The sequence below is a fragment of the Panthera leo genome, chromosome C1 (assembly GCF_018350215.1).
Source record: "Panthera leo isolate Ple1 chromosome C1, P.leo_Ple1_pat1.1, whole genome shotgun sequence".
NCBI lineage: Eukaryota > Metazoa > Chordata > Mammalia > Carnivora > Felidae > Panthera > Panthera leo.
The window spans coordinates 111,602,688-111,666,068 of record NC_056686.1 but is presented as its reverse complement, the minus strand read 5'-3'; the positions used below and the strand labels follow the sequence as shown (position 1 = coordinate 111,666,068).

General features: G+C 38.6%; 1 long non-coding RNA gene across 1 annotated transcript; it reads right to left on the bottom strand.

The window, feature by feature from the left end:
- Window positions 1-3,009: 3,009 nt before the first annotated feature.
- On the bottom strand, window positions 3,010-57,502 carry LOC122228791. Its single transcript, XR_006206754.1, has 3 exons — window positions 57,384-57,502; window positions 6,485-6,626; window positions 3,010-3,097 (listed from the first exon to the last, which is right to left on the bottom strand). It is a non-coding gene; the product is annotated as an uncharacterized LOC122228791 (long non-coding RNA).
- Window positions 57,503-63,381: the final 5,879 nt, after the last annotated feature.

Below are 63,381 nucleotides of genomic sequence, written 5' to 3'. Positions count from 1 at the left end.
TTTGTTTTATGTTTTTTAAAGTTTATTTATTTATTTTTGAGAGTGAGAGAAGGGGAAGAGACAGAGAGAGAGAGAGGGAGAATCCCAACAAGGCTCCACACTGTCAGCACAGAGTCCAACATAGGGCTTAATTTCACGATCTGTGAGATCATGACCTGAGCCAAAACCAAGAGTTGGACACTTACCTAACTGAACTACCCAGATACCCCTATGTTTTACATTTCAATTTTGACTCATTTTGAGTTAATTTTTAGATAAAGTAAGAATTGCTAACATTTTGCTGATGATTTTATGTAAAAATTCATGAGAGATATTGGTCTGTAGTTATCTTTTTTTTGTAATCTTTATCTGGTTTTGTTTTCAGGGTAATGCTAGTTTCATAAAATAAATGGGAAATTGTCCCCTTCTCTATTTTCTGGAAAAGATAGTAATGAAATTAGCATTAATTCTTTAAATGTTGGGTAAAATTTGACAATGAAACCACCTGGGTCTAGAGATTTTTTGGGGGAGGCTTTAAATTACAAATTCAGGACATCTGGATATCCTGACTCGATTAAGTGCCCAATTCTTGATTTCAGCTCAGGTCATGATCTCATGGTTCATGGGATCGAGCCCCGTGTCAGGCTTTGTGCTCACAGCACCATGGAGCCTTCTTGGGATTCTCTTTCTCTCTGTCTCTCTGTTTCTCTCTCTCTCTCAAAATAAATAAATAAACCAAAAAATTTTCTTCTAAAAAATTACAAATTCAAATCCTTTAATGAATAAAATACTACTAGAGATCTCACCTTCATTTTGTTTGATTTTTGGTCTATGTCTTCTAAGTTGTCAAATTTATGAGTGTAAAGTGGTTCACAGTGTTTCCTAATTACCTCCTTGCAGACTGAGGGATTTATCGTGATATCCCCTGGGTCCCTTATTTCATCCCTGATATTGGTGAATTGTTTCTTCCTTTTTTTTTTTTTTTTTACTTTTGCCAGTCTTGTTAGGGTTTTATCAATTTTATTGATTTTTTTGAAGAAGAACCAACTTGATTTATTTACACTGTTTTTTAGTCTATCGCTTTGTACAGTTTTCTTAGTGGTTACCCAAGGTAATACAATATATTCACATAACTTATCAGAGACCTGGCATCGATGTCTTTCCACTTCAAGTGAACTGTAGAAAACTTACTTTCTGTGAAGTTTCTTTACCCTCTTCAGTTACTGAAACATAATTTTCTCAAGTATTCCCTCTTCATTTATTGCACGCCACATGGTTTTATGAGTTTGCTCCAACCATCAAATACAATTTAATAAAATCATGATAAAGATAGTCTATTATATTTACTCCACATGCATCTATTATAAAGTTCTTTCCAAAGTTCCAAGTGGCCTACTGTTAGTGCTTTCCTTTTGTTTAGGGAACTTCCCCTAACATTTCTTTCCAGGCAGGTATGCTAACAACTTATTTTCCTAGTCTTCCCTCATTTAAGAATGTGCTTATTTTCCATTTATTCCTGAAAGATACTTTTGGATCTCATGATTGCCAATTATTTTCCTTTAGTGCCTGAAAAATGTCCCATTTCCTACTGGCCTCCCGTGTGGGGTGAGAAATCCACTGTTATTCAAATCGGCATTCCCCGCCCACCCCATAAGGATGTGTCTTTCTGTTCTTGGTACTCTCAAGATTTTGTCTTCGGCTTTAGATTACCCAAGTTTAATTATGATGTCCTTTGGGCAGAAATTCTTTGAATTTATCCTTTTTGGTAGTGTGTTCAGCTTCTTGAATCTGTAGGTTTTTTGTCTTTTACCATTTTTGAAATTTTCTGCCCCTATGTTTTTGAATATTTTTTCAGCCCTAATCTTTCCTCACCTTCTTGAAATCCAATGATACAGATGTTGGATATTTTGATATTCTCCCACAGGTCCCAGAGGCTCTGTTCAATTTTGTCAGTCTGTTTTCTCCATATCACCTAGTTTAGGAAGATTCTATTGATTTGTCCTAAAGTTTGCTGATTCTATCCTGTATTACCTCCACTCTACCATTGAGCCCACCCCCTGAGGGGTGTTTGTATGCTTGTTTGTATCTTTGTTTTGTGAGTGAGAGGTTATTTACTTTTTGGATCTATAATTTCTATTGGTCTATTTTTATAACTTTTTCTTTGCTGAGACTTTCTAATTTTTCATGTGTTTCAAGGAAATTCATAATTACTTGTCCATGCAGTTTTATGATGGCTGCTTTAAAATACTTGTCAAGGGGCACCTGGGTGGCTCAGTCAGTTGAGTGTCCAACTTTGGCTCAGGTCATGATCTCACGGTTCATGAGTTTGAGCCCTGTGTTGGGCTCTGTGCTTACAGCTCAGAGCCTGGAACCTGCTTCCGTTTCTGTGTCTCCCCCTAGCTCTCTGCCCCTCCCCCGCATGCGCTGTCTCTTTCTGCCTCTCAAAAATAAAGAAAACTAATAAAAAAATTAAAATACTTGTCAAGAAATTCCAACCTCTGATTCATCTCAGTACTTGTCTGTGGATGATTTTTCTGGCTCTTGGTATGAATTACTTATGGTTATGGTCTGGACATTTTGGATATTATGTTACAAAACTCTGTATTCTATTGAATCTTCTATATTCAATAGGCAGTCTTCCTGTTGCTGTTGAATGATGTCTGCATGGTTGTATATTCTTAGCTGCCCACGGGGTCCTTGTGGCATGGGGGGGGGTGGTGGGCAAGAACAGCGAGAGTGAAGACTAGTGATTACCAGCCTCACATCACATCATCTGGTTAAGTCTCATGGCTGCTGAGTGGGAGAGCCATTTCTGCTCACTGATGGACCCCACTAGAATTGTCATTGTCATAGAATATAGAACAGAGAACAATCAGAACTCTACCTCCTCCGATTGTGTGGGGAATGAATCACCACTCAGCCTCACCAGCACTTCTCTGTATGGACATCAAATCACAGCCACTGCTTTTGCCAGAAAAGGGATAAAAGATCAGCAATCTGCTCAACCTCACTGGCAATATCCGGAGCGAACACTGGAGCAAGTTCCCTGCTTCCAGGAGTGATGGCAAGGTGATATGGAAGATCAACTTTCTACTCATCCCCGATGAGTCTTCCAGGGCTGAAAAGTATGATTTTCTCATTAGTGTTTGGTGTAAAGTATTTTCAAAAAACTTTTCTGGTGGTAGGCCATCCTGTCTTGTTCTTTGGCTGAGGGAAACAGACTTTTTTTCGCAGCTACATTTTTTTTTCTGTGCTTATTGGTGGTTCTAGATCTGAGGCTTCTGCCAGCACTCTGTGGTATACAGGAGGCAATAAAAAGACCCAAGGAACTCACCACTATGTTGTCCCTCAGGTTCTAAGGAAAGTCCCAAAGTAACCTACTTTATTCTTTCTACATTTTAGGGACTCTCCATGCTGAATTATTGTGTTATGTCTAGGGTTTGTTTTTGTTTTTGTTCTTTTAGTTATAAGGGAGAGTAACTTGGAGATATGGATGATGCCATCTTGGTATAACCAAAAGACCGTAAGACATAACTTTTTAAAGTAATCTCTACACCCCACATGGGGCTTGAACTAATGGCCCCAAGATCAAGGTCACATGCTCTTCTGACTGAGCTAGTCAAGTGTCCTGAGATGTAATCTTTCAGAAAAATACTTTTACTCTCAGGTGACTATACCTTTCACACAGTTCCATGGATAAATGCCTAAGGAATTGCTGCTTTGCTAAACACTCTATCAAAACTTGAGACCATTCCAACAACAGAGCACAACAAAAAAAGAACAGATACATTTTTCCCTCCAGCTATTCCAACAAGCTCCGAAAGAGTTCATGTCCAGGGCAGCCCTTGATGTCCAGCAGGGCACTGCTGGCTCCCAGCAATGTGGAGTATAGATTGATGGAGAGTGAAACCTCACCCAAGCCCTGGATTTAACCAGTAAAATCAAGAGTTTGGGGGAGCATATATCTCCCCTGAAACATTAAGACATCCATAATACAGAAGTTCTTAAAAGTTGAAGGGTCTATGTTAACCATGACTATTTATTCTAAAAGGTTGCTGAAGACTGGAGAAGTTTATAACATGTAATTTGTATTTTAATATTCAATATCCTTCATTAAATATAATACTTGTTATCATTCTCTTCATAACTCAGCATATAGGCACAGATCCAATTTCCCATCTATATCACAGTCATTAGCTGAATGTAAGTTTCTGACTAGTGCCTCAAAGTGACATTTTTTGAATTCTGAGTGAAACATAATACAGTGAAACATCCTTATGTAGAGATTGTAGAAGATATTTTCATTTATCTGACTTCATAACTCCCAAATGCTGGGCTGCTTCATTGTGGCAATATAATATGCTGGTGTCAAGTATTTCATGATGGTTTATATGGACCAGTTAGAATATTGTGTTTTCTAATCTCCATTTATAAACTTATCTTCCTTACTTTCCTATCCAAATTCTCTGTTCTTATTAAGCTCATATACTTACAGCCTTCCACACATAATTAGTATGGAATATTGTTTTTGTTTGTTTTAAGTCACATCAATATTTCTAGTCCCATATGTTGTCCTAGAGCCTTGCCACCATCCATCAATCCCTCCCCCCCACCCCTTGAACCACTGCAGATTGTGAACACCTTGATGAATAGAATGTAACAGAAGTGACACTACAAGACTTCCAAGGCTAGGTCATAAAAGTTGACATGGCTTACCCCTGGCTCTCTCAGGATGCCTTCTTTTGGAAGTCAGTCACTATGTGGTGAGAAGGTACAGATTATATGGAAAGACCACGAGTAGGTATTCTGGGCAGAAGCACTAGCTGAAATTTTAGCCTATAGACAATATTAATCATTAGACATTTGAGTAAGTGAGTTTTACGATGATTCAAGCCCCCAGGCTCTGAGACTTTCAACTGAGATCCTAGATATCATGAAGTAGAAGCAAGCCATTGTTGATATGCTGTCTGAAATCCTGACCTAGAAAGTCTGTGAGCATGGTAAATGGTTGTCATACCACTAAATTTTGGAGTAATTTGTTAGGTATCAATGGGAATTCTATCATTTCCTTACATCCTCTGAAAACTGGAACATCATTTTCTAAAATATGTTTCAAAGGAAATGCATAGATTCTACCTTACTTTTCAGTGGTGAACTAGCATGCAAATAGCAGGCAATACTAACCTCCATGACGTAGATATATAATTAGAAGCATGTCTCAAAGTGTCCCAAAGATTTGATTTGATTTGATTTGATTTATTTTATTTTGATTTATTTATTTTTTTAATATTTGGCTAGAAATGTTTTTTTGTGTGTTTTGTTTTTTGTTTTTCATTTTTGTTTTTTTTCTTACTTTTATTTTGAGAGATACAGAGACACCTTGAGTAGGGGAGGGGAAAAAGGAGGGAGAGAGAGAGAGCGAATCCCAAGCAGGCTCTGTACTGCCAGCTCAGAGACAGGGTGGGGCTTGAACTCCCCAAACTGTGAGATCATGACCTGAGCCAAAATCAAGAGTCGAACTCAGCTGACTGAGCCAAAAGTGTCCCAAAGATTTTAGAACATGGAAACTTCATCCCCACATCTAATCCTAATACTTAATATAATATAATATAATATAATATAATATAATATTATTATATATACTTAAATATATGATATTGATATATTATATTTAATAAAATGTACTTTGGGAAACTCTTTTGAGAATAGCTGCAGTCCAGCCTCTCTCCTCTTCCAAGGAGAGGAAACTGGTGAAGGGCAAAATGGAGTCCTTAGAGATGACAGCTTGGCAGTAGATATTTGTGTGAGAGAATTTTAATAGGTTGTAAATTGACCTTGACTGAGACGTATTGGCTTTTAAGCCTGTATTTGACTACTGTCTCTTACTTGTTTCCATCTTCCATGTTTCCAGTGTGCTCCTTCTTGGGATTTGTCCCTACACACTGGTCTTAAGAGCCATAGAGAGGAGAGTGAAGCAGGAAGACACTTAGAAAATAAGACATTTTCATGAGGTACATTAACCCTCAAATTTCATACCTACTCAGCCCAGTTAATCTTTGGAGAGAGAAGACAGAATTAGTGGTAAATATCTATGTAGTAATCAAAGGGAGCCTGGGTGACTTAGTCAGTTGGGCGTCCGACTTCAGCTCAGGTCATGATCTCCTGGCTCATGGGTTCGAGCTCTGCATGACGCTCTGTGCTGACAGCTCTGAGCCTGGAACCTGCTTCAGATTCTGTGTCTCCCTCTCTCTCTGTCCCTCCCCCACTTGCACTCTGTCTCTTGTTCTCCTTCAAAAACAAATAAACATTAAAAACATTTTTTTAAGATCTATGTAGTAATTAAGAGAGTGCCTTTACCAGGAGTATCCTCTGAGCTATATTTCCCTCATCAGAAATATCTTTGTGTGTGTGTTGGGTTGGGGGGGGGAGTTGTGGGGGGAGGTGTCAATGAAGGAGAAGATACATGGAATATATGGGAGAAGAGGAAAATGATATGATTACTAACTTCCCAGGTTTGTCCTGGTAGCAGAAAAATCAGAAGTCTTCCTTTATGGCAACTGTTTTCCATGGTGACAACCAACATACTTGTTCCACTTTCCCATCTTCTCTTGCCTGGAGCATCTTCAATATTTTCCACTCATCAGCATCTGCAATAAAACAAAGCCCTGTCATATCATAAAGCCTTAATTTCTGGTGGGTTCTGGACATAGATAAATGAGTAAATCTTGGTTCCCATCTTTGCTGATGAGGACGATTTCAAGGAGTGTGCTAGATCATTTACAGAAATGGCCTCAATTGTCACCTCTTTGCAATACGATTTGCACCAAATCTTGAGTTTTGAGCAAAAGCAATGTAGCAGCAGCGGCACCATGACATTACTAAACCTGCACCTCAAGAGGTCTCATAAGCTTTTGCTCTTGCTCTTGGAACTCTGCCAATTGCCATAGTCATAAGCCCAGGCTAGCAGGTCGAATTTGAGGGAGACATGTGGCCCACTTCTTCTGTCCCCCAACCAACAGCCATGTAAGAAAGGCCATCCTGAATCAGTCAGACCCCAAGTTGCACACAAACTGACTGCAGACACATGAGGGAGCCCAGCTGAAGTCAGCCAAACCTAGCTCAGCGCAGCAGAATGATTCAGCTGACTCTTAGATTCATGGTCAATAATAAATGATTGTTGTTTTGAGCCACTGAGTTTTGAGATGGTGTTTTAAGCAGAAAAAGCTAACTGATCCAGGGAGATAGAAGTGTAAACAAATCAGGTAAGTGAAGTTTTAGAGGTAAGCCCAGGATTCTCAAATAGTACAAAGGAGCATGACCAAGCAGTCCTATGGGGATTATGCATGGCTTAAAGGATAACTCGTGAGGAAACATTAGGAACTAACTAGACAGTGAGTATATCATCTATAGGCTGAATGTAGGAACAAAAACACACAGGTAAGCAAGAAGTGCCAAATGTGTGTAAAAATTGCAAGCAATATGGCGCTTTAAATATGCTGAGTTGTCAAGAAATACGTTAGAAAAGAAAGCAGGGTCTCACCTTGTTAAGAAGCTTATACTTCTAGTCCAATCACCCTTCAAAACCCGAATCAGTCTCTCCACTTCTTGAGATTGTTCTGACTGCTCTCTACGTATAGCTGGTATGTCCTGGCTTTCTGTAACATTCCTTGTCTTTGTCTTTCACTGGGCACCCACTCAGCCCAGGGGAAGTATTTAGTGCCCATACTTATAAATATGTCAGCTGTGAGACAGCTCTCTTGTCCCAAGATTCCAGACTTGTTTTCATCTAATATCTCTATTTCATGTCTGTAACAATGTCAGTTAATGAAAAGGATGATAATTTGCCTCAACAAACATTTGTTGATCATCAATTATTTGTAAGACAGTGTGTTCTCTGCTTTCCATTCACATGACATGGGATAAATTAGATAAGAAGACTAATCCCTAGGGCTTTCAAGTCTGGAGCTTCAGCTGCTCATCTGAATAAAGCTGAGTGCCAAAAACAAACTGAAGCAACCATATATCCCAGGAAGAGGGAAGCCACAATACTATGGAGACCGACCTGTACCACCAGCTTTACATCAACAGTCCTAGGTTTCGATTCTGGTTTTGTCACTTGCTGGTACTTTAACCTTGGAAAGATTTTTGGTGCCCATGGCCTTTATTGAAGAGTAATATTATTGATTTTATTTAATTTTAATTAATTTCAATCAAAATAGCCACATATGACTAATGGCTACCATATTAGACAGTACAACTCTAGAATCTTACTGTCCTGGATTCAAATCCAGTCTATCAAACTTAGTAACTTTGTGATTTGGGGAAAATTAAACTTGCTGAGTCTTGGTTTCTCAATCTGTAAAATAATTAGAAAAATATTTAATGAGCCTATAATGATAGGCTGAAATGAGATTTGTGGATTTAGCAGTTGATACAAGGAGCATTCGATAATGTGAATTATTATCTTATGACTTCATGATTTAAAACATTCATAAGTTTACAAGGACATTGTGAGGTCATCGTCCTCCAAGAAAAAAAAAACAGTGAGATGAGTAAAATGGGTTTTATTTATCAATTCTGTGTTAGGGACAAGGTGCAGGAAGCTAAAGGCCTTACCTGAAGGGAAGGGGTAAATGTCCATCAATCACTGGGTGCTAGGTACTTTGCAACAATCAGGGTTACAAAATATACATGCAATGCACACCCTGTTCTCAAGCTGCTTAGTGTCCAATGGCAAGGTGAAAATGACACTTGGAAAAAAGAAGAAATCAATGTTCTGTTAGGTAGTGTGGCTCTGATTGCACTGTAGTAATGGTACAGCGACAACCACACAGCTTGGAGGTCTTGGATAGGATCCAACCACTCAACAGATGCTTAGGAACTGGACCAGGCCCTTAACATTTAACAACATTTAAATGCTCACACCAATCCTTTAAGAGTACTACTATTGTGGGTATTCTACAAATGAGCAAACCAAGAATTTGAGAGATAAAATAATTTGATCTAGGACATTATGAAGTCTGGGATTTGATTTTGTCCAACTTACTAGCTTGTAAGTAAGCCTACTACTGTTTAATGAATCCTGACAGGAGGCACAAGACTCCTGGATCAGAGACCAAGAACATAATTATGCACAGCATAGCAAGCGCCACAGTTTACTTTGGTTCCCCTCACCACCACCCTCAAGTTCTACCAAGGGCTCAGATGGATGCTGTTCATGCAGTGGGTTTGTATCACAGTTGAAAAACATTGGGACTCGAAAATCTGCGATTTTACAGCAAGCAGTAAGTAAACCTGCTCTTTGTCTCCAAAATAGACATAATCTTGTCCCTCAAGGCTCTTCACTGTAAACAACCCTGGGAACTGCTTCAGTGGAGAGCGGTGAGAGTTTTGAATCTTTGTCTTGCCCAGATAGGAGGTTTTAGAGAGACTCAGGGCCTCTGGCTGACTGCTTCTCCCAAAGATCCCAAGAAGTGATGGATGTTCTTTGGCTTTAAATTCCCATTCGTTCCATAACATGATACTGTTAGCCATATAGACAAGCTCAACAACCCTGCCCTCTGATCCTCATTGGAGGGCTATTGACATCGTTCAGTGCTGGTGAAATGTACATTGTCATGATTAGTTTAAAGGAAGCTTTATCTTTTCCCCGGTCTGTAAGCAACCTACGGGTATTATTTCTAATACTCATAAAAATATTTTAATAAATTATTGCCCTTATTTTTATATCAGATACAGATGAAATAGCTTAAGTGTCCTGCCTGAGCTGACCCAGAAGCTGTACGTTCAGCGTAGCATATGTCAGTTTATTTTTCTCTCTTTCCTTCTTCTATCTCTTTCCCTTCCTTATTATAGTAACCCCCAGCTTTCTCTCAAAGAAGAAGGTAGTCCTTCATTGTTGTTAATGTTCACAACTTAAACCTTGACCTGACTCATATCCTATCTTGAGGATATCCTAGCACTGAACCTGATGACGCTGAGCCCAGAAACAGCTGACATCTCTCAGCTTCCCTTTTTTATCTTTTTGTGGGTGCAAGACAAGTTGTGTGGCATACCAGCAGTTTAAAACAAAAATGTCTGCTAAAAGAACAAGGAAAATAAATCATTCTAGGTGAAACTCAGCTAAAATTGAGCAATTTTTATAGCATTTAGAGGATTCTTCATTCCCGTTAAACAGTGTAAATGATCAAACAGGTGATGGATTTCTTGGAGAGAAAAGTCATTATATGGTTCTAAAAACATAAAAAAATCGTATTATGTGCCATAAAGTACAAAAGGATATCTTTCTCAGTCCTCACTCTCTGCAAATAGCATTTTCAGATGCCTTCTACTGGGGCTTCCAAGTTATTTTACCAAATCCAGGTAGAACTCTTCTCTTCCGCTTCCCACATGAGTCACAAATTAGCACCCAGGCCATTATAGCATATGGTGTGGGGGGCAGGGTGCCCAGGCAGGTCCTTTTGAGAACCAGGGTATAACTGGACAGAACCATAACACATGGTTCTATCTGCTTTAAATATTTTACAGAAAATAACACACAGGGTGTATGGAAGGCCTGGATATTAATTAGAACTCTTTAGAATAATTTTCTAATTGCTTTTGAAATGAGGAGAGGAAGCACCTGGGTGGCTCAATCGGTTAAGCGTCCGACTTCTGCTCAGGTGATGATCTCACGGTGAGTACGAGCCCCACATCGGGCTCTGTGCTGACAGCTCAGAGCCTGGAGCTTGCTTCTGATTCTGTGTCTCCCTCTCTCTCTGACCCTCCACCGTTCATGCTCTGTCTCTCTCTGTCTCAAAAATAAAAATAAACAATAAAAAAAATTGAAATGAGGAGATATGTCAGGAACTTTCTAAAAAAATACAAAGCTTTCCTGATTCAGATTTCACTAGTAAGTTGAGTCATTAAACCTCTCCATCAATGAGGGAGAACAGTTGTCTGCCTTCTATTTAGGTTGAGTGTTTAAAGCAAAGACATTATACTCTTTTTTTTTAAATACTTAATCTGAATTTATAAGATTTAGGGTATTGCTTTGTCTCAGCTGTTAGATTATAAATTCCTATAAATGCCTGGAAAGGGAGTCATGGTATTAATGGAGTATCCTCTATGTGCTGGGTGTTATATGTCCATTGCTTCTAATCCTCACAATATGAGAAGCTGTGTATGACTGTCCTCATTTTTAGACAGAAGATCAGAGGCTAAAAGAGTTATAATCCTTGCCTAAGTTCATACAGCTGGAAGGGGAGAGGCTGGACCCGGCCCGGGGATGTACCCAACCCCGTGTTTTTCTGATTGCACACTGCTGTCTTGTCCTCTCTGCAGGTAAACCTGAGTCACCTGCCACAATGCCATAACTAGAGCAGTAGCCTGTGGTCTAATGCTCACTCCATATTGTTGACCATGTTGTATTTTAACCTATTCATTACTGATAGATTATCACTGCAGAAATTTTATCCTAGATGCAGATTCTGTGATTGAGAGTCTGGCCCAGTGAAGGAACTGGCAGGCTCCACCTTCAGACATCATTTTACATTCAACAAAGAGGCCTCAAGCAGAGGGGCCTTGAGTATGTGAGCACCTGAAAGACCGATGGAGCCATGGGAGGGACTCCATGGCCTCTATCTCACCAGCTCAGACCCATTCACAAAGCCTGAGATCTGAGATGGAGGTCCATTAGTAAACACCAAAGGAGTCTTTTTCATGAGGAAATGTGTAGGACACAGAAAACATGCAGTGTTGTTCCAGGACCCAAGGGACCAACTGTGACACAGCTAGACAGAAACAAGGAGCTTCCTAACTCTGGGGAGACAGCAGAAGCTGGGCACCGAGAAGTCTGCAGAGATTACAAGAGATTATTGTGCAACTGGGGGCCACAAGCCAGGGATTTCCAAAACTCAATGTTATTTTAAAAACACTTGATCCTAAAGCCAGAAGAGTCCGATTCCTGCACCTGAAGACATACATGATATTAAATGGGAACATATGTTAATTTTTATTTACTCGGAAAAAGCTAGAATGGGTAGGATGATTATAATGCCCCTTCTGGGAGCCTCATAAATTGTAGGCTCAAGGAAAATGGCCTGGAAAGGTGGAAAGTGGGGAGCAGTGCTTTACAGGGCCCCCTATATCCATGCTTGGTCTCCTCCACCGGCCCAGTGTGGGGAGAGAGATGGTGATTTGGTGGGCACCCACACAGCTCACTAAGTGCCAAAGCACCCAGTGCAGTGCCTAGGCACCAGGTCGTGTGTCGGAAAGGAACGAACACAGCAGAACTTTGTACCAAGGTTTGTGCAAGTAAGAGGGAGGCAAGGCCCACCATTTATTCCAGAGTCAGGAAGACTTTCAGGGAAGAAGTGAATTCTGAGATTATTCTTCAGGACAAGTCAGAGCTGATCAGGCAAGCAGAAAGGAAGGCTGGATGCCAGACAGCTTACACATGAATCCAGAGCAAAGTGTATTTACCGGTACTGGTTTCAGCAGTTATGTCAAAATAGTACTTACAGAGGCCAAGGTAAGCAGTCATTCATTCATTCATTCATTCACTCATTCATCCTACATTCACTGACGATCCACAAAACACCTGGCACGGTGTTGAGTGTGGAAGTGGTAGGGATGAGTCAGAACAGCCCCACCCCCCAACCTTCAACGTGCTCACGCTAAAGTGTGGGAACAGCGCACCCCCCCATGTCAGCAAATGGAAGTGGTAACTCGTGTCAGATGTGGGGCTGCAAGGGAACAATAAAAATCATTTACTCTGTATCCAGCATAGAACCAAACCTTACAGGGAACCCTAAAGAAATGGAAGATATGGTGCCTGCCCTCCAGGGAGCTACTGTCTATTCCAGCGGATGGAAAGGAAACACATAGAATTAAGTGCTAAGTAGGGCGCTGGGGTGGCTCAGTCAGTTGAGCAGCTGACTTCAGCTCAGGTCATGATCTCATGGTTCATGAGTTCAAGCCCTACATTGATTGGGCTCTGTACTGCCAGCACAGAGCCCCTCCCCAACTGGTTCTCTAAATAAATAAACAAACAAACAAAAAAAAGAAATTAAGTGCTAAGTGACTTGGCATTTTCCTTCTCCACAAAAGCAGTATGGAAATGGGAGTTCTCAGTGGGGACTGTTCCAAACATTTTAAAGGCATTTCATTTTTCAAATTAGAAAAGTCTTATTTAAAAACAATGAAACGCTTTCAATCCACTAAATGTTATCTAGCCATACTGCCACAACACCTGGTAGCTACTAATATAACTATGTAGTCCTAGCTCTATTGTACACAGATAAAGAGCAAGTGACAAAGGCTAGAGATTCCTGGTCAGAGTCAAAAGAAACTTGCAGTCAAGGACAAAAGGAAAATGTTCTCCTGAAAAAAACACATTCTTAACTGAGAAAGTTCCCCAAATGTCACTGAGGTAAGCACATTGCCATTGGGACAGCACAAACCAGGTGAACACAATTGGACACATCCTTGCCATCACACTCATATGGCACACCCATGTGGGTTTCAGCTTGAAGGACTTTTCCCACCAAGAAGGTGTCATATCTTATATGGAAAGTTACTAGAACAGGAAGTCAAGTTTCACTCTATAAACAAATTTTCAGGGACAAATTTATTCCTTAAAGGGTACCTTGCCGAGTAAAACAAATGGCCCTTTTATCTATGATAAGCTTCAGTCCATGGACCACTACAAAATAATCCAGACAACTTAAATTTTCTGCAGAAATTACGGCATCACTAATAATAACATTTATTTGCTTAACTCCCTGAGGGCAGGCAGAGAATCTTTCAGTTTTGTCCCCAGAATCTAGGTCAGTACCTAAAACATAATTGCTAAACGAATGGATGAATAAATCGTGGCAGTTGAGAGCGTTTTCTGCTTGGAGGTAAAGCACTGAAAACAGAGACACAGACCTGTGAATCTGCCTTCTACTATCCTGGGGTCCTCCGGCTCTCCTATTGCCTTAGATTCATAAACTGTCCTTACAAATCTAAAAATAGAGACCAATGGAAATCCACAGCAGATACCTGGCAGTGCAGGAAAGGCTTTCCATACTCCAGAAAGCTTAGCTACTACCCACCAAGTCCATGCCATGGTGACTCTTCAGAAAGGACACAACACAGCACATTGACCCAGGGCCTCTCCCAGTTTATCTGGAGAAATAGCACAACAAAGGTAGGACAACACAGCAGACAAATTTGTTATGTAAAAAACAAAGGCCTCAAAAAGTGCCCTGCGAGATCCAAAGGGACACATTGATATTGCTTTGGCCTTGGGAAGACTTCAGGCCATTGCTCACCTGAGCCCTTCAAGGCAATGGCATTGCCAGCATCTGATAGGCAGAAAGGACACCAGTCCCCACTCTTCCATTGTCTGGGGCAAGTTCAATAACTCAGGGTTGGAGACAGGTTTTGTGGGCTTAAGGTGTGTACATTTTGGTGGGCCATCTGTAAGTAAAATGAAAGCAAATATAAAAATTGGGGCACCTGGGTGGCTCAGTCCGCTGAGTATCTGACTTCAGCTCAGACCATGATCCATGGTTCGTGAGTTCGAGCCCCGTGTCAGGCTCTGTGCTAACAGTGCACAGCCCACCTCTGACCCTCTGTTACGCTCTCTCTCTCTCTTTCCTCCTCCCCTGCTCACTGTGACACACACACTCTCTCAAAAATAAGTAAAAACATATATATATATATATATATATACACACACACACACACACACACACATATATATACACACATACATATATATACATACATATATGTATGTATGTATATATATATGTATGTATATATAAATGTTTTTATATAGATAAATGTGTATATATATATATGTATATATGTGTATATATATGTATGTATATATATGTGTGTACATATATGTATGTATATATAATATAAATGTGGTTATTTATTAAGAATGAGTAAGGAAATCACAACGTATTACTGAAGTTTTGGATGATTTGATCCCTTTTTTTGGTCTTGAGACACCAGAAATGATCATAAGAAGTGCTTCCTGGTGGTTGTCTGGCTTCCCCTCCTTATCTGGAACAAGCTATAGCTCCCACAAGCCTCCAGCATTCACAGGACCTTGTACAAGTGAAGAGCCCTAAAGCTTAAGCTTCCAGGTGAATTTGCCTTTTCAAGCCCTTTCAGTCCTTCACAGTCTTATATGTAAAATAAGTAATAGTAATTCTCGCAGCACTGGGTTCTATAAGAATTAAATGAAAGAACACATGTGAATTGCTTTGGAGAGCTAATAGCTTTTTAAACGGCTGAATGTATGTGTGCAGTACTCTGTGTAGGGTACAGCCACATGCAGGGCACAGAGAGCAGAACTAACACAGTGACAGAAGGGGCAGTGAACACAGCCAAGCAGTATGTGCTAGTAGAAAAAAAAAAATTAGTGTGAGAAGAAGTCAGAAACGTAAAGTCTAACCTAAGAGCTAAGGAAGTAAGGGGAGGGGGAAAAATCAACAGTTAAAACATAATGGTGTAACGAAATGGTTTTTAAAAAGTGAATTTAGGATAGGATTATGATATATTGTTATCAGACAATGGTACTTCAGCTCAGATGTGCTAATGTAAAAATCAGGGAGCACAGCCTTTTAAGAATGGAGGCTTGGACACGTAACTTTTGACAAGGGAGTGAGAAGCGACCAGAGGACATCCTGAAAAATGAAAGAACAGGCTTGTTGTAATCTTGTGCAGAACTCTTGCTGCTGGAGGTCACTGCATGGGAAAATGGCAGGGATACTATTGGCACGAGAGTCCCCAGAACCAGCAGCGCAGCCATAGACCAACAGCATGGACTGTGGAACAAAAGTCAGAGTTATATTTCAGCCCCATCGCTTATCAACTGCTCAGTCTTGGACAAGTTGTTTACCTCCTTAAGCATCAAGCATCAGTTTTTCATCTATAAAATGGATATAGAACAACACCTGCATTTAAGTTCTTTTTTTGTCTTTATTTATGTGTCACTTTCTAAGGAAATGCTGACATAATGTCCAGACCTGAAGGCTTGAGATACAAATTCAATGATTATGTATTTTGTTCCTTCTGATCTATATTTTGCTTTGCAGGTTAAGAAGAGGTAAAGAAAGACAGATACCATATGTTTTCACTCTTATGTGGATCCTGAGAAACTTAACAGAAGACCATGGGGGAGGGGAAGAAAAAAAAAGAGGTTAGAGAGGAAGAGAGCCAAAGCATAAGAGACTCTTAAAAACTGAGAACAAACTGAGGGCTGATGGGGGGCTGGGAGAGAGGGGAGGGTGGGTGATGGGTATTGAGGAGGGCACCTTTTGGGATGAGCACTGGGTGTTGTATGGAAACCAATCTGACAATAAATTTCATATTTAAAAAAAAGAATAGGTAATGATATTCTAGGTTGTTTTGTGTTTTATGTTTTGTGTGTGTGTCTGTGTTTATGTGTGTGTGTGTGAGGTGGGGGATGTCTGTCTGATCACTCAGGGGTGATCAAGTATAGATATAGCACATGATTTCTTGCATTGATCAATTATAAGTCTTCAAAGGAATTGCCCAGATAGCATTCATGACCTTGCCCTTCCCCTCCCAGACAAGGAGATTTGTTTTCTCTGATTCTCTGCTTACTCTAGGCAAACTTTTAATTTTATTTATTTATTGTCATTTTTTTAATGCTTATGTATTTTTGGGAGAGAGAGAGAGAGAGCTAGTGGGGGAGGGGCAGAGAGAGGGAGACAGAGAATCCAAAGAAGGCTCCTCGCTATCAGCGCAAAGCCTGACATGGGGCTCGGACTCACAAACCGTGAGATTGTTATGGAACCTGGTCTGGATGACCCAGCAGAAGAACCAAGCAGCACTCGGTGGTCTTGGAAGGCAGGAGGTTTATTTTACATTGGCGGGCTCAGAGGAGATCATTCTCCAGAGGTCTGAGCCCAGAGTGTAAGCAGAGGGAACAATTTATAGTCTGTTACTTCCACATTCCACATTAGTAGGAATTTGGTGTGCAAACAGGGTAGGAACAAGAACCCAGAAGGGGAGTCTTCGGTCCAGGACTGGAATTTCCCTCTCAGTCCTGTTGGCCGTCTTATAACAGATTTTTCCTTATCAACATCATGACCTGAGCTGCAGCCTGTCACTCAACCAACAGAGCCACCCAGGTGCCCCAAGAAAACATTTTACTTTTAAAGGCAAACAAAGCCTCTTTCTGAAACATGTCTCTAACATCACATCTACATTCTCCCTTATTTTCTTGCATAGATATTTAATAGATGCTGGAAGACAGTATCAAAGAGCATTCAGTAAGACAATGGAACAAATGTTTAAAAATTTTTTAATTAAAAAAATCTCGGGGTGCCTGGGTGGCTCAGTCGGTTAAGCGGCCGACTTCAGCTCAGGTTATGATCTCGTGGTCCATGAGTTCGAGCCCCGCGTTGGGCTCTGGGCTGACAGCTCAGAGCCTGGAGCCTGTTTCAGATTCTGTGTCTCCCTCTCTCTGACCCTCCCCCATTCATGCTCTGTCTCTCTCTGTCTCAAAAATAAATAAAACGTTAAAAAAAAATCTTTGTGGTACCACCAGAATCCCCCCATTCTCCCCATTTTGACTCTTAGGCCCCAACAGTTTATACACCAGAGCTCCCAACACTCACATGTATTCATATGCGACCGCCACTGACATGACATTCTCCTTTAGCAAGTCAATTGTGGCAAATTTTTCCCAAAGATTATGTGGTGAAATTTCCAGCCTTGGATGTGAAAGTGCCCCTTAGGACCACCAGCCGATCTGAGATGTTGTGCACAGGCCCCCCAGGGATGCTTGCCCTTTGCCAACTTTGCTCACCCCATGTTGCCTTCTCTCAAAAGTTTGAAGCAAGTGTGGGATGCACTTTAATTCAAGTATTTGACAGATTATTTAGGAGTTTCTATTTTGGGATGTTTTTGTCTTCTTTTTAAAAGATATAAAAGCCAATGAAACTGAATGTACTCATAACAAGTGGGAGGTGAGCCTGATAGGAAAACTTGGTACCTTGTGCTCGATCCCAGCCCCTGGAGAGACAACACAGAACCCGAGGTGAAATTTCACAAAGATGTAAGTTTGGCTTAGTTTGGATTTTTGCATTTTCGGTTTCTATTTTTTATTTTTTGCTGCGAAGGTAAATTGCTTTGTGAAAGTATTAGAAGTGGCCTTTTGACAGCCAGATGGGACTGAAGTAAAATTTCCATTTTAGTCAAACTGGCTTCACACACTATGCGATTTTCTTTATCCCCCCAGTTTAAATTCAAGGCTCCTATAGTGATATCACACTCAATCAAAGCCGACAGGTTATTTCTATTAAAGTTTGGGGTTGAATGGAGACTAACTAGAATGGTGCTTCTATTGCTAATATTTCATTCGAGTGGCAGAATGCAATACCTCGGATGGAGTTAAGAAGATAAAATTTCGGGTGCTGCTGAAATTGAAAAACAGCTTGTTAGGGAAATTCGGTTTATTTAAATAAAATCACTGTTGATTTTGAAGTTCTCCCCTCCCCCCCACTCCGGAATTACAGATCTCTCTAATTCCATTGTCACTCCTGCCAGCCTGCATCTTCCTGAGGGTCTTATTGTTCTCTCAGGAGATTTGGCCCTTTGGACACCAGGACGGAAGACAACGGGGATAGAGGCTGCCCGGCCTGCAATCCCTGGTTATTGTGCAGAATGAAAATCCATTTTATTGTACAATCTGTGGAGGGGAGGGGAAAAATGCTCCGTGTGCTCTCCACAGACTTCAATTACCCTTTCAAACATGGTGTGTTTGGTCCAAGCGTAATAAAAGCTAATTCCCTACAATCACATTGGCTCCTGTGAGGGCCAAGGCTACGGCCAGGTGGGTGTCATGAATTCAGAGTAAGATAAAAGAATAGTTTATTAGGCACACATGTATGCATGCAACTACCCCTGTTCCTTTTGAAAGAGAGACAAAATTCAACTAAATAAAAGTCCGTTAAACACAAACATTTGTCAGATGCTTTTGTAGCCTCTAAACACTACAAGACGCTTTTGTAGATGTCTGAACTTCAAAGGCAAACCAAAGAGCCCCCCAAAGTGTATTTGCCAATATAAGCAAAATGAGGCCATTGTTCTTTTATGCATTCATCAATACTGAGTGGGCATTGCTAGGCGCATAACATCTGTATAAATAGCCCTACGCTTAGCCTTGTAGCCAGCGTGAATGTTGGAAGACAAAAATATTGAACTTGGACCTGTCTTGGTATAAAACTTCCACAGTTTAGATATTTAAAAAAGGGCTGGGGAGTTGGGGCATGTTCAGAGCCAAAAAGAATACTTTCCATGTCAGTTAAAGTTCACTCTATCAGAAGTTTTTTATATTGTAAGTTCAGATATCTGGGTGTTTGTTCTGCTCTGTCTCGTTTAGCTGTATGATATGAGGCAACATTTATAACTTTTCCAAGAGTTTTTCACCAATAAAAGAAAAGGAGGGGTTATGGAAAAAGACTCAATGCTATAAGAACCTCCATGTGTGACACTTATAATTTCTTTTAGGGGTAAGCACTATGAACAGCTCAAAGAAATGTGTGATTAAGAGAGGTTTTATTTTTTAAAAATGGGTGTCTGTGAAGCAGACAATAGTGAATCCCCAGAGCAGTAAATGGGGAGGAACAAACCAGCCACCTGCAGGAGGTTCTGTAAAATATAAGAAGTCCCAAACTCCCCTGGTGTGCCATGATGCCCCCGTGTGCCTTCTATGACCACGACCTTCTGGATACCCAACTTACACTCGACAATGATGAAGTTTTGGGGTGATGGGGGATTCATGGCGTCCAGAGCTGATGGCCACCAAAGAATTCTTGAAGATGTCTTTAGTGCAAAAAGGTGATTTCATTAAAGCATGGGGACAGGACCTATGGGCAGGAAGAGATTCCCTGGGGTCCTGATGGGTAACTTATTATACACCCTCCAGTTGAGAGGGGGTGAGGGAAAGAGTAAATCTCTAGGGAATTTTGGAAGCAAGGTTTCCAGGACCTTGAGGGGCCTGCTGTTGCTAGGGAAACACCATTTATTCGCATTTAATAAAATCTCAGCCATGAGACCCTTCAGATACATATGGGGGGGGGGGGTGACATAAGCTTGGAGCATGATTGCCAGCATATATCCTGGGGCAGTTGAGATAAAGGAATTAGATGTACAGGATCCTTGAGATTAGGACAATGTTGCTACGGTTCTCTTCTGCCCCTAGCAAAGTGTCATCATTGAGGCAGCTAAACTCCTAGAGGGAGGTTACTCTGCTGGTCTCAAGGACTTGTCAATGGGATGTAGGCAGTAAGGGAATTTAACTTTTCATTTGCCTTAGTTTCCCACATTACTATGGCAAGCACTTAAACCCCTTTCCTTTGTTCTTGGGTAGGCCAGGAGTGTTTGAGGAATATCATACATATTCCATCAGCATTGAGGGGAGAGTGGGGGTGGGGAGTGCCAGCCTGTATCTTGCCCCTCAACCTGCCTCAGGCTCCCTCATCAGACTATGGGAAAAGGTTTCTGTGTTCATCAGAAATCCATGAGGCTACGTTCATCAAAACCTAAAATTCAGGGGTCACCTGGGTGGCTCAGTCAGTTAAGTGTCCAACGCTTGGTTTCAACTCAGATCATGATCACACGGTTCGTGGGTTCGAGCCCCATGTCAGTCTCTGCACCGACAGTGCAGAGCCCACTTGGGATTTCTCTCTCCCTCTCTCTCTGCCCCTCCATGGCTTGCTGTAAATAAATAAATAAATAAATAAATAAATAAATAAATAAAGTGGGTTTTTTTAATAATAAAAAATAAATAAATAAATAACCTAAAATTCCTTTCTGAGGGACTAGGTCTTTGATTCCACAGTAAGAATGAGAGTAAGCCTAAGAGAGACTAAAAATTGAAGTTGCCCAGAGAAGAAATAGGAGGATGCTTTGCTCTGTGCCACTGCAATTGTCAGGTAATCATAAAGGGTCAATGGGCATCTACCACTGGCAAGGCTGGCTGTGCAACAGTAGGCAAAGCAGGGGTGGTGTCTGACTGCAGGCAACTCACTTCCCAAGCAGCGACTGCGAAATTCAGCATATCAGCACACAAATAAATGCTGAGAGACAACTTGGGTGAGGCCCTAAGAAGAATATTAACATGGCACAAGGACAGTCACAAAAGATTTACTTAAGAAATATAACTATTCTCAATGTAACAATACTAATAAAGTTTAGGATTTATTGAGTGCTTTATATAATACTCATTAGTAAATATTTTATGTTCATAATTTCACTTGGTTTTTAAATGTTTTTAATGTTTATTATTTATTTTTTGAGAGAGACTGAAAGAGAAAGAGAGAGAGAGAGACAGCATGAGCAGAGGAAGGGCAGAGAGAGAAGGAGACACAATCCGAAGCTGGCTCCAGGCTCTGCACTGTCAGCACAGAGTCAGACAAGGGGCTTGAACTCATGAACAATGAGATCATGATCTGAGCCCAAGGAAGACACTTAACCGACTGAGCCACCCAGGCACCCCTCATTTGGTTTTTAAATCAATATCTTGAGATAAGTGTAATTAGTAAACCCATAGAAGCAGATGAGGAAACTGAATTGGATGTGTTACATAATTTCTCCATATTAGGAAGTGGTAAACAATGATTTAACTTTCTATACCAATGGAGAGGAAAAGGAAAAACAAGTAAAACAATGATTTTGGGGCACCTGGGTAGTTAAGCTTTGGATTTTGACTCAGGTCATGATCTCACAGTTCATGAGTTGGAGCCCCACATTCTGTGCTAACAGCACAGAGCCAGGCTCAAATCCTCTGACCCCTCTCTCTGCCCTTCTCCTGCTCTCTGCCTCAAAAATAAATAAACATTAACAAAACTAAATGATTTAAATAGAGGGTATTAAAAACAATTATTATAAGAATCCAGTTTGGATTTAGATAGTGATTGCATCATCTTACTATCTATTAGGAATGTAAGAGAGTCCGTTGTTCTGTAAGTTTGACAACATTTACTCTCTTCAAACTTTTTAGTTTTAGCTATTCTGGAGTGTGTGTAGTGGTATCCTAGTGCAGTTTTAATTTGCATCTGCCTGATGACCAATCATGGTGGCTGACTTTTTAGGAGTATATTGAATATTCATATATTTTCCTTTCTGCAAAAACTGTCCAAGTCTTTTGATGATGATTCTAATTGCCTAGTTTCCTCATTATTGCATGATGAAAGATCTCTGTATACAAATATTTGGCGGATATATGCATTAAGAATATTTTATCAGAGCTCCTGGTGGCTCAGTTGGTTAAGCATCTGACATTGGCTCAGGTCATGATCTCACAGTTCGTGGGTTCAAGCCCTGCATCGTGCTCTGTGTTGACAGCTCAGAACCTGGAGCCTGCTTCGGATTCTGTGTCTCCCTCTCTCTCTGCCCTTCCTCCGCTCATGCTCTATCTCTCTCTCAAAAATAAATTAACATTTAAAAAAAAACAAAAAAAAGAATATTTTCTCCAATTCTGGGCCATGTATTTTTTTTTTCTTAACTGTATCTTCAGAAGAGAAAATATTAATTTTTTATTCACACTATTTATGTGTCATTGTTTGTCCTTCTGCCAATACTACACTTTGCTAAACTCTATAAGCTACAGTGTGGGAGAAAGTAAGTTCTCCCACTTGAATTTTTCTTCTCAGACTGTTTTATCTGGTCTGTAGACTATACATTTCCAAATAAGTGTTAGAATAAACTTCTCTGTGTTTGTCAACAAAAACTTGTTGGGATTTCAATAGAAATAGTGCTAAACAATGAAGATCCATTTGGAGAGAACTGATACCTTTATTATGCTGATATCCTTACCATGGAGACTTCTGGTTTGAGAATGTGGTACATCTCCTGTATGTAGATCTTTCATTTCCCTTATCACCATTTTGTATTTTTCAAAATAAAGATCTTATACATTTCTTTTAATGTATGTCTAGATATTTCCTTTCCTTTACAGGAACTATAAATAGTATTGTGTTACTGATTTCATTTCCCACATTTGTTATTAGAAATCTGATCGATTTTGCATGTTGAGCTTGTATCCTATGATCTTACTAAATTCACTTATTCGTACTAGTGAATCTTAAAAATATTTTATGACGATTTTGTCATCTGTAAGTCGAAAATTTTATTCCTTTTTAATCTGTGCCTTTTATTCATTTCTCTTACCTACTTGTAGTGAGTACATGTTCTAGTACAGTGTTAGATGTGGTTTGTTCTGTGGCTCAAGATACAGTCTACCTCTGACTATTCCATGGAACTTGAAAACACAGTAGGGTCTATTGTGATTGAGACCAGTGTTAATATATGTAAATTAGATCCTGTTGGTTGACTGTATTGTAGAACTCATCTATATCCTTGTTGATTTTCTGCCTTGCAGTTGTATTAGTTCCTGGGACAGCAGGTAGTGAGGATGGGAGGCAGGAGGTTGAAGTTCTCAACTATAAATGTGGATTTCTTGTTTCAGCTTTTTTAGTTTTTGCTTTATAGATTTTGAAACTCTGTTGTTTGGTGTGTATGTATATAGTTAAAATTGTTATATCTTCCCAGATAACTCATCTTTTAATTTTTTAAGTTTATTTATTTTGTGAGAGGGAGAGAGAGAGACAGCAGAGAGGAGCCAGAGAGAGAGAGAGAGAGAGAGAGAGAGCATCCCAAGCAGGTTCCACACTGTCAGCACAAAGGCTAACATGGAGCTTGATCCCAGGAACTGTGAGATCATGATCTGAGCTGAAATCAAAAGTAAGATGCTTAATTGAGCCACCAGGCACCCCACTCTTTTCATCATTATGTAATGTTCCTCTTTGTATCTAGTAATTCTCTTTTCTCTGAAGTACACTTCTCCAGATATTAATATATCACCCCTGCTTTTCTTAGATTACTGTTTACATGACATATTATTTTCCATCCTCTTATATTCAATCTACTTATGTCATTGAATTTGAAATTAGATTTTTGTAAGTAGCATCTAGTTGGGTTATGTTGAAAATCAAATGATCTAAATTTTGGTGAAGTTCCATTTAATACTTTATGATCCACATTTTAGTGCTCCTGTCTAAGGAAATTTCTCATTTCTTCAAGTTCAAAGAGTTTCCTGTATGATTTCAAAAATATATTTATAGCTCTTTTACATTTAGATCTAGAACCCATTTCAAGCTAATTATTGTGGATAGGATATGGAAAAGATCAAACCTCACTGTTTCTTTTAATTTTTTACATATGGATGTCAATTGTTTGAAAAGTCCATTAACTCTTATTGAAATGTTGGCACTTTGTTAAACTACATATGTGTGCCTATATATCTCTATGCTCTTGATTTTTGTTCCATTTATCTATGTCAATGATAAACATCCAATGGCATTTATCTGTGTCAATTCTTATGTAAATTCTACACTGTCTTGATTACTAGACATTTGTAGTAAGCCATAAAATATGTCAGGATTACTCTTCTAATATTTTTCACTCAAATTGTTTGGCTACTCTAGATCCTTTGGACTTTCACATATATTTTAGAATCAACTAGTTAACCATAACAAAATAGTTAACTACATCAACTATGTAGATTTTGATTAGGATTGTGTTGAAACCTCAGATCAATTCAGGAAAAAACTGACACAATTACAATTTTGAATCTTTCAAATTATTAACATGATACATCTTTCCACAAGCTTAGGTCTTCTACAGTGTTTTAAAAATATTCTTCAGTGCTTGGCTCTTATCTTTTTTTACAGTTATTCCTACATATTTTATGTTTCTCATGCTCTTGTGAACTATTTTGATTTTGCTAACTTCATTTCTAATTATTTGTCACTAATAAATATGTGAAGTCCTACCCTCCAGCTCCTATGAATTTGTCTTTATTTGGAAATAGGATCTTCACAGATGATTAAGCTATTTTGAGGTCACTAGGGCAGGTCCTAATCCAATTTGATTGGTGTTCTTTTTTTTTTTAATGTTTTTATTTATTTTTGAGACAGAGAGAAACAGAGCATGAACAGGGGAGGGGCAGAGAGAGAGGGAGACACAGAATCCAAAGCAGGCTCCAGGTTCTGAGCTGTCAGCACAGAGCTGGAACTCACAGACTGTGAGATCATGACCTGAACTGAAGTTAGACGCTTAACCAACTAAGCTACCCAGGTGCCCCTGGTTTTCTTATAAAAAGGGGAGATTTGGCCACAGAGGGATGATGATGTGAAAATGACTATGTGATGAAAGAGGCAGAGACTAGACTGATAACGGCTATAAGGCCAGACACTAAGGATTGTTGGCCACCACCAGAAGCTCTGAAGAGGCATGGCAGTCTTCTACCAAAAGTCCCAGAAGAGACATGGAGCTTCAAACACCTTGATCTCAGAATTCCAACCCCTGGAACTGAAGAGCATAAATTTGTGTGGTTTTAAGTAACCCTGGTTGTGGACTTATGGCAGCCCTAGGAAACCAATATAATATGTAAGGATTTTTGTATCTACTTTAGGGCAGTCAAATTTTAACAACAACAAAACTGGATTATGATTAGCATTCTGTTGGAAACATAGTTCAACTTGACAATAATTGATGTCTTAAAACCATTTGCCTTCCCAGTCTAGGGAATACAATATATCTGTCTGTATAATAGCTCTTCTATAATTTATCTTCTAATGTCTTTGTCTAGTTTTTGGCATTAAAGTAATACTGACCTATAAAAGGCCTTGCTTGGGAAATTTTCTTCCCTGCTCCACCACTCTATCTTCTAAAATCTCTCTGTGGTATTTTTTTTTAAAGATGTCTGACAGACTTGACCTGCAAACCATCTGAGACTGGGTATTCTTTGTGGAAAGGTCTTTAGTTACCAAATCAATTTTTTAATATATGCTGTGCTGCTCATATATTCTATTTCTTCCTGGGCTGATTTTCATAATTTTGCCTTTCATAACACTTTCCTATTGCATTGTTATAATACTTACTGAAATTTAATTGTTTACAAGATCCTCTTATTGTCCTTTAATGTTTGTACCATGTGATATGGTGATTCCTCTTTTATTCCTGATGTTAATAAAGATTTGTCTCTCTCCTTTCCTTCATGAATGTAGCTAAAGGCTCATCATTTTTATTGATCTTTTTAAAACTAGACTTGGTATGGACTTTGTCCATTTTCAGTTCCATCGATTTCTTCTCTTATCTTTAGCATCTAATTACTTCTACCCACATTTGGCTTATGTGTTTTTCTTTTTCTAGTTCTTTGAGACTGAAATTTTACTCATTGATCCCAGATTTACCTTATTTTATGAAATATAATTTATTGTCAAATTGGTTTCCATACAACACCCAGTGCTCATCCCAACAGGTGCCCTCCTCGATGCCCATCATATTTACCTCTTTTAATATAATCATTTAGAACTATACATTTCTCTCTACACCCTACTTTACCTGCATCCTACCAGTATGGATATGCTTTGTTTTTATTTTCATTCAGTTCATAATATTTGCTAATTCTCCATGTGTTTTTTCTTTCAGTCTTGAATTACTTAGGATTGCATCGTTTAATGTCCACCTACTGGAGGATTTTCTAGATGCGTTTCTGTTATTCATTTATCTTTTAATTTTTCCTGTAATCAGAATGCTTATTTTGTGTGACTTCGATTATTTTAAATTTGTTTGACTTCTTTTGTGCCTCATCCATCTTGGTGAATTTCCCATATTCACTTGAAAAGGTTTCTTTCTGTGTTTTTTGTGTTAGGTTCTATAAACGTCAAGTACATTGGGTTGATTTATTGTGTTATTGAAGTATTCCATTTTCTTAAGTTTTTTTTTTTTTTTGGTCTGTTCTACCAATATCTGTTTTTTATTATTTTTCCATTCTGTGTTACATTTTTCATAAAATGCATTCTTATGTCTCCGAATTCACTGGCATTCTTATTTGCAGCATTTAATATACTTTTTCCCTATAATTTGTCATTTGGATTTCAGAAAAACATTGTATTATTTTTTTTTTATTTCCAGATATCTTCTATGTTGTTTCTCTTTATTATCATGTTGGTTTTTAAATCTCTAAGCACAAGGTTATGCATGCAAGAAACTTGGAGCTCACCACATCATTCTAACAAGCAAAAAGCTGAACTAACTGCAAAATCAATGCATTTATTGAATCTGCAAGGGAAGGGAAGACACAGAAGAGAACTGCTGTCCCCAAGACTGGAGAGACAGACAGGTGAACACAAGGAGCCAAGGCTTACCCACAAGTGGAAACCACTTGGGAACTTGTGCCTGGATTGGAAAAAATGAATCTATAATTGGCAAGTTGCTAGAGACCAAGATGTGGACAAGATTGAGAGTTAAAAAAACTCCAGGGGGACCCAAACATAAAGGGATCCCCACAATATTGTGAGACTTCAGTCCAGCATCTCAACTAGGTTCCTATAGTAAATACTATAGAAATATATTTTTGTCCTCCCAGCAGAGGGAGGGAAAAAGGCAAGCCAAAGAACTCTGTTTTAGAGGCACCTGGGTGGCTTGGTCGGTTAAGTTTCCAACTTCAGCTCAGGTCATGATCTTGCGGTTCGTGAGCCCACATTGGGCTCTGGGCTGATAGCTTGGAGCCTGGAGCTGATTGGGATTCTGTGTCTCCCTCTCTCCCTCTGCTCCTCCTCTGATCACACTCTGTCTCTCTCTCTCAAAAATAAATAATAAACATTAAAAAAATTTTTTTTCAAAGAACTCTGTTCTCAGTGAGGCCCGCACTCAAGGGAAATTGGTTAGCTAGAGCTTAACAGACCTGGAAAAGGGAAACACCCAATTCCAGTCCACCCTAGCCATCCTGTCCCAATAAAGAAGGACAAAAAAAAAACCTGAGAAACTCTGTGAATTATAGACTCACTAAAAGACTAAGACCTAATCATAGCCAATAGAACATTTCCCCTCAGGCACACCTCACCACACCATTAGTAAAAGACTATTTATAGAGTTCTTTTACCCAGCACAGCATGTACATGTATCAGGGAAAAAATGGCAAACCATACCAAAAGGGAAAAAAAATACAATTTGAAGAGACAAAACATTAGAAAAAAGAATTCTAAACTGTTGAAATGATCAGACTAGGCACTTAAAATAATTATAATTAATATGCTGAGAACTGTAATGGATAAAGTAGACAGCATGCCAAAACAGATGAGAAATGCAAGTTGAGCTTTGTTAGGAAATCCTAACAAAGAAGTGAAAAAAAATGCTAGAGATCAAAAACACCACACAAGAAATGAAGAATGCTTTTGGTGGGCTTATTAGTAAAGTAAATATGACTCAGTACAGAATATTTTAACTGGAAGATACATCAGTAGAAACCTCTAAAACCAAAGAGCAAAGGGTTTCCTGGGTGGTTGAACTCTATGAACCCTGGGTGGGTTCAGTTGGTTGAGCATGCAACTTCAGCTCAGGTCATGATCTCACAGTTCATGAGTTTGAGCCCTACAGCTGATGCTGCTATCAGCACAGAGCCCACTTTGGATCTTCTGTCTCCCTCTTTCTCTGCCCTTCCCCTACTTGTGTGCTTTAAAAAATAAATAAAACATTAAATTTTTTATGTTTTTATTGTTAATTAATTAGTTTTTAATTTACATCCAAGTTAGTTAGCATATAGTAGTATAATGATTTCAAGAATAGATTCCAGTGATTCATCCCAACAAGTGTCCTCTCCAATGTCCCTTAACCATTTAGCCCATCTCCCCACCCACCACCCTTCTAGCAACCCTCAGTTCTCTGTATTTAAGAGTCTCTTATCTTTTGTCCCCTTCCTTGTTTTTATATTATTTTTTCTTCCCTTTCCTTATGTTCATCTGTTTTGTATCTTAAAGTCCTCATATGAGTGAAGTCATATGATAGTTGTCTTCCTCTGACCAACTAATTTCACTTAGCTTAATACCCTCTAGTTCTATCCATGTAGTTGCAAATGGCAAGATTTTGTTATTTTTGATTGCTAAGTAATATTCCATTGTGTGTGTGTGTGTGTATACCACTTCTTGTGTGTACATATACATATATATATACCACTTCTTCTTTATCCATTCATTTGTCGATGGACATTTGGGCTCTTTCCATACTTTGGTTATTGTAGATAGAGCTGCTATAAACATTGGGGTGCATAAAAGCCCTTCGAAACAGCACACCAAGTGAGCAGCCCTCACTTGGATAAATACCTAGTAGTGCAATTTCTGGGTCATAGGGTAGTTCTATTTAAAAAAAATGTTTATTTAATGTTTATTTATTTGAGGAGAGAGACACAGAGCATGAGCAGGAGAGGGGGAGAGAGAGAGGGAGACACAGAATCTGAAGCAGGCTCCGGGCTCTGAGCTGTCAGCACAGAACCAGACATGAGGCTCAAACCCACAAACCATGAGATCATGGCCTGATCCAAAGTCAGACACCCAACCAACTGAGCCACCCAGGCACCCCAAGTAGTTCTATTTTTAATTTTCTGAGGAAACTCCATGCTGTTTTCCAGAATGGCTGAACCCATTTGCATTCCCAATTTTTTTTTAATAAAACCAAAGAGCAAAGAGAACAAAGACAAAAAAAGAAAGAAAGAAAGAAAGAAAGAAAGAAAGAGAGAGAGAAAAGAGAGGAAAAGAAAAGAAAAGAAAAAAAGATAAAAGATAAAAGAAAATAAAGAAAAGAAAAAGGAAAAGGGAAAAAAAATATCTGAAGAATATTTTCTTTGGGACAACAACAAAAAGGTATAACATATACATAATAGGAATGCCAGAAAGAGAAGAGAGAAAGAAACAGAAGAAAAATTTGAAACATTAATTACTGATAATTTTCCCAAAGTAATGTCAGACACAGAACCACAGATCCAAGAAGTTCAGAAAACCCCAAGTAGAATATGTTGAAAAATTACACTTAGGCATACCACTTTCACTACAGAAATCAAAGATAAAGAAAAAATCCTGAAAGAAGCCAGAGGGAAAAAACACCCTATATGTAGAAGAACAAAGATAAGATCTACATCTGACTTCTGAGAAATGATGAAGAACAGAGTGACATCATCAAGATGGCAAAGTAGGAGACCTCAACCTTCACCCCTACTACAAAGAGCAATTGGACTGCTATCTGAGCAAAAATAGCTCAGAGTCCACTTAAGAAGCATCAGGACACAATGGAATATAAAAACAAAATAACAGCACAGTAAGGGCAGGAGAACAGTTTTATTTTGTCTAAATCCTCCCATTCCCTAAGTCGACACTGCTCAGAGCCAAGAGGGAACTTCTCAGCCTGAGAGAGTTTCAGTCACCTGGAAGAAGAGAGAAGAATGACTGACTTCCCCAGTCTTTTGGGAAAGGACCTGCTTCAGTTTGACTCCACCCAGAGCCCAGCAGAGCTGAGAGGTCTAGAAATGGATAGAAACAAGGAAGAAATTCAGAACTTACCAGTCCTAACTTTGTGGAAGAAGCAACCACAGTTCCCAGTGGCTTGTATTGTAGAAGATCCTAGTAGCCCTCACTACTAGGGACTTCAACAACCTTTTCAGACACTGAAAAGCCCGATAGATAACATCACTGAACCCATCATGAACCCCAGGAGACTGCTCCACAGAGGACCCTAGCAAAATCCACTGAGGAGACCAACATCCATCATGGCTAGCTGCTACAGACCCTGTGTGGTTTACCACTGAGGGCCCCATGTTATATGGCACTGTCGGATTCCATCTGCCTGAATCCTCTTGACTCCCACCCTCCCACACTGGAGACACTTCAGCCAGCACTGCTGTGGATTTGTTGGGCCCCAGGATCCACATTACTAGCAAGCTCTAGCCTAAAGTCCTGCGTGTGTGTATAATGACAGCACAATGCTCTATGTCTGACCCTGACCACTTGGTGTGTGCTTGTGGTTGTCCCAACAACCAAAAAAGGGCACATCAACAGCTTACGCACCCACCACTGCTCAGATCCCAGGGCCAGCCCAGCTCTGTTACTGATGGGCACTACTGTACATGCCCAAAGTTAGCTTCTATAGCTGTGCACTTAACATGCCAGCAGCCCTCACTTCTGTCGCTGACCTCCTCCAATGCCATGTACATACTCACAGCTAGCCCTTACAGCCATACATGTGCATTTTTACAGCAAAGGTCACTGGAGCTGCTTATGAGCCTTTCTAGCCCCAACTCCTGCCACTGGCCCTTTGGATATCCATAGCAAGATACTATAGCTGTCATCTGAACCCAGCTTGCCTCAACTCTTATCATGACCTTCCACTGGCATGTACACTTTCACAGCTAGCCTCTGTAGCCATCTGCTGTCCTGACTCCGATAGACGTCCACTGCCATGCTTGTACCTGTGAGTAGAGACTGCAGCTGCATGAGCACATGGCCAAAAGCCCAGGCCCACTTAGCTGCTCAAGCACCCATCCCCAACCCGATTCCCATTACCACTCCCCATTGCCATGACATGACTGTGACTAGTCCCCATAGCCATGCAACTGAAGGCTGACAACCCAGACTATCATAGCTGTCCATGTGCCTGCAGTTGACCCCAGCAACTAGTCCAGGCCCCTGCCACAGTATATGTGCCTGCAAGCAGCCGCTGCCACCACAAAAAAAACAAACAAACAAACAAAAAAAAAACCTGCAGCCAGCCCTTTCAAGTGTACACATGCATGCTACAGTTCTGGATACCACCACACCTACCTTGTTGGACTTAGAGGGATAGCTGAGGACCCCAAAATCTCTTGCAGCCACCAAAGACCCCCCGCAGCTCTTTCCACCACAGATCATCCATTGTTGAGGTCATAGATACCAGCTGCCTGACCTAATGAGACACTATTCCTCACTGGTCTGGGATCCTCCACCACCTGCACTTGGCTCCCCAGACCAATAGGTCCAAGGTCATGACACACTCTAGCATCTCCCCACTGCCGGTAAAATTCTTTCCTTTATCAAAATACGCAAATAAAATCTGGACCGTCTTTAAAATCATAGACACATACACAAAGCCACAGAGATCACAAAGAATTGGGAAAACATCACCAGCAAAGGAACACAATAAAATTTTAGCAACCAACCCCAATATATAGAGATACAAAATATACCTAACAAAGAATTCAAAATAATTATTCTAAAGAACTTCAAAGGACAAGAGATTGCAGTTAACAACTTAACAAAATCAGGAAAACAATACAAGAATAAAATGAGAAGTTCAACAAAGAGGCAAAAAACAGAAAAAAATTAAGAAGTAACCAAACAGAAATTTTGGAGTTGAAGAATATGACTGAATAAAAAGTGCAACAGAGAGTTCCAAAAGCAGACTGCTCAATCAGAAGAACAGTGAACTCAGTCATTTGAGGGTATCCACTTAAAGACAAAAAAAAAAAAAAAAATGAAAAGAAGTGATGAAAGCTTACAGGACTTATAAGACATTATCAAGCAAAAAAATATACACATCATGAACATACTAGAAGGAGAGAGAGAGAAAGGAGCAGGAAGCTTATTTATAAATTAATGACTGAAAATTTCCCAGCTCTTGAGAAAGATGTGGACATTCAATTACATAAAGTACAAAAATCCCCAATCAGGTTTAATCCAAAGAAGATTAAACCAAGACATATTATTTAAAAAAAAAAAAAAAACTGTTAAAAATCAAACAGATGCATTGATTTCTCTTTCTTCTCATTTTTTTTTAACGTTTATTTATTTTTGAGACAGAGAGAGACAGAGCATGAATGGGGGAGGGTCAGAGAGAGGGAGATACAGAATCCGAAACAGACTCCAGGCTCTGAGCTGTCAGCACAGAGCCCGACACGAGGCTGGAACTCACTGACCGTGAGATCATGACCTGAGCCGAAGTCAGCCGCTTTTACCGACTGAGCCACCCAGGTGCCCCTCTTTCTTTGCATTTTTTATTGGTGTATAGAAATGCAACAGATTTCTGTGTATTAATTTTGTACCCCACAAATTTACTGAATTCATTTGTTAGTACTGATAGTTTTTGGTAGAGTGTTTATGCTTTTTTTTTAAATCATAATATCATGTTTGTTTTTTTAATCATAGTATCATGTCTTCTGAAAATGGTGACAGTTTTACTTTTTTTTTAGAAATCTGGATGAATTATTTTATTTGTCTGAATGCTGTGGCTTGGACCTCCAGTACTATGTCAAATAAAAGTCATGAGAGTGGACATCCTCGTATTTTTTCTGATCTTGTGTGAAATGCTTTCAACTTTTCACCATTAAGTGTAATGTTAGCTGTGAATTTTTCATATATGGCCTTTATTATGATAAGGCATTTTTTCTCTATACCTATGTTATTGAGAGTTTTTATCACACATCCAAGCTGAAATTTGTCAAATGTTTTTTCTGCATCTATGGAGATAATCATATGATTTTTAACCTTCATTTTGTTAATATGGTGTATGATGATTGATTTGCAAGTGTTGAACCATTCTTGCATCCTGGAATAAATCCCACTGGATCATGATGAATGATCATTATAGTGTATTTTTTAAATCAGTTCTATTATTTTGTTGAGAATTTTTGTATCTATGTTGATCAGGAATATTGATCTATAGTTTTCTTTTTTGTAGTTCAACCACCATGGAAAACAGTATGAAGGTTCCTCAAAAAAATAAAAATAGAAACACCATGTGACCCAGTAATTCTACTTCTGGGTGTTACCCAAAGGGGAAAAAATTAGTAAAGATAGTGCACTCCAATGTTTATTACATTATTTACAATAACTAAGATATGGAACAACTTAAGTACCCAGCTACATTACTCAGCTATAAAAAAAATGAAGTTTTTCCATTTGCAACAAAATGGATGGACCTAGAGGGTATTATGCTAAGTGAAATAAATCAGATTGAGAAAGGAAAACATCATATGATTTCACTTATATCTAGAATCTAAAAAAAAAAAAAATGAACAAACAAACAGAAATGGACTTACAAATAAAGAGAACAAACTTCTAAATTCCAGAGAAGAGGGATGTGTTGATAGTCAATTAGGTAAAGGAGATTAAGATGTAGAAACTTCCAATTATAAATAAATAAGTCATAGGAATAAAAAGTACAGCATAGGAAGTATAGTCAATACTGTTGCAATAACTTTATATAGTGACAGATGATAACCACACTTTGTGGTTAGTGTGGTTAATGTAGTTAATGTAGTAAGCATTATGTAATGTATACATTCTTGTATACAACAATTGTAATGTATACAATTCTTGAATCACTGTGTTGTACACATGAAACTAATACATACTCTATGTCAACTATATTTCAGTTAAAAAATAAAATTAAAAAGACAAAATTAAAATTTTGAAAGTATTGAGAAAAAAACCTCATCACATGCAAGGTAACCACATAAGGCCATTTCCTAGCAGAAACCCTTGAGATGATATACTCAAATTGCTAGAGAAAAACATGCCAATGAAAAATACTATACCTGACAATTATCTTTCAGAATTAAAAGGGAAATAAAACATTCCCAGACAAGCAAAAGCTAAAGGAATTTATCACCGCTGGAACTGACTTACAAAAAATGATAAAAGGAGTTATTCAAGCTGAGAAGAAAATACATTAAGTAGTAACAAGAAATCATATGAAAGTATAAAACTCAATAGTAAAGGTAAATATATGGTCAACTTCAGAGTAACCGATACTGTAATGATGATGTGTAAATGACATAACTCTAGCATAAAAGTTAAAAGACAAAAGATTAAAAATAACTATAGCAACATTAATCTGTTAATGGATATACAATATAAATAGACATAAGTTGTGACATCAAACACATTTATGTGTACACATTAGCGTATGGTGGAGTGAAAACGTTGAGCTTTTGTATGCAAAAAGTTAAGTTGTTCTCAGCTTAAAATAGACTATTATAAATATGTTATTTGTAAGCCTTGTGGAAACCACAAAGCAAAAACCTATGCAAGATAATACACAAAAGAGAAAAAGAAAAAAATGAAAACATATCACTATAGGAAATGATCAAATTAGGAAGGAAAACAGCAAGAGACAATGAAAGAAACAAAGAATCTAGAAAATACTTAGAAAAAAATAAGCAAAATGGCAGAGTAAGTCTTTACTTATCAATAATTACTTTAACTGTAAATGGACTACATTCCTTAATTAAAAGACATAGAGTGGTTAAATGTAAAATAAGGTAATAAAATTAAATTAAATAACCCAACTATATGCTGCCTGCAAGACACTCACTTCAGCTTTAGGATACACAAAGATTCAAAGTAAAGGGTTAGAAAAAAGATATCCCATGCAAATGGAAACCTAAGGAGAGCAAAGATAGCTATATTTATCAGACTAAATAGACTTTAAGTCAAAACTATAATAAGAGATAAAAAAGGTCATTATATAACCATACAAGGATTGATTCAACAATAGGAAATAACAATAGAAAATGTATATTTACCCAGCAATGAAGCACCAAAGTATATTAATCTACCAATGACAGATCTGAAGGGAAAAAAGAAAGTACTATAAAAATAGTAGAGGACTTCAACACCCCACTTTAAACAATGGATACATCCAGACAGAAAGTCTATAAGGAAGTATTAGAACATAACCTTTAGACCAAATGAACCTAACATATACAGAATATTTCATTCAACAAAAGCAGGATATAGTTCTTTGCAAACACAAAAAACAAGACTTAAGAAGATTGAGACTTCATCAAATATCTCTTCCATGACAATGGTATAAAACTAGAAATCAGTAACAAAAGGAAACCTGGAAATTCACAAGTAGGTGGAGGTTGAACAATCTGAACAAGTAATTGGTGAAAGAAATAACATATATATATATATATATATATATATATAGAGAGAGAGAGAGAGAGAGAGAGAGAGAGAGAGAGAAACAAAAATGGAAACACAATGTATCAAAACTTAATACATCACAACAACAGGTCTGAGAGGGAAATGACAATCAATGTCAACATTAAAAAAAAAGGGGGATCTAAAATAAGCAACCTAACTTTACATCTCAAGGGTCTAAAAGAAGGACAAAAAAGCTCAAAGTTAATAGGAGAAAGAAAATAAAGATCAGAAAAGAATTAAATGAATAAGGATTAGAAAGACAACAAGAAACAATCAACTGAGTAATTTTTTAAAGACAAAATTAACAAAATTTCAGCTAGACTAAGAAAGAAGAAGAGAAAACTCAAATAAATGAAAGTAGAAATGTAAAAGGAGATATTATGACAGATATGACAGAAATGCAGAGGATCAGGAGACAAACAGCAACAAATCCAATAACAAAATAATATCTGCACTCTCATCTTTAGGGAAGCATTATTCACCTCAGCCAAGTGTATGTGTGAGTGTGTGTGTATACAGTATAATATAAATAGATATATGTAACATAGGATATATATGTAATAAAATATTTAGCTTTTAAAAAGGAAAACTTACCACTTGCAATATTGATAAACCTAGAGGACATTATGTTAAGAGAAATTAGCTATACACACAAACTCATAGTAAAAGAAGTAGAATAGTGATTATCAGGTGATGAGACTTAGGAGTAAAGGGAAAATATTCATCAAAAGACACAACTTTTCAGTTATAAAATGAATAAGTGTTGAGCACTTAAGGTACATAATACAGTCACAGTTAATACTAACTTGAAAATGTTAGGACTAGATCTTAAGTGTTCACACTACCAACAAAACAAAACAAAAAACTATTGTAAATGAATATATCATTTATTTTGATTTTGGTAACATTCCATAATGTATGCATAAATTAAAAAATCATGTTGTACATCTTAAATATGCATCAATTTTATTTGTCAAGAATAAATAAACACAAATAAACAACAAAGTGAAGGAGAAAGTCTTTCTCAGTCAAATAAAAATTGGGGGAATTTGTTGCAGTGTATCTCTTTCAAGATATGTCAAAAAAAGTTCTTCTAGAGAGAAGGAAAATAAAATATGATTCAGAAATTTGGGTAAAAGAAGAGTATTAAAAAGGAATAAGTAATGGTAAAATAATTACATATATCTTGTTAATTTATATAACAGATAACAGTATGTTCAACATAATAAAAGCAATGGGGTGCCTGGGTGGCTCAGTCAGTTAAGTGTCCGACTTCAGGTCAGGTCATGATCTCACCGTCCGTGAGTTCGAGCCCCACGTCAGGCTTAGGCTCTGTGCTGACAGCTCAGAACCTGGAGCCTGTTTTGGATTCTGTGTCTCCCTCTCTCTCTGCCCCTCCCCTGCTTATACTCTGTCTCTCTCTATCTCAAAAATAAATTAAAAAATTAAGAAAATGAAATATAATAAAAAAATAAAAACATCAATATATTAAATGAAAAATAACAATGATGAAAGGGACAAAAGGGGGGAATATAAATTATTTTGTTTTTATAAGGTACTCATAATACCTGAGAAGTGGTATACTATTATTTGAAAGTGAATTTATATTAGTTCTGAAAGTATATTGCCAATTCTAGGAAAATTGCTTAAAATAAAAAGTTAAATAAATGAATAAATAAAATGCTAAGAAATGAGGGAAAATGGACAATAAAATGCACAATTACTGTATAAAAAACACAAAAGGCAGGAAAAGCATGAGAGACAAAAGTTAGAGAACAAGAGCAACAAAAGAAAAACTGAAAAAAGTATGATAGACATTCATCTAACTTTATCAATCATTTTAAACATCAGTGCTCTAAAAACACCAATTTAAAAGACAAAGGTTATCAGAGTGGACCAAAAACTAAAACTCAGCTATGTGCTGTCTACAAGAAACCTACTTTACATATAAAGACACATGCGGATTAAAAGTAAATGGATGGAGAAAATATATTATGCTAACACTATTCCAAAGAAAGTAGAAATAATTTTAATTAGCTAATAATAATAAATTTCAGACTGAGCTTACTTCAAAGCAAGGAAAATTATTAGAGTTAAAGAGAGGCATTACATAGTAAAAAATATCAATTCTCCAAGACGACACAATGATCTTAAAAAGGTATGCACCTGACAACAGAGCCTTAAACTATGTGAAGCAAAAGCTGATAGAATGACAAAGAGAAAAACATGAATCCACTATCATAGTTGGAGCTTTCGACCCTCTTCTATGAGAAATAGATTCAACAGAAAGAAAATCAGTAAAGGCAGAATTGATCTCAACAGCACTATCAATCGCCTGGTTAAAATCAACATCAAGGAGTATTTCACCCAACAAAAATAGAATACACATTTTTCTCAAGCTCGTATGGAACCTTCCCCATGATAGAACACATTCCAGGGCATTAAACATACCTTAAATTTAAAATAATAGAAATCATACAATGTCTGTTCCCAGACCATAATGGAATTACACTAGACATCAGAAACAGAAAGGTATCCAGAAAACTCCCAAGTATGTGGAGATTAAACAGCCAACTTCTGAATAACACATGGGTCAAAGATGAAATCTAAAAATAAATTAAAAAGTATTTTGAACTAAATAAAAATAAAAACTCAACTTACCAAATTTGTGAAATGCAGCAAAAGCAGTGCTTAAAGGTAAATTTATACCATTGAATGCATATATTAGAAACAAAAAAAAAAGCACATTAGATCAATAAACTAAGTTTCCACTTTTGGAAACTAGAAAAAGGGCAAATTAAAGTCTAGGTAAGTAATAAAAAAATAATTACAAAAGAAATAAGTTACTGGAAACATAAAATAAATAGAAAAAAAAATCAACAAAACCAAAAGTCAGTCTTGGAAAAGATCCACATAACCAAAAAATCTCTAGCCAAGCTACTTAAGAAAAACAGAAGACACACATTGCTAATATCAGAAATGAAAGACATTACATCACTACAGTTCTTCTGGGCATTAGAAGGATAATAAAGGAGGGGCACCTAGGTGACTTAGTCAGTTAAGTGTCTGACTCTTGATTTCAGCTCAGGTCATGAACTCATCTCACAGTTCGTGATTCAACTCCCGCCATCAGGCTCTGTGCTGAGGGTGCAGAGCTTGGTTGGGATTTTCCTTTTTTGCCTCCCTTTGCCTCTCTCCTGCACGTGCTCTCTCTCCCCCCCTCTATCTCTCTCTCTCTCTCTGTCTCTCAAAAATAAATATGTAAATACAATTCTTTTAAAAAAAAGGATAATAAAGGAATATTATGAACAACTTTATGGCAGTGTATTTGATTACCTAGATGAAATTAAATTCTCTGAAAGACACCATCTGCCAAACCTCACATAAGAAAAACTCACATAAGAAACAAGCCAAATGGACCTATATGTACTAAATAAAATGAACCCATAATTCTCCAAAAAAGAAATATACTGGATGGTACACTGGTGAATTCTACCAAACATTTAAGGAAGAGATTATGCCAATTCTCCATAATGTATTTCAGAGGATAAAAGCAGAGGGAACAGAGGGAATCCTAACTCATTCTATGAAACCAACACTACTCTAAAACAAAACCAGACAAATATAAGAAAAGAAAACTACAGACCAATATCTCTCATGAATAATAATATAAAACTTCTCAACAAAATATTAGCAAGTTTAATCTAAAAATCCAAAAAATAATTATACACCATGACCAAGTAGGTTTTGTCTCAGGTATGTATGCAAGGCTAGTTCAATATTTGAAACTCAATTACATCACATCAGTAAGCTAAATTAGAAAAGATAATATGATCATGTCAATACCTATAGAAAAAGCATTTGACAAAATCCAACACCCTTTCATGATAAAACTTCTTAGTAAACTAAGAATGGAAGGAACTTCTTTTTTTTTTAATTTTTAAAGTTTATTTATTTATTTTGAGAGAGTGAGAGAGTGGGGGAACGGCAGAGAGAAAGATAGAGATAGAGAGAGAGAGAGAATCCCATGCAGACCCCATTATGTCAGCATGGAGCCTGATGTGGGGCTCGAACTCATGAACCATGAGATCATGACCTGAGACAAAATCAAGAGTCAGATGCTAACTGACTGAGCCACCCAGGCGCCCCTAGAAGGAACTTTTTCAACCTGTTAAAAAAAGTCTACAAGTAATATTATACCTAATGGTGCAAAAGTAAAAACTTTCTCACTAAGATCAAATATAAGGCAAGGATGTCTCTTCTCATCATTCCTTTCCAACATTATACTGGAAGTTGTAGCTAATAAAGTAAGACAAGAAAAGGAAATTTAAGGTATACACATTTGGAAGAAAGAAATAAAACTGTCTTTATTCACAGATTACATGATTGTCTATAGAGAAAATCTGAAAGAATAGAATGTTTAACCTCCTGGAACTGATCGTAGCAAAACTACAAGATATAAGGATAATATACAAAAGTCAATCACTTTTCTATATACCACCAATAAACAAATGGAATTTGAAATTAAAAACATAATACCATCTACATTAATACCCCAAAATAAAATACTTAGGTATAAATCTAACAAAATACATTTAAAAAATCTACGTAATGAAAACTACAAAACTCTGATGAAAAAAGTGGAAAAAGAGCTACATAAATGTAGAGCTACTCCATGTTCATGGAAAGGAAGATTCCGTAAGGTCAAGATACTAGTTCTTTCATGGGCACCTGGGTGGCTCAGTCAATTAAGTTGCCAACTTCAGCTCAGGTCATGATCTCATGGTTCATAAGTTCAAGCCCCACATTGGGATCGGTGCTGACAGCTCAGATTCTGTGTTGCCCCCTCTTTCTATCCCTACCTCACTCATGCTCTGTCTCTCCGTCTCTCAAAAATAAGTGTTAAGAATTTTTTTTAATATATTAGTTTTTCCCACTTGATTACAGATTCAGTACAATCCCAATCAAAATTCCAGCAAGATATTTTGTGGATATTGACAAACTAATTCAATATTTATATAGAAGAGCAAAAGACCCAGAGCAGTCAACACATTAAAAGAGAATAGTATTAAAGGACTACCACTGTCTGACTTCAAGATTTATCACCAAATTATAATAATTGAGACAGTGTGCTATTGATGGGGAAAAAATGGACACATATCAATGTAACAGAATAGAGAGCATAGAAGTAAATAAATTAAACTAATAAATATAGTCAACCTCATAAAAACTGATCTTTGACAAAGGAAAAAGGCCAATACAATGAGTTTCTGTTCAGAAAAGTGCTTTCAATATAAAGCTGGGACATTCTAATGGCAGGCTCCATTTGTTTTCCTATCCCCTGGGTTCATGCACCATCTGACAGGTTTCTGATTTTGTTTATTTGTTTATGTTTTTGTTCTGTTATTAATGCAGGATAGTAAGTCTGTTCCTGGTTACTGCTTCATAGCCCAAACCAAAAAACTATACTGAATATTTATGGAATTAATTAATGTATAAAAATGTAAAATGTAAAAAAAAATGTATAAATTCAACATATTAATGTTGAATTTGAAGGGTTTATGAGATATCAACTTGAAAGCAATCATCAAGCGATCAAATATTTGACAACCTGTGGCAGTGATTTTGAAGGATGAATATTATAGATTTATTTTCATGGACCTGAAAATTTAGGGCAAAAAAGCAGAAGAATGGGAACAATTAAAGTTAAGTGATAGACACATAAATAAATAATTAGGTGTTAATGAGTGTTTGGAAGTAAAGATGTAGTGACTACAGCTTATGAATTAAAATTTTATAAATTTTGCTATAAAAATATGGATATGGTGATAGAGGAAAATAGCTATGCTGTTATAAATTATTTAAGTTAGTAATTACCTGTGCTTCCCATCTCACATTAGAATCTTTATTTACATTCTGGAGTTCATTCCGCTTCCTGTGGATATGTTGTTCAGGAGCTTAACCGAAATGGAAACTACATCAACAAATTGATGTAAGCTAAAACTGTATTTAGACTCTATAGAACTCAAATAATATGGACATATCCTATAATATATAGGGAGATTTGAAATGCTTTGGGTAGGTATAAAGTATAATCTAAGATCAGGTTTTTTTTAAATATAAAATACAATAGTAACAAACAACTAAAAACAACGGCCTTTTTCTGGGCATTGATCTTCCTTTCTTTTTCTTAATTATTAATATAAGTTTACAGCCTATTAGCACCAGAAGTTTTCTTAGGGACCAGATATTATAGTTTATTATCAGTATGAAAATCAACATTGGGGACATTAACCAAATAGAAAGATAAGGTATTACGTTACTGGCAGAGCCAGAATTAGGTAGAGTTCAATCCTTCTGACTTCCAGACCAGATCTTTTTTCCTTCAGTAGGCATGTGCCAATAACTGACCAGTTATTTACTAATTTGCTTCTCATTCTTCTTGAGTACACAATTCAGATAAAAACTTAATAAAGTTGAAGTTAGGCAACTTCATCTGTCATTTTGGCCTGCATACTAAACCATCCTACAACATACACTACTCTTTTCTTCCCCTATCTGCTAGTTTATATCAAAGACCAAGGTAATCCCTAATAAGCCTCATGTTGAAAAGGCAGAGCTTCTGTTAGTGTGGATCCTACATAACTGTGAGGATCATCCTCTCTCCTCTATCACCTCTTTTGGACTCTAAGCGAATGAGAAATAAACTTCTATTGTGTTGTCACCGAATTTATTGAATCATCTTTCATAGCAACAAGTTCTGCCTTAATTAATAAAGCTCTATAACTTCATGTGTAATAATAATCTGGGAGCATGTTTTAATAGTCTAAAAATAGAGGTCACTGGGAAAATGGGGACAGGGAATGATACACTTAAAGGAACACCTTCTATGCATTCCCTCTGTCTTGTATGAATCTATTTCAATCATAAGGAAGGAGACTGGCTCAGGTAGGGATGGTTTCTATACAACCCTGAGTTGAACTTGTAATCTTTATTCACTGCATAGAAGATGCTAAAACTAGAATAGAAAGCTAAGCCAAAAGCTGTGTAGGAAAGCATAATTTTGTACTTGAGTGGAAGAGTCCTAGGAACAATAGTCAAGAGCAAATACATGTGAATGTGATAAGTGGGGTGAAAAAAAACAGCTTCCTTATAAGAAAAGAAAGAAGACATCAGGGTCTTAAATTTCTCTTTATGAATCATCTGGGGTATGGTATACAGGTGGATTTTGTTTTCTTCACCCAATTTTAGAAAAAAAAAAACATTCATAACACATTTCTTGATGTTCACTGCCCTAACAGCATCCTCCCTTCTTCTGAAAATCACGTCTGAAATCAAGTATTCATCATCCTTTCCTATCAGAAACTTGGTCATCCATTCCCATTAGCAACCAGTCCTAGTCACTCAACATCACACAAGGAAGGCACTTAAGACAAACTACAGAACTGGTTGGTGTGGACTGGACTACCACATCAATTTCTCCTTGTGTTAGAATTTGCTCACCGAATTTCATCGTCTCCCTTAACACAGTCATCTATCTGGGCTCATTGGCTGGTCTGGATTTACACAGGTTATTTGAAAGATAAAGGTCAGATACACACCAGACTGCTATAGCCACATTTACTAACCACAGTCCCCCCCCATCCCCTACCCCCACCTGCCTCACTGACTTTCAACATCATCAGTGTCATCTGGAGCAAGAGAGCAGTAAATTAAATGTGGCAGATCATGAAACAGGAGCCAAGAATAAAGCCACAGATTAGTGATAAAAGATGCCAAGTTCAACCTTATTAGCCTTTGAAAAACCACACTGTTCTGCCAAGCCAGTATCTAAACCTTGTTATAGACAGAACATCTAGATGGTCCAATTGCTGCTGGTTTTAATCAGAGGATGACAAAGAGGCAATTAGATATGGCTTGGAGATGAAAATGAAGTCCTTCCTCAAGGGGATTTGCTGCTGGCTGAGAGTTCGGGCAATGAAGTTTGGAAAATTCTATCTTCACTCTCTTCCCTAGAGTCTTGCTAATTTTATACCGCTAGCCTTCAGACTTTGATTTTCTTTTAAGATTCACATGTATGCATTCATAAAGCAGGGCATCCTCAAGAAAGAAAATATCAAAAGTAGCTTCAGTGCAAGAAAGGAACCAGCTTGTACTCACTAGTTCCATCCAACTATAACTTTGATGCTGTCCTGTGGGGACAGGATCTTTCTTGGAGGCCAAGAACAGATAGCATTGGAACACATCACAGGGTATAGATTCTGTAAGATATGGTTGGTACTCATCTATTACTTCTCATCAAGGCCTACATTCGTCTGTTTTTCTTTTCTCTCAATTAATATTGTGAGAAGTAGCAAGTTATTCAAGGGGCCAGGGTGAGGATGTTGGGATGTCCTAAAAACTGACTCAATATCACAAGGACCTAAAAGCTAGAAAGAAACATGATTAACCTAAGATGTCAAAAGGCAACTTAATTAAGGGTGATTATGAGAACAGTTCTTGAGAAGACCAGAGCATGCCTTAGCTGGCAACACTATAGCATGTATAAGATCTATAAAGTGAAGAGAACCTAGAAATGGAAATTTTATTTAGAAGTTAAAATTCATTGTACCTAGCACTTGGGTCTATTCCATCTCCTATCCAATGTATATTCTAATACTAGTTTTAAAAAGAGTACTGGGAGAACAAGAAAGTTTCATTCACTTATCATATTGGATATTGTGGGAAAAACTGAAGAGAGAGAGAGGAAAAGACTTCATGTCAAAAAGAATAGAAGAAACCCGAGCTCAGGATGCCTGGGTGGCTCAGTCTGCTAAGTGTCTGACTCTTGATCTCAGCTCAGGTAATGAGCTCAAGGTTGGTGAGATTGAGCCCTGCAGTGAGAAGCCTGCTTGGGATCTTCTCTCTCTCCCTCTCTCTCTGCCCCTCCCCCACTCACATGTGTTCTCTCTCTCTCTCTCTCAAAACAAATAAGTGTTAAATTAAAAAAGAAAGAAAGAAAAAAAGAAAGAAAGAAAGAAAGAAAAGAAAGAAAGAAAGAAAGAAAGAAAGAAAGAAAGAAAGAAAGAAAGAAAGAAACCCAAGCTCAATGCATACATGGGAAAAAAATTGAGTGCTTGGTTGTTAGGAACAGAACCAGAGGAGCTAGAAGCTTAGACTGAAGGAATTCAAGGAATAGAATAATTCAGGGTATTGAATTAAAGTCTTGTTACTGAAAGGGGGGGTTCATGGACTAGTACCATCTATATCACCTGGAAACTTTTTTAAGATACAGAAACTTAGGCCCCACCTACTGAATCAGACTTCACATTCTAACACAAGGATTTGAAGGTCTCTAAGGTTTGGAAAGCACTGTATTCAAGATCTGCATCAGAGCAGAACCACTCTGACTCAATAGCAGCCCCATAAGTATTTGAAGAAGGGGAAGTAGCAACCTCACCTTTTGGCTAAAACTCTAAACTTTCTGTAAAGCAAGTGAACTGTCTGGCTGGATAGGACTTGGGAACTGGGAGGGAAGCTGAGCAGTGTTCTGGTAATTGTGGCCTTCTGTGATAGGGAAGGGGAAACCAAGAAAGACTGTCCTGCTCAGGAGGAATTATACTCATGACCACATGCTTTCCTTGCAGAATCCAACTCTGCCAGCACCTGCTCATCTGGAAATTAATCCTGGTTATCCACATGCCCCAATCTCTTTTACAGAATCCACATTTAGCTCTACATGCCCCAGCCCCTGATAAAGGACCAGTTAGCCATTGGGAAAAACAAACCAATGCAACTTCAAGGAAGTTGCCTTCACCAGTGCTCTGTATTTACAATTATTAAAAGACAACCAAGTCACCAGATATCTGAGTAAAATAAATGTTGTAAAGAGAATTAAAATGAAAGTATTTAATAGTTAAGATGGCATGAACTTCAATGACTTAAAAAATGAACTAGCCAGAAATATCTGGAAACACTACAGTGGAGCCAAATAGCAGGGTGTCATTTACAACCTTGAAAGAAAACAGTCAAAATCAGTGGTTCTCAGCCACTGATTAGAGTCATCCAGAAGGCTTGTGAAAACCCTAGAATTTGGGGTTCCACCCAGAGTTTCTATTTCAACAGTTCTGGGGCAGAGCAGGGAAATTTTCATGTCTAATAAGGTCCCAGTTGATGCTGATGATGCTATTCCAGTGACCATACTTTGAGAACCACTGGCCAAGAAAATCAAGCATGGCAATCAATCAACCTGGGGATAAAAAGAGGAATTATTAAGGAAACAGATGAACAATTCTAGGTCTGAGAGTGAGACAAATATGTCTCCAGATACTGCCAAAGGTCCCCATGGAGTGAGGGGAGCACACTGCCCCCAGATGAGACCCACTGACTTCATCCAATCACTTGTGAGAATATTGGGGCCAACATCATCAGTGTAGACACACATTAGCATGTGTCAGAAACACCTGAAGTGCTTGCTAAAACATTGGTTACGGGCTCTTCCCAGAGTTTCTGGTTCTCAGTTGATGTGAATGCAGCTGGTCTACACACTACAATTTGAGAAACACTGATGTAGTCCATCAAGAGTTTAACCAATCAGTGTTTACTCCCTGAAACTGGAGACAGGGCTTCCTTCCTTGGAAGCATGTGGACTTAAGGTGGAGGGTAATTCTCTGCATATCTGTGTCCTGTTTGAAAATAAGAAGATGGAGAGAACATTATGAGGTAAGAAAACAACAGGCTTTGTTACTGCTCCGATTTGTAGAACTGGTCTGGCTAATGGACCTTAATGGCAAGTGGTAGGCTGGAGCACAAGAGGAAGATATCAGAGATCAGAGCAACAATTTTGATTGTGTGAGGTAGGAGCATTACCAGGAAACCCTGATGCAGAGATCTGTGAGGGAGGGATCAGAGAACCCAGTTTAGGGCTAAGACCTCTACTGTCCCTTTTCTCTGTTTCTGGTACTGCACTCCAATCCTATACATTAACATCCTTACATCTCAGGCTCTTCTTACCTTTTGCCAGCCACAAGTAAAAAGAAGTTGGGAACAGACAGAGCCTGCTAGGGGTGATGGCAAGTCCATTATCCCACAATAGGATCTCCTCCTATTTCCAAGCCAGATCTCACCTTCCTTAATGGCCCTGCTTAAGTTCTACCTGCTTAATGTCTGGACCCATTCAAATATTATCTTACTCTTCCCTAACTTTTGTATATTTAATTCTGTGCAGTTTTTCACTGTTCCATTATTTTTTTAGGTGGAAAGTCTAATTTCTCTGGCAAAACTCTATATCACTTAAGGAGTAAATTGCGTCTATTTTTCTTTTTGTTTCCTTTGTTCCAGGACAATGCACTATGTCCAAGTAGCCACATCCATCCCTATAGTGAAAGAGAGGCACCACATAAAACTCATGGAAATCAAGGACAAAGTTATGGAGCAACTATGCATTGAAGCTTTCATTCATTCACTTACCCACACAAACTTGGGCATTTTAATCTGCTGCTCTGTATTTTACTATTCTCTTCTTCTGGAAAGAGGATAATGATTATTTTCAGAATCAGACATAGTTCATGCAAAAAGCCTGGTACCAAGCCTTACAAAAAATAGGACAAAGCAAATTCAACAATTATCATTATTAAAAAGATCAACATAAGTTTACACACTTTGTTTACAAACTGGCTCCTCAATGACACAAGCCAGTGTATTCTTTACATCTTTTTTTGTTTGTTTATTTATTTTGAGAGAGAGAAAGAGAGAGAGAGAGAGAGAGAGAGAGAGAGAGAGAGAGAGAATTCCAAGCAGGCTCAGTACTGTCAGCTCAGAGCCCAATGTGGGGCTCAAACCCATGAACTGTGAGATCATGATCTGAGCCAAAATCAAGAATCAGAGGCTTAACTGAGCCACCCAGGCTCCCTGTGTTCACATTTTATCCTAACTCATTATGTTCATGATAAATTTGCCTGACCCACCACACATACCTCTGTCTCTTTCTTGCCTATTTTTTTAATGTTTATTTATTTTTGAAAGAGACAAAGACAGAATGAGAGTGGGTTAGGGGCAGAGAGAGAGGGAGACACAGAATCTGAAGCAGACTCCAGACTCCGAGCTTTGAGCTGTCAACACACAGCCTGATGTGCAGCTCTAACTCACGTCCTGTGAAATCATGACCTGAGCCAAAGTCGGATGCTCAACCAACTGAGCCACCCAGCCGCCCCTCTTTCTTGATATTTCCAATGCAGTTTTCCTCTTTATTCTGGAAATGGGCCATTCTGTGGGCCTTCCCTGATATTGCACCTTCCAGTTATATTCAGTCCACGTGCTCCCACTGGGACCCTTGTACCTGAATATCCCTGAGGAGAGATCTCACAAAGACATCAGTACACATTGAAAACGGGACCTCAAGTCTCTATGTATCCTTAGGTTAATTCTGACATCATAACAAAACTTTTCTACCAACTCTTCAGTTAAAGACATTGAAGCTCAGTAAGCAAGACAGAAACACGTGAACTAAGGCAATGGTTTTGCGTTCTGAAAAGTCAGCTTTCTCTCAAATACACACCTCTTTTACTTCTGCCTCTCCTATTATTCCCCTATTCTGTACTGAGAACCATTGCTAGAATGCCTTTGGACTGGGTAGATAAGCTCCCATTTTTGTCCATGGCTATTTTTTATCATTATACTTGGGCTTCTGCTTGGTGGGTTCTTAATCGGGTCTTGCACCAAACGTAGTGAATCAACCCATGTGGTTTCACAGGAAGTGAGACATCTGTAGTGGGCCTAGAACATGATGTTGCCAAGCCTGCTCCTGTTCAATGGCCAGAACTGAAGAAATGTATTTATTCTCTGTATAAGATTCCCAATCTTTACAATCTCTCAGCCTTCCAATTTATCCACATAAAATTTCTCTATCTGAAATATTCAGACCTCCAAGAACTTAGAAGTTAGTTCAAACGTATATCTCTGGAGATTTAAAAGGGATTCCAGGGGCTCCTGGGTGGCTCAGTTGGTTAAGCGTCTGACTTCAGTTCAGGTCATGATCTCACAGTTTGTGGGTTCGAGCCCTGCATCGGGTTCTGTGCTGACAGCTCAGAGCCTGGAACCTGCTTCAGATTCCATGTTTCCCTCTCTCTCCGCTCCTCTCCTGCTCACACTCTGTCTCTCTCTCTCTCAAAAATAAAATAAACATTAAAAAAAATTTTTTAAGGGATTCCAATGTTCCCATACACTCCAGCTCATGGATTTTGTTTATGAGAGTTGTTCTGACTTTCATTCACATACTCCATTTATTCATTCTGGCTACTCTTGCAATAAACTTGAGTATCTGATAATCTAGTCCATGCCCAGTTAGAAATAACAAATTAGCGAAGGTAGTAATCTTCCTAGAAGTTTGGTCTCTAACAAGAAAAGATAGCTGATAGGAAAGTAAGAAGAACAGAAGATCTGTAAAAATAAGATACAAGAATGCAAAATTTATCCTAGTGACTGATTACATTCAGAAGCACTTCCAGCTTCGCCACCATCCCCTTCAGCCCTCATTATTGTTCTGTTTGATGATTACAACTACCTCCTACTGGTTATCCTGCCTGAGACTTCCTTCATGCTATCTGATTCTGCCAAGTGTTATTAGAGCTACCTTCCTGTGAAAGAAGCTATACTTACTTTAATGCCTCTGTTGCACTGTGTTTGCCTTCAGGACACTGTTTTAAAATGTGCCCAGAATTTTGTTCTTGTTTGCAGGTACGGTGAGGTTAGCAGCTCGGGAATTGACTGCCACTGAGACAATAGTTTGCTACTCACAGTTCCTAAAAAGAGGGGTCATGCCACACCATGCAGGGCTGCACAGAGAAGCACCAGGGTCAGTCAGGAGACAGAAGGAACAAGAAGGGAACATGGGCAAGAGGCTTTGTTGTGGTTTTCATAAGAAGGAATGGGTGAGGCAGGTTCAAGCTGCTGACCAGGTATAGAATTGGATAGTTTGAGTAATTTCAGCATGCTTTGGGCTCTGGGGCTGCCCCTAGTTTTCCCATCTGAGAGCTGGCCCTGGAGTGGTTTAGGGAAGAGGAATAGCATTCTGGACTGCAGGAGCCCATAAAAGGTTGCAAGTAGGAGTGTGAACTTGGCGTTGATTGATTGCATCTCAAAGACATGCTCATAGGCAAGTAGTTTACTATTTCTAGGAATTAGCTGTACCTGGGAGGGCAGTGTCTCCCCTGTCAGCAAGGACCTAAGTTGTCAAAGCATTATAAAATACATGATATAAAGCAATAACCCACATGTTCATACAGACACATCCTTCTTCATTAGGACCTGAGGTCAGTCACACTCTGCTCATCTCTCCTAACTTCATCCCCAGCCAATCTGCAGTACCCTCCAGGTCCCAGGCACACCATCATCCTCCACTGGGAGCAAGCCACTCATGCTCTCCCTCAAGCCACTCCTGTGGCTTTTCCCATGTTGTTCCATGTGTTGAGAACTTCTTTCCTCACATTCTTCACCTAGTAACTTGTCTGGAGCCTTCAGAAACCCTGCTCATGTTCCCTGAGTCCCTCTGGTACATGCACATGTTCTTTCCTGTCATCTGCTATTCAATTTTGTTTATATCTCTGTTGTGTTTAACATTTAATTAGTTGTGTTATTTATCTGTTAGCGAGTGTGTCTCTTCCACCAGAGTAGGCATCCTGTGAGTAGAGACCATCTTATCTGTCCTTGCCTCCTCCTCGTTGATAGCATGTATATTAGATGTCATGGGCACACACCTAATATCTGTTGGGTCCATGGTACTCTTGGGCCCTGTTGTGTAGAAGCAAGCAGCCATATGAAGTTAAATAACTCCAAATGTATTATCGTGTTAAAGTAAAGCTGCTTGGCCTCACATTAGGACTTAAACTTGGAGGCAAGTAATCTGATGAAAATAGGATTTATTAGTAAAGCCGAAAAGCATCCTTAATCTTAGGAATTTGATTAGCTTGGATTATGGAAAGCTGATTTTTTTTTTTTAATGAAAACTAGTTCCTCCCCATATCTCAGAGCTCTACTCAAATGTGTGTGCCTGGCTTAAAGGTGAGAAGCGGAGAGGTTTAACTTAAGTGTCTGTTGGAGATTTTGGAACCAATGCTGCTTCATTCAAATTGTGAGGTTAGAGAAGTTTAGCTTTTCATTGGATGGAGAATTCTAGGGATAACCCTGCAGAGGAGAGAGGAAGATTTGGCATAGCAGTGGGCTTTCTCCAGTCACCACTGAAATCTTACTCTGTGGAGAGTCTGACTTTGCCTTTGAATTATTGAGCATAAAGTAATTGTTCATTTAGCCCTCCTTAGCTCCTCAGGACATCTATTAATGGAGTGTGGATGACACATGAGATTGTCACAAATGCATTATACCACTCTTGTGTTTGCTCAAATGATGGCGTCCTTTTTGTTTAGCCCAGTTTATATGAGATTCTCCACAAAGCAGTTTACAAACCCTTCTTTACCTAAGGAGCAAATGCTGATCCTGAAGGCCCAGAGTGCTTATTCCTGTTAAAGTGTCAATGAACTTTACACACACACACACACACACACACACACACACAAACACACACACACATGTGTATGTATGCATGTATTAATAGGTATATATACATGCATATGAGAGAGAAAGAGATAGAGATAAAGCTGGGATATAAAGATATATCTATTTTAGGTTCTTATTCAAATTATTCAAAATAATTTAAGAGATTTTTAAACAAACTTTTTTTCAGTATATTTTTTTAAATTGTAAATGGATTTTTATTTTTTGTTTATTTCAAATTTTTATTTAAATTTTAGCTGGTTAGCGTACAGTGTAATATTTGTTTCAGGAGTTGAATTTAGTGATTCCTCACTTACATATAACACCCAGTGCTCACCATAACAAGTGTCCCCCTTAGTACTCATCACTCATTTAGTCCATTCACCACCCATCCCCCTCTATCAACCCTCAGTTTGTTCTATATAGTCACGAGTCTCTTATGGTTTGCTTCTCTCTCTCTCTCTCTCCCCCAATCTTTGCTTTTTCCTTCCCATATGTTCATCTGTTTTGTTTCTTAAATTCCACATGAATGAAATAATATGGCATTTCTCTTTCTCTGAATGACTTATTTTACTTAACATAATACATTCTAGCTCCATCCACATAGTTGCAAATGGCAAGATTTCATTCTTCTTGATGGCTGAGTGATATTCATACATACATATATGAATATTATATATATATATATATATAATATTATTTGTCCATTCATATACATATATGTGTATATATGTGTGTGTATATATATATATATATATATATATATATATACTATATCTTCTTTATCCATTCATCAGTAGATGGACATTTGGGCTCTTTCATAGTTGGACTATTGTTGATAGCACTGCTATCATTGAGGGGCATGTACCCCTTTGAATCTGTATTTTTGTATCCCTTGGATAAATATCTAGTAGTGCAATTACTGGGTCACAGGGTAGTTCTATTTTTAATTTTTTGAGAAAACTCCATACCATTTTCCAGAGATCCTGCACCAGTTTGCATTACCACTGACAGTGTAAGAGGGTTCCCTTTTCTCTGCATCCTCACCAACATCTGTTGTTTCCTGATTTGTTAATTTTAGCCATTCTGACAGGTGTGAGGTGGTATCTCATCGTGGTTTTGATTTGTATTTCCTTGATGATGAGTGATGTTGAGTGTATTTTCATGTGCCTGTTAACTATCTATCCTCTTTGGGAAAATGTCTATTCATGTCTTCTGCCCATTTCCTAACTGGATTACTTGGTTTTTGGGTCATGAATTTGATAAGTTCTTTATAGATTTTGGATACTAACCCTTTATCAGATATTTCATCTGCAAATATCTTCTCCCATTCTGTAGGCTGCCTTTTAATTTTGTTTATTGTTTCCTTTGCTGTGCGGAAGCTTTTTGTCTTGATGAGGTCCCAGTAGTTCATTTTTGCTTTTGTTTCCACTGCCTCCGGCAACATGTCTAGTAAGAAGTTGCTGGGGTTGAGGTCAAAGAAATTGCTGCCTGTGTTCTCTTCTAGGATTTTTACAATTTCCTGTCTCACATTTACGTCTTTCATTCATTTTGAATTTATTTTTGTTTATGGTGTAAGAAAATGGTCCAGTTTTATTCTCCATGTAGTTTGTCCAGTTTTCCCAGCACCATTGGTTAGAGAGACTGTCTTTTTTCCATTGGGTATTCTTTCCTACTTTGTCAAAGATTAGTTGACCATACAGTTGTGAGTCCATTTCTGGTTTTTCCTTTCCATTCCATTGATCTATGTGACTGTTTTGTGCCAGACAGATCATCTAAGCAAAAAATCAACATGGAAACAATGGCTTTGAATAACACACTGGACTGGATGGACTTAATGGATCTATTCAAAATATTTCACCCTAACGCAGCAAAATACACATTCTTTTTGAGTACACATGGAACATTATCCAGATTTTATCACATACTGGGTCACAAATCAGCCCTCAAAAAGTACAAAAATATTGAGTTCATATAATTTATATTTTCAGACCACAACATTATGAAATTTGAAGTCAACCACAAGAAAAAATTTGGAAAGACCACAAATACATGGAGGTTAAAGAACATCCTACTAAAAAAATGAATAGGTTAACCAGAAAATTAAAGAAGAAATTAGAAAATACATGGAAACTCTTCTATAACTTAAAATGAATGTGACTTAATATGTTTGAAATAGAGTGTAAAAGAAATTTTAAAACATTCCAAATGACATAGTCTGAGGAATTCTCTTTATTAATGAGATTCTTGTAGATAAAGTGGATAATCATGGGGATGGAGAACATTCTACTGGCAAGAATGACCTTGACTGCAAAAGGAAGACCCCAGCTTTTTGTCCTGAAGCTCACTCTGGGACTTGTGGCATTAGATACCTTACCTCCAGCTTCCTCCAATGCCACACTCCTCACTGGTGAGGGCCCCATTTGGTCTGACACTACGCTTAAGAGCAAATGGCCAATTGTTTCATGGTTGCTCTGCCCTAAAGTATTTCTAACCACAAGTGATTTGTGAAAACAAAAGGATATAATTAAGTGCTGGAATAGATTTGATTTATTAAGCATGGGATTATTTCTGACATTTATAGTGTGACTCAAAAAGAGTCCTGAGCTGGAAAATATGTACTCATTACTTTGCATGATGTTTATTTAAGAGAGGGAGATGTGACCTGAGGCAAATGTGAAAAGCTGGAAGTTTTTCTCCAGTTCTCCTTTCCCTGAGGGTTCTTGTCAGGTCTATTCCATTTCATCATGAGCTCTTTACAAGAGCCAAGGTGCTCATTTGCTTTCTCCACACAGACCAAATCAGAAACATCATTTTTACTTTAACTGAAAAGAATTTTAAATTTAAAGAAAAATTGCAAAAGTAAAAGCAGTGTGAAGAATACCTATGTGTCATTTATCCAGATTGAACTGTTGTTAACATTTTACCTTATTTGCTTTATCATCTGCTTAAATCTGTTTACCTATTATCTATCTATTATCTATCTATCATCTATCTACCTATTTATCTATTATTTATTATCTATCTATCTATCTATCTTCTATCATCTATCTACCTATTTATCTATCATCTACCAATCTGTCTAATCCATCTTCTATAATCTATTATCTATCTATCTGTCTATCTATTTATCTATCATCTGTCTATCCATCCATCTGTGCATCCAACCATCTATATTATCTTTTTTTAAAGTTTATCTATTTTTTTGAATGAGAGACAGAAAGAAAGAGAGAGACAAAGCACATGAGGGGAGGAGGGGCAGAGGGAGAGAATCCCAAGCAGGCTGTGCATCGTCAGTAAAGAGCCCAACGTGGGGCTCAAACCCATGAACTGTGAGATCATGACCTGAGTCTAAGTCAAGAGCCAGATGCTTAGCCAACTGAGTCACTCGGGGACCCCTAACCATCTATATTATCTATCTATCTATCTATCTAATCTATTTATCTATATCCTTCTAGCTATCATATATATATACATATATATACACACATATATATAATATACAAATATGTGCATATGCATGTGCACATAAGCATGCATGTTCACATGTTTATACATGTTTTAGAAAATGTGAGAGTAAGTTAAATACACCAGTCTTTGTCTCCTAAACACTTGAATGTGCATTTCCTAATAACAGGGATATGCTCTTATGTAAGCACAGTACCATGATCAACTTCAGTAAATTTATGGGTGTTGTGTTTTTACTTAGCCTACTGTTCTGATCCAACTTTTTTAGTTGGCCTAATAATGTCCTTTATAGCATTTCCCCCCTCTTGTTCAAGGGTCCAGGAGAGAGTCAGGTACTCCATTTAGTTGTCATATCTGTTTGCCTTCCTTTAATCTCAAACATTTCCGTAGCTTTTCCTTGACTTTTATGACATTGTCATTTTTGAAGAATACAAACTCACTTTTTCCCCCTCCTTTTTGATTAAATGCAACTATTCTCATTCTGGATCTGTCTGATGTTCTTTCATGATAAGATTAATATTATGTATTCTTGCAATGCAGCAAAGTTGATGTTGTGTTCTTCTCTGGGTATTGTGCCTGCATGTCCGTCTGTCTTTCATAGATGATGTGACTATTGGTCACCCAGACAGGGAGTTTCCCAATTTCTCCACCACATAAGAACTGTTTTTCCCCTCCTCAAAACTACTAAGCAGACAGTAGAGAGACATTGTAAGACCATGCAAATATCCTTCTCCTTATCAAAATGTTCCTACATTTGGCATCCACTGATGATTCTTGTTTGGTGCAATCTTTACCATCCCAGTTGCCAAATTCTAGACACTATCTCCACCTTTAACAGATGACCTTCAGTATTCTACTGTAATAATGCTTTACCAGTTACCTATCTATCCATCAGTCTTTCAGTCTATTATCAACACCAACTCATACATTTCTATTTTAAATGGTTTACAATTCATTACTGTATTTAACTATTTTATTCTTAAGTTGTGCTATATTTGGCTTGCTGAAATCCCCTCTATGCCCTTGCAACATGCTTGTATTTTTTTTTAACATTTCTTACTTTCTGGCATACAAGGTGCTCCAAACTCTTTATGTAACCTGACCAAACTTGATCACTGATTTCTCTGTTTGGCCCAGGTGCGTTTAAAAAAAATTTTTTTTACATTTATTTTTAAAAGACACAGAGAGAGATGCAGCACAAGTGGGGGAGGGGCAGAGAATGAGACACAGAATCCGAAGCAGGCTTCAGGCTCTGAGCTGTCAGCTAAGAGCCCAATGCAGGGCTCAAACTCACAAACCATGAGATCATGACCTGAGGCGAAGTCGGACCCTTAACCAACTGAGTCACCCAGGTGCCCCATGCCCAGGTGCTTTTTAGTGTGGATGGTATTAGAGACCCAGATCCCAACATCAGGTGTGATAACTTCTGCTAGGATGGCTTTGCTTCTTGGCTTTCTCAGCAGACAGGGATAGGAAACACTACATACTTTTCACATAAAGATGCACATACATACAAATATGCATGCATACGCACAGATGTATGCATATACCTGTGCATATAAACACACCTGTGCACATGTATTATATGTATTTTGGAAACCCTGAGTTCACACCAATACCTTCAAGCTTAATCAACCTCCTATCCATATTTGAATGTTGCTTCTTCCACAAGGAGTATCTTGGCTCCCAACAGCTTCAACATGTTTACTTATTTGCTCAACCCTGTATTACACCTACAATAACTCAAGAATTATGCCAATAAAACTAAAATAAGCAAACTAACTCAAAAGTTCATGTCTGTGTGTTGCACCCCCACACAGAGTCGAACACTGTGGCCATTAGCTACTAGAATTAGTTCTTTTCTTGTTTTTTTTTAGCTCCCCCCTCAGGGTGTTTATTTAAACAAAATTCATTTAAAACATAATTACATTCATTTGTTTCAGTTTTCTTTCAGTTTTAGATATATTCTTCTCATTTTTATTGACTTGACTTGAATTTTTTAATATGTAAGTTACAGAGAGACTTTTAAAAAGTCAACCATGATGAAAGTTATATTCAGAACAGTGATCCTCTGTGTCATAAGCCTTCAGCCCAGCCCTCTCCTTACTGTCTTCCTATAAGTAACCAACTTGATTTTTAAACATATACTCTCCCAATGTTCTTTTTAACCTAAATCAACCTCTTTAACTAACCCTTCCCTTATCCTGAGTGGCAGAAGTAGAAGAAAAGCACCCACATTCCTCAAGTGTCTGGAACCATCAGCCCTCACAGCATCCCTAGGGAAAAAGTATCATCTCAGCCTGAGATAATGGGGGGATCTTCACCTGGAAAAATGCTACTCATTCTGCAACAAGAAAGGGGAATGGATTTGGCATATCTTCAACATTAGGGGTTAGGAGGTCAGGAAACAGTAATGGTTCAGGGCCTTGGGTGTCTCTGTGACCAACAACCTTCCAGACCCAGCCATTCTGAAACTATGGCCATGGTCTACACAGATGGCTACATAGAAGGGTAAAAATTATAAAATTGGGCTACTAAAGAGCTGTAATCAGAGCCAATACCTATAGTGTGATCTTATAAGTCACAGGTACATACCCTAACACTGTGGAAGGGAGATTCCTTCTTCAGACCCAAAGTCCAACAGCAGTCATAGACTCCTAAGCCCCATCTGTAGGGGATGGGGATACACCTGGCTTCCCAGCCATCAGGCTCCAGTGGTGATCCAACAGGGACAAACAAGATGATATGAGGACCAACTAACTTATAGCAATGACACTGTGTGGTCATCACAATTGGCAAAAGGGCTGTATATGCCCTGCTACCTATGGTCCCTCCCTTGGAGGTGATGATACCCAGAACTGATTTCTTGGATGAATAAACACTTGGATTCCTTCCCAGCAGGAAGGACCATAAGGACAGAAAACAACATTCTCATGATCGCTTGAGAGGGGGAAACCTTGAATCATTTGAGTATTCCAAAGAAAGTAATTGTAATTCATACCCAATCAAGAGAAGGCTATGCCAAGTTTATACATGCTTGGGAAAACAGGCTCAGGGATACCAAGCAGTTGGCAAACATCACACGCTTAGTAAATGGCATAGCTAGGCTTAGAATCTTCAACCTTCTGAATACAAAGTCCATGCTCTGAGGACAATGCAGAGGAAGTCAGGGACCTGGGTTCCCTCTCTGCATATCCCTCAGCAGCTCACATCTCTTCTCTATGCCTCATTTTCCCCACTTGTCTACTGAGGGGGTGGGTGTGACTACTTCTAATGACCTTCCAGTTCCAAAATGAACATTTCACCCTTGTGTATGTTTGGAGCAGGGGGCATTTTCCAGTGACAAGGGAAATAAATAAAAGAAACAAATCAATTTAAGTAATGAAAGTTCAGAAAAGATGGAGGAAAGACATGGGTTGGCTGAGGTGTGGATACTGGAGTTTTCTAGTTCCTAATGTCATGAGTGTGGTGGAAAGGCACCAGCAGGGCACTGGGTGACGATGCATGGGATCCACAGGCCTCAGGCTGAAACCAGCATGGCAGGACAGGAACCACTGAAAACCTCCATGGTGTCCCTCTGGCTAGGAGCATTTTGTATATGTGTCCACATTTAATTCTTATAGGAACTTTATGAAGTAGGTGGTAATACCCATCTATGCTACAGATGGCCATATTGAATCTCAAAGAGGTGAGGATCTTGCCTTTGGCATGTAGCTGGATAAGGAGGGAAGCAGAATGTCAGACCAGCCAGTCTGAAGGACTCATTCCTTGCTGCAGGCTCCAGGCTCCAGGGGAATAAGGCCATCACAGTCAGCAGCAGGAAAAAAGCCACACGGTGTGCCAGTTCTTTCTGGCTTTTAAGATATTACTGTGTAAAAGGGGCCCCTGGCTCTCACATTCTGCTGTTTCCTTTTCTCTACCTAGTTTTGTAAAGTATGTCATTTGGTAATTAATTTTTCAGATCTACAAGGCTGGTGTAAGAACAGCTGTAAATTAAACAATCTCATTTTCATAACATTACAGACCAAAGGGCATCACTTGGTGACACATCCCTGAAGCAGTGATGCATAGTTTTTACTAACCAACGACCCAGAATCCAAAAGCCCCTTGCCCCTGCTTTGTGATGGAGTTAGGCATGCGAAACAGAAAAATAATTGGATATGTTTATCTCCAGATTTGTTTTTTTTTATCTGAATGTACTCAACAGGACTGTCAGGGACTGTTTCCTAAAACAGGTCTAGTGTATGAAACAGGATAAAAGAAAAAAAAAAGGGTATTTCCTGTGTAATTTCTACTTCATTCCAAGATTTGAAGTGGGTCCCACAATGTATCAGTAGAACATGCTAGAAAGAGATGAGGAGATCAGGGAGAAAGAAGATCCCAGTATAGCAAATTAAGAAGCTGACAGTATCAAAGTGGAGAGAGATACGAAAGTGGTCTCTTGACAGTTCAAAGGATGAGGGGACAAAGTGAGAGCCACAGACACAGAGGACAGAGTCAGAACTGGAGGATCCATGAAAGGAATTAATTTCTGGGTGGTTTATTGTGTTTGGCAAGACTGGTCACAGCTGACTGGGGTTTGGTGGTGGGATAAGAAGACAATCCAGAGAAATGTGTCTCCTGAGGCCAGAGGAACAGAGATCAGCTACAGATCAAGATGTCAGGCAAGTATGTGGCAGGGTCAGCCCTTTGACCTTTGGCAAAGGTTGGAGTTGATGCTTTAGCCATTCCTCATCAGGGCCAAAAGAGGCCAGGACGAATGAAGTCAGGAATACACCAGGAACCTCATAAGGAAGACTCAAGTCAAACAAGGAGCGGGAAGGTGGGGAGAAGGGGGCCAGGCCAGGCCAGGCAGAGCCAGGGGAGGAGGAGGGTGGCCATCTTGCTGGTCCAGCCACCAGAACGCAGTGTCTGCCTTGCTGCCCACATCTGGCCTCCCTGGACCCTCACAGAGCCTGGAATGGACACTGGAAGGGCAAGGAGCAGGACAAGTCCTGATATTAAAAAGAAACCAGAATTTTAAAAAGCCAAACTCATAGAAGCAGAGAGTAGAATGGCAGATGCCAGGGGCTGGGAGCAGGGAGACTGGGTAAATGTTGGTCAAAAGAGTCTGGAAACTCCCAATTATAAGGCAAATAAAATCTGGGGATCTAATGCTCAGCATGGTGATGTTAATTGTTACTACTTGGTTGCATGAGTGGCTCAGTCGGTGCAGTGTCTGACTTTAGCTCAGGTCATGATCTTGTGGTTCATGAGTTCAAGGCCCACATCAGGTTCTGTGCTGACAGCTCAGAAACTGCTATGTCTCCCTTTCTCTCTGCCACCCCCCCCCACTTTCACTGTCTCTCAAAAATAAATAAATATTTAAAAAATTATATTGTCACTACTGTATTATATATGTGAAAGTTTTTAAGAGAGCAGATCTTAAATGTTACACACACACACACACACACACACACACACAAATCATAATTATCTGAAGGAAAAGCAGTGTTGGCTCACCTTATTGTGGTAATCATTTTGCAATATATACATGTATCTAGTCATCACACTGTCCATTAAACAAACATGTTCTATGTCACATATGACATATGTTGTATGTCAGTATCTCAATAAAGTTGTAAGAAAAAACGACCCTAGCTGAGTGCCCCTCATTAATGGGATGTATGCAGTGAGTGGGGGACACCTAGTATATGCCTGAAGCTGTGCCAGTTTCTGGGAATATAGAGAGAGATAAGACTGGGCCCCTAACCTGTGTTAAGAACATTAAACATGTGCATAGGTAATTATAGTGACTATTTTGTATACACAGAGAACTTTATTTCTGCCATGAGGAGTCTGGGAGAGTCTGAGTAAATGTGATGTTTACACTGGGTCTTGAAAAATAATAAGGAATTTTTCTAAGAGCAGAGGGAAAAGAGAGGAAGGCCATTTTAGATAGAAGAAACAGTGTGTTTTAGGCATAGATTCCTGGAAGGATCAAAGTATGTTCACTAGACTTTCCTATTGCAGGAAAATTGAACTAGATGTTTCAGGAGAAAAAAATATATAGATATTGACCAGTGTTGAACTAGAACCCCCAGTTGTCCAAAATATGTCTATTAAATAGAGCTCACATTCTATTTTTTAAAGTTCTTTATTTTGAGAGAGAGAGAGAGATCAGGAATAGGAGAGGGGCAGAGAGAGTGAGGGAGGGAGAGAATTCCAAGCAGGTTCAGCACTGTCAGCATAGAGCCCATCATGTGTCTCGATCCCATGAACCATGAGATCGTGACCTGAGCTGAAATTGACTCAGATCCTTAACTGACTGAGCCACCCAGGTGCCCCAAGAGCTTATATTCTTTAAGCAGGCTTTTTCCAAAGTGTTTCTCATAGCTATTTATAATTATCAAAAAATATGTGGATATGTCAATAACTGTGAGGAAATGTTGGGGTGGGCATACTGAAGGTCATTTCTTTTCTGCAGGGCTTCTCAGATCTTTTTAAATATTTTTTTAATGTTTATTTATTTTTAAGAGAGAAAGACAGAGTGTGAGCAGGGGAGGGGCAGAGAGAGAGAGAGGGAGACACAGAATCCAAAGCAGGCTCCAGGTTTTGAACTGTCAGCACAGAGCCAGACACGGGGCTCGAACTCACAAACCATGACATCATGACCCGAGCTGAAGTTGCACTCTCAACCAACTGAGCCACCCAGGCACCCCTTCTCAGACCTTCTAATATATAAATGTGCCTTTTGAATTTCAAAGACGAGGTGTAGCATGAAGCATTTCTCATGTTTATTAAAAGATGGAATAATCTTTTTTTTTTTCCTCCAGCCCAGACTGTCTAGGAAACTGTGGCTAACAACGTGAGTAATCTAGGAGTTTAAAAGCCATGCCTCCATTCATTGTACCTTGTGAAATTTTTGTCCTAGCAGTTTTCAAATTGTATGATAATTGTTTATGTCCCTGTGCCCACCCAAATCTGTGCTGTCCAGTTTGGCGGCCACAAGCCCTGGAAATGTGACTACTTTGAACTGAGAGGAGCTGTGAGTTACTGGAAAGTTGCCAGAAAGTACGTTATGTGCCTCGCATCACATTTCCACTAGACAGCCCTGCCCTTGGCCATGAGCTATTAGTCATCCATACATTCTTGATGCTTCAGAAATTTCTTGTCATACAACAGGCATTTGACATTCACTGGATGAATAAAATAACAAGTAAATAAGCGAGGCCCTATGCATAAAGTACTTGCTGCACTTACAGTCTGGTGCAAAATGCATGTTCCTATTATCACACTTTCATCTTAAAAGGCTGTTTCTGCTTATACACAAATGACCCCTTTACTGATGTAAATATCTCATTTGCATGTGTGAAATCTATCTCCTAATTGTTTTAACATAGTCAAGAAGCTAGCCCTCCAAGACATAACATTTTCTTTTGACAGAATCCAGAATTCTGAGCTATGAAACCATTTGTTGGGGTTGGGAAACTGCATGTGAGCATCCAGCAGCTCTGTCTTCTACCTTCTCACTTCTGGCCTCATCTCTGTCCCCTTGCCCCCAAAGAAGTTTACGTCTGACAAAAACAACAACTTCCTGTTCTCTAAAGCCCTGTCTTGAGCTCATGGTTCGAGACCTTCTGAAGCATTAATTCTCTCAAACAAGCTTCTGACTGTTGTAATGCCCACCCTCTGGCCAACGCTCATCTCTTTCTGCTCTACCTCCTCCAATCATGGCCCCTTATGTCTCTCTTCTCTCTTGACACTGATTTTTTGGGCAAGCCTCGGCCATCTTTGAAATGGCAATAACACTGTGTGTCATGATTATCAGGCACTTTGAAAGTTAAGTGAATGAATGAAAATAGGGAGCTGTGTAGATTGCCAAGTGTGAATCAAGTGTGAAATGCTATGCTTACTAATTTGGCATGGAATGAAGTAAGACATCTTGCTACATTTCCCTGGATCTATGAGCCTTCCTACTCCTTTAAAAGACTTCAAACCTATCTCTGTGTGCCTAGAGATGAGCCATCTATTCTTTCCACCAAATTGACACTTTTAGTCACCATTCCAATTCCTTTTTTTTCTCAACATCTGAATTAGAGAAGAATATGACCATATTCTATAGTAATGTGTGACCTTTCTTCTCCCTCTGTCCAAAATATCTTACTGTCTTCATCATTATGCAGTTATAATGATCTATGGCAGAGAATTACATTTTACTTTAATTAGCTATAAACATTAGTTTGTATTTGAAATTTAATGTAATTTTTTCTAGAAGATTCATTGGCCATGTGGATTTTAGTGAGATGTTTAACCTGAGGCCGTGTGGAAGGGGTCAGGTAAGGTTTCGTTGTAAACTGAAAAACTGGTCGTATTTCATCTCATTCCATCAGAAGGTGGATCCTGTTTCTCCTGCACTTGAATTTGGGTGGGCCACATGGCTGGCTCTGGCCAATGGAGCGTTACCCATCACGAGATAGGCAGAGGCATGCAAAATAATTGCTTGGTGAGGTTTGTCCTCTTGCTATTTTGGGAATACTTCAACTACCACCGTGTAAGGAAGCTTGAGGAAGCCTACTAGAGAGTGATACATGTGTTTCCTTGTCTCCCTTAT